This window comes from Leucopleurus acutus (assembly GCF_964270905.1).
Source record: "Leucopleurus acutus genome assembly, chromosome: 21".
Taxonomy (NCBI): Eukaryota; Metazoa; Chordata; class Mammalia; order Artiodactyla; family Delphinidae; genus Leucopleurus; species Leucopleurus acutus.
Window position 1 is genome coordinate 21200595 of NC_139163.1, and position 72089 is coordinate 21272683.

The 72089-nt window shown below is 41.4% G+C and overlaps 1 protein-coding gene across 1 annotated transcript; it reads left to right on the forward strand.

Annotated features, from left to right (window-relative positions):
• The first annotated feature begins 6667 nt into the window (after positions 1–6667).
• On the forward strand, positions 6668–52260 carry LONRF1 (LON peptidase N-terminal domain and ring finger 1). Its single transcript, XM_082863949.1, has 12 exons — positions 6668–7426; positions 21254–21372; positions 22382–22504; positions 25518–25667; positions 26133–26373; positions 26474–26570; positions 27802–27916; positions 30941–31062; positions 33478–33636; positions 33749–33911; positions 39919–40071; positions 50914–52260. The coding sequence occupies exons 1-12, from the start codon at positions 6715–6717 to the stop codon at positions 51070–51072; spliced, it is 2313 nt and encodes a 770-aa protein (XP_082720075.1). The 5' UTR covers positions 6668–6714; the 3' UTR covers positions 51073–52260.
• The last annotated feature ends 19829 nt before the right edge of the window (positions 52261–72089 follow it).

Genomic DNA, 72089 nt, shown 5'->3' on the forward strand with positions numbered 1-72089 from the left:
TCTTAAACTTGTTCAAAACCCTTTAATAATGCATTTTGTTTATTTTTGTGATAACTAGTGTTCCATGCTGGATGAAAGAGTTCTTCATGTTGTCTACTTATTTCACTTGAGTTTGAAAGAATGTCCGTTCTTACTTAAGTTTGAGAGACTGTCCCTTCATCTAGCTATGTCACAGTTGGAAAAGAAATGGAAAAGAGATGCTTCTCTCTGGTGCAAGGCCCTAAACCAGCCTGGCCTACAGCAGGCACTGGACGCTGAATAAAGATGACCTATAACGCGTATCAGTCTGTGTTCCACATCTTCCTCCTCTGCTTTTTTCTCTTAACTTTCTCAACGACTAACCTGGTTGCTTGTTCTACCATTATGTCCTTGTTTTGACTCTCTGATCTGTACGTGTTCACCTCCTGGTTATGAACTCTTCCATCATCTCTCCTTTTTTTGACACTGACCCTGGAGACCGTCTTGGGACACAGATCATCTGACCTAACCTAGTCACTGGTGTTTTTCTACCTAACGTGCATGATTTCCTTCACCAGTTCCAACGCCCTCCCCATACAACCAACATACTTCAGTCTTTCAGATGAAATTCTACAAATATTCACTTTATCCAAGTCACTCATTATTTTATGAATTGCAAACTTGAATTCTTATGATTTATCTAGTAACTCAGATTCAAAAAATGTCACATAGGAGTTGAAAATGAGACAAGCAAAGGTACGCTGCATGCCTTTATCGTCTAAACCAGGTGACAGCCCAGTCAAGCTGTACAATCCTGGGAATGTACAAATGAAACAAAACCACGCGGGTGGGGGATAGGAGCAGGGGCTCCTCTGTATTTGATGGGCGTGGCGAGTTGACTGGGGATTTACCAGTTTACCAGATTCCCAGCACATACATGAACTTTCAAGGAGTCAATTCACTTGTTGTTTTTCCTTTTCAAGTAAGGTGATATTACAACTTCTCTTTCTCACATGTAATTATAATTTTGTCCAGTCCTTTCCTAGGAAATCATGTTATAGGTCCATTCCGCATCATTAAATCCATAGACTTCGCTCTCCCCTGTAGCTGTGGCACAAATGACCAAAGCCATCACAAGCAGAAGCTGAGCATCGAAGCACACATGTGTATATCCTCTGTGTACCGTCCGTTTGGAGCACCAGAGCCCTTTCCTTATTCTTTCATTCAATAGCTTTTTTTATTGAGGACCTATTATGTGTTCTAGACACTGAAAATCCAACAGAGAATAAAGCAGTTTATAAAGTTTTCCCTGTACAATTTATATTCTTGGGGGAGACAATAAATAAGAAAAAGAAACCATGCAGTATATTAGGGATAAATGCTAAAGATAAAAAACAGGAAAAAGAGATAGGGAGACCAGGCAAGACATCACAGGTGCCATTTGCTCAAAAGTCTAAAGGAAGAGAGAAAGGCAGCCTGGAGGATCTCAAGCAGAAGAGCATCCCTGGCCAGGAGAACAGAAAGGACCAAGGTCCTGCGAGGCCGTTGTGTCCGGAGAAGTGTGAGAAAAGAGAGAGCAAAAGAGCTGGAGGGTAGGATAGACCAAGTACTGACTTCTGGGTCATGGTTGGGACTTTGGATTTTCTTCTGAGTTAAAATGAGAAATAGATGCTGTGTTTCGAGGAGCATGCTGTTTATGTTTTGAGAAGATTACGCTGCCTGCTGCGCTGATAACAGAATGCAAGGGTGTCATGACAAAAGCAGAGGCCAGTGGCAGCAACCTAGGTGAGACATGCTGCTAGTGGCTGGGACCAGGGTGGTGGCAGGGGAGGAGTGAGTTGGAGTCAGAGTCTGGATACACTCTGAAGGTAGAACCAAAAGGATTTTCTGGCCCACCATGTGTAAAGTGTGAGAGAAAGAGAGGAGTTGAGGATGACTCCAAGATTTTTTTGACCCATGTAAGCATCCTACCAGGTCTTCTCAAACTTCTCAGACTTTCTGATTTTCCCAGGAGTTTAGTAAGCATTTCTAAATAATAATAGTAATAATAACGTTAGATCTTATCCAAACGAATAGTGCTTTATAATTTTCAAATTATCAAAGCTTTATTTGCTATGTTAGGCTGTTTGTTTCTTTGTTTTCTTGATTTATTTATACATGTGCACATATATATATTTGCTGATTATAATTTTTCTCTATATCTGTTTCCACTTGCAAAATTTTTTCTCTTACCTAAAGAATACCAAGACCCATTGCGTTATTTTAGGAGAGATGCTGATAGCTTGAGCCAGGGTGATGGTGGGGCTGGCAGGGGTTTGGGGAGCAGTGGGAACAGTGAGAAGGGGTCAGAGTCTGTATATATTCTGAAAGCAGAACTAAAAGGATTCTCTGGCAGGCCCGATGGGACATATGAGAGAAAGGAGAAGTGAAGAATATAAATTGTCCTAGTGTGTTAATGGTAAATATCTTTTTATCACTGATGAGAATGAAGAATATTAGGTGATATCATTACTTTGTGTGGGACTCATTCAGCAATGATTATCTAGTGCCCTCAGTGCTAGAGACACCTCAGTGAACAAGATGGGCAGAAATCCCAGTTCTCAAGGAGCTTACATTTTAGAGGACAGAGACACTTTATATATATATATATATATACATATATATATATATATATGTATATATATATGTATATATATATATATGTATATGATGTCAGGTGACAGTAAGTGCTAAGGTGAGGGGTCGGGGGACAAGAAAGGAGGATAGACAATCCAGGAGACTTTATATGTAGTTAATTCTTAGAACTTCTTAACTAATGTATGGGATTTTTTTCCTATGTCTATTTCTAGTTAACAGCTTGATACTGGGAAATGCATTCATTTTATCAATTTGACTACCAATAAAATAGAATATGGGTTACATAGTATTTCTAGGTTCTTCAGAGTATTAGAAAAGAATTAAGAATGGTGCCCTTGAGCACTTCAACAGTGTTCCCCAAGGGGATAACAGAATACTTTAATACTGGGTAGTATACTTGGTCAGACAGTAGTCATTGCAGGCAACTGGGTTTAGACATCTACTTACCGTCACCTCTATTTAACCTACTCAGTTTGTCCTCATTAGGGCTCTTCACTTAGAACACCATTATAGCAATCATATACTGTATTTTTAGCATCTTATATAAATTTCCCCACAAATGCCCGTTATATAACCAGCTCCCCTCCCCCCCAGGCTCTCCTCCAGCCTCTCACAGATTTATATAAGGGGCGAGGAGGGGCGTATGGGGGGGATCCCTATCCAGTGACTGCAAATGTTCGTGTCCCAGAGATGGTTCTCCCTCCTCTGGACAGGGCTGGGCGTGCACCACCCAAGTGTGCTTCTGATCCCTCTTCTCAGCAGCCTTCACCTTCTGCTGTTGTATTTTCATCAGGTGTCACATAGCTGTGTTCCTGTGTCTGGGAGACTCTCTGCCTCCTCTCACTGTGTTCAAACCAACCCCTAGGACTCAGCTCCAGAGGCAGAAGGCACCTGAAAGAGAGTTCCACTTCTAGCATTTTTCAGATGGCAAACGAGGCTCAGCAAGGCCAGGGGATTTCCTCCCGGATATAGAGGCATAGACGCAGTCAAGACCAGGTCTCTGGATTCCCTTTCTAGTATGACTTCTATTAAAGCAGCATCTTCTCAGGTCTAAGAGTCCTCGTGTATGTAAAACGAGGGGTATGCAAGGTGGCTCTAAAGTCCCTTCCATCTGTGCCTTATGTACTGATACGCTATTATTGGGTATGTACTGATTGTTTCATTTTAGAATTCACTGTTCTCAATGCATTGACTAGAATGTTACCAACTGAAATGAATCAGGAAGAGGACATAATTTTGCTTGGCTCTTTTAAGCTTAAATTCAATTTCTGTTTTTTTAATGGTAAGAATGTGAGGAAACAAATGGTAAATTCACCCACAGTAAAAAAAAAAGAAAAAGAAAAAGGGGTTCAAATACACACCTTCAGGTGATTTGTGCACAGGAAAAGCACTATGTTACGTGATTCTTAAATAGTTTTTCTAACTATACCAGGAAAAGTCTCCTTCTGGTGCAGTGGGGCGGGGGAAGGCAGGGATACGCAGGGAATGATGGTGATAAGCATTTTCCAAATTAGGAAATAGATATGCTTTTCTTCTTACTCTCTTACATAACTGATCTATTTTAGAAGACAACACAAAAAAACTGAAATGAAATACAAATCTCATGATTTTACTACTTTGTTAGCAAAGACAGAAGTAACGCTGGAAGGGAAAGAGAGGAGAGTTTCACCCCATCCTATTCCTCTTGGCCCGGAGGATTTTTTTTTTTTTTTTTTCCCCACAGGATTCCCTCTCCTCCATGGCAGCCTGCTGGGTGAGTCAGAGACCAAAGTCCAAATTTTAGAAAATGAATGAAGAAAGATACTAATTTTCTCTGCTCTGAATTTAAAAAGCAGTCGCATCAAAGTACATCTCCTCTTTTGGTGGCATAGCATGACAGACAAGTGACCGGTCTTAGAGTCAGTGATCGTTTTGCCCCAGACTTCCTGATTCAGAGGGAAATTGTGCTGCACACAAAGGCCACAGAGGCAGTACAACCTCTTACATAAATAAGTTACATAAATGAGAACCAGTTACGTAAATGTATAAACGAGCAAACAGGAATTATAACCATTCACAAATGCCAAGGAGAACACGGCAAGATTCCTCCTACAGTCCCATTTTTCCCCCTTCACATTATCATAATTGTACTATTTTATTTCACACCAGAATCAGATATGGCTATTTGTCACATTTATTGGGGAAAGAAATTCCAAAGGATAAATGATGCTTCATATTATTTTCTGAACCATATATTTTACTTTTGGGGGAAATTCCCTAATAAAACCTGATTTGAACTATACTTGATAAGAAACATAAGCATGTTTATCAACTTATACTTTTTTTGTGTAATCATGAACACATGTATTCATTACTATTGTACATTTTGCAAGCGGCTCTTAGGATAGGAATACATCACAAAAGTAAATGTCCATGGGCATATGGATATTTGTTTTACTACTTATGGTTTCAAGTTTCAGATGAGTATGTGGGCATCTGACTAATGTCATTCTTCTGTTTATGGAGGGAAGGCAGTAATTCAGGGGTCTAGAATTAGATTCAAGGTTGTGCTTGTGAATCAATCCCAATACACCACACTTCAGATGATTAGGAGTTGCTCCTTGGGTCTCAGCTGGCAATCTGTTTCAGGTTCAATGTGGATGTTGTCTTGGGGGCAGTGTATCTACGTCTATGAAGTCGTGAGATTTGCTAATTATGTAGTAGAAACACATGTAACTCAAAGCAGTTTTGAGCCTAACTGCCTGTTCTCTGTAAAGAGGGATGTTGATTAAACGTTAGCCAGTTTCAGACATAGTATGCTCAGGTTGAGTCCCTTTAGCTCCGTTTTGAAAATCTCATGTGAAATATTTTTATCTAAGATCTAATAATAGTGGAATGCGAGTAAAGTGATCTTAAAACGTTTGTATATTATTAGCTGTGTGATTTTGGGCAAATAACTTTCCCTCTCTGGGCCATTGTTTCTAACCATTTGAAAAAGGACAGCATTAACAATCTAGTACCTTATAATGAAATCTGTAAATATTTTCAACGGAGAGCTTTAAACCCGCTACCACCAAGTTTAAAGGAAATATAACCCATTATACAAAAACCAGATCATTTTCCTTCTCTTCTGTGGGCAAAACTGCAGACCTTGCTTGGGTTGCAGTGATATGACTTTCCTGTGAAAAAGCATTCACCTGGTGTTTTCTCTTTAAAAATGCCAAATATAGGCCGTAGCCAGCTGTTGGGCAGTAAATGAGATGTGGAGAGGAACCTGTGGGCCTCCTCCCTCGAGATGGTGGGGGGGGGGCGGGGTTAAACCAGAAAAGCAGCAGTAATTTGGCACCAGGGAAAACTGTCTTACACTCTGGAGGGAGTCGCGTCAGGTAGGTGAGTAGGGTTATTTTGTTCCTAAAGTTGACCTACTCTAGTCTTGGGGAGTCACAAAGTCATCAGACTGACTTTGCGCGTTCCTAAGCCCTCTGCCTCTACGTGTCCATCTGTAACTTGGGCATAAACTAGAGAAAACGCAGATGAGCACCTACACTACATCGGGAGGCTCCCAGGGGCCAGGAAGAGGGGGCGAGTCCCCACTCAGGTGGGCGTTTATGTCCGGGAAGGGTGGGCAGTTTGGGCCTCAGTCCCGCGAAGCCTGCTGCCCGGCAGGAGAGCACCCACGAAGCAGGGATTGGGGGAGAGTCCGCGGCAGGTGCGGGGTCGTCCGACGGAGACACCAGTGGGGCGAGGGAGGTCTGGGCTCCTTCGGGCTTTGTTCGGTTACAAGCCAGGCCCTTCTTCCGGAGAAGCCAATTAGATCCCCGCTGGGAGATCATCTGACCTCGCGTCTCCCGCCAGGAGGGGCTTCGGGAGGGGCTGGACAGGCGGTAGGCTCCTCGGGGACCCGGTCGCGGGGCGGGGGTTGGGGGGGGAGAGTGCGGGGGAGTCCCGGGCGCCTCCGCGCAGCCCGGTCCCGCCCCGCCCGCGCCCGCCAGGCCCCGCCCCCGGGGCTTCCCGGGCGCGCGCCGCCCCGCTGTGTCCGCGCGCCACGCCCCCCTGCTCGCGGGCCGCGTGCGGAGCCGCGCGCCCCGGAGGCTCCGGGACCGTGGCGGCGGGCGGCGGCGGCGCAACCCTTTGCGGGCCATGTCTTCTCCGGTCGTAGCGAGGAGCTCCCAGGGAGAGAGCCAGGAGGCGGATCCCCGGCCGCGGAGCCGGGGCCGGTTCTGGGAAGTGGGCGGCGGCGGCGACCGGCTGGAGCGCGCGGCCGCGGAGTCGGAGCGCTGGGAGCTGCTGCTCCGCCGGGGCGAGCTGCTGGCGCTGGGCGGCCACCTGAAGGGAGCGCTGGAGGCGTACGCGGCGGCGCTGCGCCGCGGGGCCCCGGTCAGGCCCGAGTGCCTCGGTACCCTGGTGGACTGCCTGGTGTTCAACTACCGGCTCCGCCACGGGCTGGGCTGGAGCGCGACCCCGGCGGAGGGCGCCCACCCCGGCGCCGGCGGGCTGCTCAGCTGCCTGGGCTGCCGGGGCTTCCTGAGCGAGCCGGTGACCGTGGCCTGTGGCCACAGCTACTGCCGCCGCTGCCTGCGGAGAGAGCTCCGCGCCCGCTGCCGCCTCTGCCGGGACCGGCTGCCGCCCGCCGCGGCCGCTGATGCTGAGGGGACCTCCCCGCGGCCGCCGCCTCTGGCCGCCGCCATCGCTGCCTCGGGCTTCAGGACCAGCGTCGTTCTCAACCACCTGGCCGAAAAGTGGTTCCCGGGCGAGCGGGAGAGAGCCCGGGCGGCCGGGCGTCTCGGGGAGCTGCTGCACCAGGGGCGCTACCGGGAGGCCCTGGCCGCCGCCTGCGAGGAGCTGCGAACAGGTGACCGCGCGGGCCCCGCGACCCCACCCTCCTTTCCCCGACGGGCGGGCGGCCACGAACTCGTCTACGCCCCCGGGAGGCTTCCCGAGGCCGGCTGCCTCTCGCGGGTCGGGTCTCGGGGTCCTGGAGGGTGTGGGAGGGGGCGGCGCCCCAGGGTACTTCGGTCACAGTGGGGATCGCCCTCGAGCCGACTGTGACGCGGCGCGGGGTTCCCTCCGCTGCGGCCTGGCGCTGTGGCGGGCGCGCCCGGAGTGGAGCGGAGCGGCGCGGCGCGGGTGGCCGGGCGAGGCCGCCCGAGCGCGGGATGGGGAGGGAGTTGGGCGAGCCTGAGCGGCTGTTCTCTTCCTGCCGCGCTCTTTCCGGTAATTGGCCGCTTGGGCCGGGCCGGGTCCGCCACGGGGAGACGCCAGCCGGGGCGGGGAGAGGATCCCCAGACGAGGCTGGGTGTGCAACGTATACCTTGGTCTCCCACAAAAGTCACCGGGGCAATTGGAAACCGCTGGAGGCAGAATTGCATAAGCGGGGGGCGGGGGGCGTTGTGTAACGGGTGACGTCCGGTGGGCGTGGCAGGAGCTCGGCGCCCGCACCCCGCACCCGGAGGCCCCGTGGGCCGCCAGGCTGCGGAGGTGCTCCGGGTTGTTCCAGTCTTAGCTGAAAATGCCTGCCGACCTGGTTCCTCTTGATGATTTCCCCCTGTGTGTGTCAGGGCGTGCTTATTTCAGAAGCACACGTGTGCTTACTTTCGAAAACACCTAGTTCACGGTAAAGATAAAGAGTCAGCCTCTGATCGAGTTCGTTGCCACGCTTGTTTCCCTTTCCACTCTTGATCAAGCTGTGGGGAAAAGGCCTTGAAGATCTTTGTCTGTTTCTTCGCCTCCAAGAAGCAGTTTCGGCCTCCTAACTTAGGCTAGCACTTTTCTTTTTGGGCTGTGGAAAGGGACGTTGCCGGAGTTAGTTCGCTGTGTAAAATTAAGAGTTGTTCTTTAATTCGGTGGTTTTCTACCAGGCGGATTTTACTGCCCGCCCCCCAGCCCCAGGGGACATTATCTGGGGCAATATCTAGGGAGACTTTTGGTTGCCACCCCATGTGGGAGTGGTGCTGGTATATCTAGTGGGTAGAGGCCGGGGATGCTGCTCAACATCCGGCGATGCACGGGACAATCTCCCACACAAAGATCAGGCCCCAAATGTCAATTTTGTCCCTGTTAAGCCTTGTGTTAAGTAAGGATGTTTCAAGACTAAGGTCTATACAGGCATGGAATAACACTTGGGGAAATAATCCCCAAGAAAACAGACTTCCAGAATATAAACTGATGCTAAGTATGAGGTGCATTTATAAACTGTAACCGAAAGTATCTTGTTGTAGGTCTTTTACACTAAGTGCCCAGTCACTTTGAGCTAGTTAACTGTGTTGAGCTGTTTAATACCTTTAGAGTTCAAAGCACAAACTTGGCATATTTTCAGTATCTTTATGGGGAGTAGCAGTTATAAAATAGAATGATAGATCCAAAACAAAAGAGAACTATTTGGAATGCAAAATTCCAATACAACTCAGCCTCTCTGGGTGAATAGAGTATGAATGGTGAAGTACAGACCATCTAGGACATGGTCCTCCTTTTTTTTTTTTTCATTTATTTATTTATTTTTGGCTGTACTGGGTCTTTGTTGCTGCGCGCGGGCTTTCTCTAGTTGCGGCGAGCGGGGGCCACTCCTCGCTGCGGTGCGCGGGCTTCTCACTGCGGTGGCTTCTCTTGTTGCGGAGCACCAGCTGTAGGCCCCTGGGCTTCAGTAGTTGTGGCACATGGGCTCAGTAGTTGTGGCTCGCGGGCTCTAGAGCGCAGGCTCAGTAGTTGTGGTACACGGGTTTGGTTGCTCCGCGGCATGTGGGATCTTCCCGGACCAGGGCTCGAACCCGTGTCCCCTGCATTGGCAGGTGGATTCTTAACCACTGCACCACCAAGGAAGCCTGTTCCTCATTTTTTAAATGAAGCAGAAGCTGCAGCAGTGAAATGACTTGTCCACAGTCACACACAGCCAGCTGATTGTGGAGGCAACACCATGTCCTCCATTCCTCCTAAATGTTGGACCAGGGTTCATCCTACCGGTATAACTCATCCAATGAAAATGTTTAACATAAATTTCCAAGGAATTTTTTTGTCACTAGTGTAAAATAAAGGATGAACCTTACTGACAGCCCTGTTCAGTATTAACTCCCACTGATTTAGTGGTTTGACCTCTTAAATTAGGCATTTCGTAAGAATTCAGGTCCTAATCCATGGAAGAACACGGAGTACATTTACTAATTAAGATTTAGCTTAATGTTCTATGACCAATAATCTTTTAATTAAAGAAGATTTGGGGCCTGGAGTTGAGGATATTATTTTTAACAGAAAAAGACTGAAAGATCTATTCTTTCTCCTTTTTTCAGTTTGCATAGCCTGCATGTGGGAATTCTGTCCACTCAGCTGCTTAATTCTACTTTAGCAGGACTAGAACCCAAGTCTCCTGACTTTCACCTCATCAGTCTGTTTTCCCTTCATTTTTAGGTCTTTCAAAAATCATTAATTCCATAATCAAAAATGTGTCTGAATGGTACTAATGAGGATAACTTTTTTCATCCTTTGAATTTTTAGTGCAAAGTAGGAGGGAAAAAATCTTAGAGCTAACAAATTATAGTTGGTAAAGTACAGATATTATGTATTTAACAGTTTATGGGCATAAATAAAAAAGGTTTAGTAGAGTTATAAATGTACTTGTAGAGTTAAGCTTTAAATTTTTGAGAGCCAGGCATTTGAAATGTATTTATATAATTATACAGCTGTAGTTACTTAAGATACTTTCATTATTGTTAACAATGGAAAAAGACCTTCGCTATAATTTCTTCGTATAATTCTTACAATGAAACAAATACTATTAACTAGAAAAAATAATCTAGTCTACAGTTAGCCCACACACATCCAAATTTAATCCCTGTCAACAAGAAAGGAAAGTTAGAAAACCTTTGCCAAAATCAGAACGTTCCCATTGAGATTACATAAGTTTCTGTTGAACTGAAATATATTTAGATAACATTTAATCCATTGATCTTTTGGTATTAACTCTCAGATGTTTCATAACTTTGTCTTTTTAGTATTCAAGGATATTATGTAAGTCTTTTCTGCATTGAACCTTTATACTTAAGAGTCTTTTGAAATAATGCAACTTTGCTGTGCTCTCTTTTATTTTTTTTCAATAAAGATTTTTTCCCTTTTTGTTTTTATTATCTTATTTTTGGCTGTGTTGGGTCTTCGTTGCTGCGCGCAGGCTTTCTCTAGTTGCGGCAAACAGAGGCTAACTCTTCACTGCGGTGCGCCGGCTTCTCATTGCAGTGGCTTCTCTTGCGAAGCATTGGCTCTAGGCGTGCGGGCTTCAGTAGTTGTGGGCTTCAGGTGGTTGTAGCACATGGGCTTAGTTGCTCCACGGCATGTGGGATCTTCCCGGACCAGGGATCAAACCCGTGTCCCCTGCATTGGCAGGTGGATTCTTAACCACTGTGCCACCAGGGAAGTCCCTCTTCCTTTTATTTTTAATGAATTTTTACCCTGACTTGCCATTCTCCCCCCCAAAAGAACACCAACAGAACAGTATAATTTACAGTTTGAACTGGTTAAAAAAAAATAAAAGTCGTAAGGAGGAGAATATTTTATTTGAAATACTTGGAGAAGGAAGGTTTTGTTTTGAATATTAATTATGTAGTCCTTGACTATTACCAAGTATTTTTAAATTCTTTGTCATTTCATTGTCATAAAGAATCCTGTGGAGTACCATTATCCTCAGAGGGAAATTGAGACACATAGGGTTAGAGAATGCAGTACAGCCTAGTAGTTAGAGCTGTGCATGCTGGTGTCTGATGACCTGGGTTTGAATCACAGCACGGCATCCACCTGCTCTCTGGCCTTGGGCCTGTGTTTGACCTCCCTGTTTTGCTTTCCTTATCTGAAAAGTGAAAATAGTGTCTACCTCATAGAAAGATAGCAACCATAACAACAGCCTAGGGCTGTTGTGAGAATTAAGAGTCAAAACAGGTGAAGTGCTTTGAATGGTGCCTGATGGATAAATACTCAGTAAAAATTAAAATATTTTTAAAATGTAAAATTTGTGCTCCAGCAAGAAGGTGATTTAGCTAAAATTGAAATCTAAATCTTATAGTGTCAAGTCCTGCTCTTTTCTCTCTACCACATTAATATTACCAGAGTGAGGGTTAAATCCTGATTCTCGCCTGCATATGTTAATTAGTAGTAACATTTTAGCATACATCAATAAAATATAGACATTGCAAGGCTTTCATTATAAAAAGGTAAGTCAAATTATAGGTAGATACTGAATACATTTAAAGAAAATGTAAAGGGTTTTTAATATCTTAGTCAACTAGGTTAACATGAAGAGATTTGAATTTAATTCATCAGTAAACTTATATATGCCCTAACTTATTCTGCAAAGTACCTGAAACAGTAAACATTGACATTTATATGGTGCTTTATACTTCACTGAGTATTTTCACTTCCATTATCTTAACTGATTCTTACAAAAGATCATGCGAGATAGGAGAGCATGTATTAGTACCCCTAATTCACAGATTAAAGGGCTCCAAGAATTTTAAGTGACTTTTTTTAAGGCAAATAAGTAACCAAATTAGAACTGAAGAAAAGAGCTCCAAGAATTTTAAGAGACTTTTTAAAGGCAAGCAAGCAACTGAGTTGCAACTGAAAGCAGAAATTGGGCATGTGAATATTGCTTCTAAGACTGAAGTTGATTTTAAAAATTAGCATATAAAACATAAATCTTAGGTGTTCTTGCTATTAATTTAACAAGTATTTGTTCAGTGCTTACTGCATACTAGGCATTGTTTTAGATGCTGGAAATACAGAGGTGAGCAAAATCAAGTCCCTGTCCTTATAAAGTTTGTATTTCTTGTTTCTTTTAAAATTGCAGCAAATTGGTATTTACAGTATTGAAAATCACCAGAAAAGGGGCTTATTGCTTAACTGATTTCTAACAAACTGAGCCTATATCCAGTATATCTGTGATTCATCTTTCCTTTAATTCAGAAGTCACTTGAAGGATTTTTGCAGTGCCTCAGGGTTACTATAAAGATCAGTTATAACAGCTTATTCTTATTGTTACAGATGAAAAGGGGGGTATATAAATAACCCTTAAGTGCTGTGTTTTAAATAATTTCCATGTTTTTACTTTTTTTAATTCATCAAATGATGAAAGATTTATCAAAACTCAGTTATCACAGATTTCTCATTATTTTTATATTAACCTTTGGTTTATTCGGAATTGTTTTTCTATTTAGTGGAATATTTCTAAGAGGCTTAGATATATTCAAGTATAATTTTTAACAAATTTGTATAGTATTCTGCCTCTTACATTGTAAAGATACTTTTCAAAATTGTTATGTTTTACTATAGAAGATGAATGACTTAAGAGAACTCTAAAATGCAAGGCAGAAGTTTCTGTTCAGTTTTTTTCTTTGGTAGGATAAGATCGTCATTTTCTTTTTTCTTTTTTGCTTCCCCTCCTTTTGTCCAACCTGCGTTACTGATCCCTAAAGATATTTCTCATCCAGCTAAGGTTTATTTGGGTAAAAGAGGTAGAAAATACTTTTCTAATACCTTGTATCAAGAGCTAATCTCATTTATCAATCAGCTTGTTTTGAAATATTTTGTAATATTAACAGTAACTTATTTATTGAACACTCTTGTGCCAGGCACTAGGTTAACCGTTAACATGCACTATCTTATTTAGTCCACAAAACAGTCTTAAGGTGTAGGTATCGCCAGCATTTTATAGGTGAGGAGACTGAGGTTCAAAGAGTTAGGTAAACTGTCCAAAGTGGATCTGGAGCCAGATCTTCTGAATCCAATGGTTATGATTTTAATTAGTATGCCAGACTACTATTCCTGGACTTTATTAATCAATCACTAACAACTTGTCAATTGGCAGCTCTTAGTTTAACTGTGATAACCAAGTTCTACCGTACTGAACGTGACAAAGAAATAGAAGAAAAGAAATTTGGTATTTCAGTTAGCCATTGGAATTCCTGAAACAGCTCAACATATAAATATCCAAGAAAAAAGACACTCAAGAGGAATACTTACACATGAACAATCCAAATAGCCAATAAGTAGTTTTAAAGGTCAAACTCACTGAAAAAATGCACATTAAAATAATGATGCTGAGTGGCATGGACATATATACACTACCAAACGTAAAATAGACAGCTAGTGGGAAGCAGCCCCATAGCACAGGGAGATCAGCTCGGTGCTTTGTGATCACCTGGAGGGGTGGGATGGGGGGAGGGAGGGAGATGCAAGAGGGAAGAGATATGGAGACATATGTATATGTATAACTGATTCACCTTGTTATAAAGCAGAAACTAACACACCATTGTAAAGCAATTATACTCCAAATAAAGATGCTAAAAAAAAATAATGATGCTATTTTCATTTGTGTTTTCCTAGGAAACAAATACACAGCTTCTGGGTGTGTAAAATAAAGTTTTATAAAAGAAGGGTGAGCAGAATGTATTGAGGACTGTATATCTATATAACTTTCTACACAGTCACTCAACTTTATAGAAAATAAGGAAATAAACTCATATGTAAAAGCTTATAGATATATGTTCATTGCAGTATAGCAAAGAACTATATAGTAATGAATTTTTATATTAGCAAAAATTAGAAGTAATAGGGAATTTTTAAATAGATGGTATACATAGTGGAATAGTTTGCAACCATTCAAAATCTTGTGGATATAATTACATTGACAGAAAAAGCAGATTATATACAGTATATATGGTATATTTTATAAAACTGTACATTAAAAATGTAATCTACACAAACATAAAAAGTACAGGTTATATGCCAATACTGGTTATTTCTCAATTCATAAGAGCATGAATTGAGGAACTTTAGGGGACAGATTTAAATGAATTTCTTTGTGATGGGAAAAGGATTTTTAATTCTTCTGTATTTTTCAAAGTTTAAATATTTTATAACTTCTGTTATTCAAAGCAAGTTTCTTGAAGATGAAATAAATGATGTGTACACTCCTATTACTACCCATCACGTACTGGAAAACAGATGAGGAGTCAGCACTCTGGAGAACTCTCCCTCCACAGCCCATGTGGGGCCTTGGACAACTTAAAACTAGTTTCCTCATTGTAGCAGAATTTTATTTCAGTCTTTTTATTTGCCTAATGACTCACAATATTACTGGGTTGAAGAGAAGAGAAAATGAGGGCATGAATTGAGGAGCTCAAGGGGACAGATTTTAATGAATTTCCCCTGGTTCAGCAAACATTTATCAAAGCCAGGATTTGAGGATACAGAGACAGTAAATAATGGAGGGAGCTCAAAAACAGATTTTTAAAATTTAATAAATGCTGCTCACAAACAGTAAAGGAACACAATCATAATAGCAAACACTTAAAATAGTGCTTAAAATATACCAAGCCGTGTTCTAAGTACTTTGCACACATTAACTCTCTCTCTCTCTCCCCCTCCCCCTCTCCCCCTCTCCCTCCATCCCTCCTTCCCTCTCTCCCTCTCTCTCTCCCTCTCTCTCTGTCTCTCCCCCCTCCCTCCATCCCTCCTTCCCTCTCTCTCCCTCCCTACCTCCCTCCCTCTCCCCCTCTCCCCCTCTCTCCCCCTCTCCCCCTCTCCCTCCCTCCCTCCCTCCCTCTCTCCCTCTCCCTCTCTCCCTCTCCCTCTCTCTCTCTCCCTCTCTCTCTCTCCCTCTCTCTCTCTCCCTCTCTCTCTCTCTCTCTCCCCCTCCCCCCCTCCCCTCTCTCCCTCTCTCCCTCTCTCCCCTGTTATTAGCATAGAGGCGAACAGCAAGAACTCTGGAGCCAGGCAGCTTGGAGGTAGCATCTAGAATCCACCACTTACGGGCTGTTTGATCTTGGGCAAATTACTTAAACTCTCTGTACTCAGTTTCTTTATCTATAAAAATATGGACAATGTTATACCCACATAGGATTGTCCTGAAGGTTGTAAATTATTTAGAACAGTACATAGTTTGTTGTTATCAAATAACTGTATTAGCTGAAAAAAAATCATCTCACATAACTTAAATTCTTGCCCTTTGCTTCTTTGTGTATATTTTTGCATTAAAGAAGTGTGCTTAGTGCATCGCACGGGGAGATCAGCTTGGCGCTTTGTGTCCACCTAGAGGGGTGGGATGCGGAGGGTGGGAGGGAGACGCGAGAGGGAGGGGATACGGGGATATACGTATACGTATAGCTGATTCACTTTGTTATACAGCAGAAACTAATACAACATTGTAAAGCAATCATACTCCAATAAAGATGTTTTTAAAAAAAAAAGTCTGCCTAAAATTAGTTCAGTTCTTCTCTTTGGGGTAGATTATTTTTTTGTGTGTGGTACGCGGGCCTCTCACTGTTGTGGCCTCTCCCATTGCGGAGCACAGGCTCCTGACGCGCAGGCTCAGCGGCCATGGCTCACGGGCCTAGCTCTTCCGCGGCATGTGGGATCTTCCCGGACCGGGGCACGAACCCATGTCCCCTGCATCGGAAGGCGGACTCTCAACCACTGCGCCACCAGGGAAGCCTTAAATTTTTTATTTTATATTGGAGTACAGTTGATTAACAATGTGTTAGTTTCAGGTGTATAGCAAATTGATTCATTTATACATGTATCTATGCTTTTTCAAATTCTTTTCCCATTTAGGGTATTATAGAATATTGAGTAGAGTTCCCTGTGCTATACAGTAGGTCCTTGTTGGTAATCTATTTTAAATATAGTAGTGTGTATATGTCAATCCCAAACTCCCAATTTATCCCTCTCCCGACCTTTCCCCTTTGGTAACCATAAGTTTGCTTTCTAAGTCTGATTTCTAAGTTTCTGTTTTGTAAATTAGTTCATTTGTATCATTTTTTTTAGATTCCACATATAAGTGATATCATATGGTATTTGTCTTTCTCTGACTTCCTTCACTTAGTATGATCATCTCTAGGTCAATCCATGTTGCTGCAAATGGCACTATTTCATTCTTTTTTATAGCTGAGTAGTATTCCATTGTATGTGTGTACCACATCTTCTTTACTCATTCATCTGTCAGTGGACATTTAGGTTGCTTCCCTGTCCCGGCTGTTGTAAATAGTGCTGCAGTGAACATTGGGGTGTATGTATCGTTTTCTCTGAATATATGCCCAGGAGTGGGATTGCTGGATGGTATGGTAATTCTATTTTCAGTTTTCTGAGGAACGTCCATACTGTTCTTCATAATGGTTGTACCAATTTACATTCCCACCAACAGTGTAGGAGGGTTCCCTTTTCTCCACATCGTCTCCATCATTTATTGTCTGTAGACTTTTTGATGATGGCCATTCTGACTGGTGTGAGGTGATATCTCATTGTAGTTTTCATCTGCATTTCTCTAATAATTAGCCTTTTCATGTGCCTCTGGGCACCTGTATGTCTTCTCTGGAGAACCATCTATTGAGATCTTCTGCCCATTTTTTGATAGGGTTGCTTGTTTTTTTGATATTGAGCTGTATGAGCTGTTCCTAGATTTTGGAGATTAATTCCTTGTCAGTTGTTCATTTGCAAATATTTTCTTCCATTCTGTGGGTTGTCTTTTCATTTTGTTTATGGTTTCCTTTGCTGTGCAAAAGTTTATGAGTTTAATTAGGTCCCATTTGCTTATTTTTGTTTTTATTTCCATTACTCTAGGAGGTGGATCTAAAAAGTACTGCTGCAATTTTCTAAGAGTTTTATAGTATCAGGTCTTACATTTAGGTCTTTCATCCATTTTGAGTTCATTTTTGTGTATGGTGTTAGAGAGTGTTCTAATTTCATTCTTCTACATTTAGCTGTCCAGTTTTCCCAGCACCATTTATTGAAGAGACTGTCTTTTCTCCATTGTATAGTCTTGCCTCCTTTTTCATAGATTAATTGACCATAGGTGGACAAAAACTCAAGTTTATAGCTGAGGAAACTGAGGTACAGAGAGGTTTGCCAATTTGCCCCAGTTCACAGCGAGTGAGTGGAGGAGCCAGAAGTTGAACCCAGGCAGTCTGGCTTCCAGGCTCACGCTCTGAATCCTTATGGGATGCTGAGTGGCAGTAGACGCAAAGGAAAGCGTCTTGGAGAAGAGACTGGTGAGCCGAGTCTTACTGGATTAGAAAAAGTTATCCAGACTGAGGGGAGTTGGTTTGAGGTGGTCTCACAAAGAATGATGAGGAAGCTCTGTGAAGAAAGGAGGAGATGTGAGTAGAAAGGCATGCATGGGGCTGAGTGAGCAGCTAGGTCTTGTTGGAGTCAAGTGGGAGGCTCATAATGATGGGAAATAAGGCTGGAGAGGTGGGCAGGACCCAAGCAGGGAGAAACTGGGATGTTGTGCTAAATGCCTATTCATCTGTGGATGGTGGGGATATAGGTAAAACTGGAGGCAGGGGGTGCAGTGAGCAAGCTGCTACAGTAGTCTTAACGATATTCTGGAAGCCAAAACTAAGGCAATTAGCAGTAGGATCGGAAGAGACCAGGGATGGATTTGGGGAATATTAGAGGAGATAAAATTGACCACGGTTAGGAGTTTGATTTGGGATGTCAGTGTTACAGAATATAGTGACCAGACGCCTTGTTTGGGGGGTGGGGTGTGAGAAGTGTACTGAACTTGAGGAAAAACACAGCAGGCTGTTGGAAATTTGATGCACCTGGAGGTGGAATGAGAAAATGAGATGTGGGATTTAAATCATGCTCAGTACACTTAGCCCAAACCCCATCTTTATACTTCTTCATTTTTCCAACAAATTGAGTCTGTAATGTGCCAGGCACTGCATACCTGCAGCTGTGGACTGAGAGGCAGGCCTGCCTGGTGGCCTGTGCAGTGAGGTGACTAGTTCATTCCAGCATCTGCAGGGCCAGGTAGGAAGCAGACAGTAAATGTTTGTCGCCTGTTTCACACCTGAGTTAATCACACACACGCCAGGCTGATGGCGTTCTTTTTCAGTTGACTTTTTCGTACGGAGGGCAGACATTCTGTATCCTTAGGATATTCGAAGGGCCCCAATTAGTGCATTTGGCTCTTTTTTTGAATTAAGAAGGATCTGCAGGAAATAAGTGGGGTAGGCCTAATCTCTTTTAAAACATATTGGAGAGTGTGAACTCAATTGATGAGGTGGGGTTTTTCCCACCCAAACAGAGTCATTCAAATGTAGTCCTTTGGGCTTCCCTGGTGGCGCAGTGGTTGAGTCCACCTGCCGATGCAGGGGACACGGCTTCGTGCCCCGGTCCGGGAAGATCCCACATGCCGCGGAGCGGCTGGGCCCGTGAGCCATGGCCGCTGAGCCTATGCGTCCGGAGCCTGTGCTCCGCAACGGGAGAGGCCACAGCAGTGAGAGGCCCGCGTACCGGAAAAAAAAAAAAAAATGTAGTCCATTGACATTTGAAGTTCTCAACAAAAACATGACCTATGAGGATTTGGGGGGCAAGAGTTTTAAAATAGGAGCCTCTTCTCGTCTCTTCATGGGGTCCACCTCTCTTCTAATCCCAGTAGACACTAGCTTTCCAGGGAGTCTGGACAGCCTGAGTGCTTCTGTGTTGAGATGAGAGGGGCACAGTCCTTTCTTGCTTCCCTCAGAGGGGAGAAGCGTTGTAGATTGACTGGGTGCTTTAAAGGCGGAGATCTCCTCCTCCCCTTCCCTCAGTGCTGCCCTAGAGAAGCTGCGTAAAGGGCACCACTGAGCAGCGAGGCCTTGATCAGAGGGTGCGTTACTCACAAGGTCCAAATGTGTACTGCGTCAAGTGTCATGCCATGGGGACTTGCTGTAAAAAACAACATGTGAGAAGATAAAAAGCCCAGTGAGGGATCCGTGTGTGGAGTGGGCTGCTTGTTGTGACCGTGAACCCCCTGTCTCTGGAGGTGCTGGAGCACAGGCGGGGTCCCAAGAATGCGGTTGGAAGCACCCAGCTGTGCACGTCCTGGTCGCCGTCCTCTCCAGCTCAAGGGTTTGGATGCTGCTGTAGTGACTGCTTACTCCTTGGACGGGTCTGGCACACATTGCTCTGTTTCCCGAACTCCAGTTGTGCTTGTGAAATCAGGATCACATGGTGCCATTTCACAAGAAAATAGAATTTTCTAATGAGACTGTAAGCTCCTCGAAGACATGGATAAAGTAAAATCTTTTAAACCCCCTCAGGATCTAGCTTGGACTCTTCATTCTTGATTGAGTAATCACATGGAGCTTTCAGTTTCTATGCATTTTTGTTCAAAGATAATGATTTACAATTATATTGCTTTAAGACACAAAAGATGTAATATGCCACATGTGTCTTTTTCTACTGAGGAAGTAAGAAATATTTTCATGAAATATTAATTTTATTCTTGAAAAATTTTCATTGGTATAAATCTGAGGGAACAATAAAATTCGGGTTCTCAAGTACCAGCAACTGAAAAAGGCCTAATTTAATTGTTTAATCTAGATTTATCTGTAGAAAAGCAATGATTTAAAAACTAGAGTAGGGACTTCCCTAGTGGTGCAGTGGTTAAGAATCTGCCTGCCAATGCAGGGGACACAGGTTCGAGCCCTGGTCTGGGAAGATCCCACATGCTGCAGAGCAACTAAGCCTGTGCGCCACAACTACTGAGCCTGCACTCTAGAGCCCACAATCCACAGCTTCTGAAGCCCGTGTGCCTAGAGCCCGTGTTCTGCAACAAGAGAAGCCACCACAATGAGACGCCCGCACATCGCAAGGAAGAGTAGCCCCCGCTCGCTGCAACTAGAGAAAGCCTGCGTGCAGCAACAAAGACCCAGTGCAGCCAAAAATAAATAATTAAAAAAAAAAATCTAGACTAAATCAGGGAGCTATTAACGAGTTTTCTTTTATTATAGTTTTTGTTTTTCAAATGAGGCATTATGGGTCTTTACACCCTTCCCACAATGAATGCTTTGTTTTATAAGCATACATTTTGGAAGCCTCCAAAGATGAATAGCTTTCAAAGAAGACTCAAGTTATGTCATCTGTAGATGTACTGAAAATTAGTTTCTGGCCTAGACTTCAGTTTTACAATCTATGTACCTGTAGTAATTGATTGTAGTATCATAAATGAACCAACTGTCTGAAATTTTGAGTGCAGTTGGATACTAGTTTAGTTTCTCAAGTAGTGATGGAGAACATAGTGAAATTATCAACAAAGCTCTTTTCCCTCAAATATTTGAAATTAAATCTGTCTGGGGACTGTCCAATACTATTTTTGCTAATGGCAGGAATTAAAAATGTTTTTCCTCTTAAAAAAACTGAGTCTTATCAACCCATTTCCTCCAGAAGCAGGATCACTGTGTACTTTCCTAAGACTGTGCCTTGGTCAGTCTTTGTAACTATGGGATCCCATGTGCATTGGTTACACATATGGTCATTTATAAATAGAATTTCAAAATTGGTATAAAAAAGTAAGATTTACCACAAAAAGGCAAATCTTCTAAACATCTAAGACATGAGTCTTTTAAATTTTAACAGAATGACCTATTTTAAGCAAACATTTTCTTAGGGATGATTATTCATATTATAAAAATATTTTCAGTTTTTTTAAAAAGCATAATTTCCTCCACTAAAATAATCTACTCGTAAGGATTTGATATAAATTATAAATCGTAACATACTATTGGGTTGCACCTGTAGAGTGCTCGGTTCACTGCCTTTGCTTTGGTGGTTACTGACTAGAATCACTGAGTCAGTTCGTAATCTAGTATGATGTATTTTGTGGGTCATACAATAATCTTTTAAAAATAATCAAACCTTCATAGTATATTTATTTCAGAGCCCAGCGACTTGACTCTGAAAATTTACAGAGCTGAATCATATGCTGGTCTGCGAGAGTTTAAAGCAGCCATAGAAGATTTAAATGCAGTTCTCTTTCAACTGCCAAATTGGCCTGAGGTAAAATTACTGTCTTACATTTGCATACATTTACAAATTTCAACTGCAGGGAATATGCATTCAGTTATGGTTATAAGTTATAATGGAATGGATTGGGTGATTCTTTAAATAAAATATAGAGTTCTAGAAATCTAAGGTCAGTATTTTGAGTGGATGAATATCATGACAGTTTTTTAAACTGTAAGAAACCTTTGTCTCCTAACCAAAGAACCACCTGAATTCAAGGCACAGAAAAAAACAGACTTTAATATACAGCATTTCCTCAAAGAGACACAACTGGCCCTATTGCAGAACTGGATCCAAACTGGTTATCAGTGGAGGAGGTTTTATCAACGGAAAGAGAAGAGGTCCTTGTGGCTGAACAGTTGACTGAGGCATTGTGATGGGAACTGGATGATTAGGCTGTGGTTAACTGTGGTAGATGGGGTCAAAGGAGGTTGCCTTGCCCATGCTGTTTTAAAAAAGGACTTGTGGCATGTATATAATATATAATCAGTTTACTAATTCTCCTTTTTATCAAACTGCCAAGGCAGATTAGTCCATCTCCCATATATATTCTTTAAACTAGAAGTCATTTTTTTATGTGACTTTTTCCTCCATTCAAAGCTGTGCCTTTGAGGACAGTATAGTAAGGATGCTCTAAAAGTTATAAATTAATAAGGAAAATGATTCAAAATTCCATGATGGCATGACTGGTTAGTACAGGTCCAATGAATGTTAAGAGGGACAGCTTTACAACTATTAAAAAGAAAGAACCCTCTGGACTTATCACTGAAGAGATATAATGAGAAATGTGGTTTTGAAGTCACTTTCTGGGCCTCAGCTCCCCTGCAGGTGCCCCTCCAGGGCAGGGTGTAAATATGCCTTTAGAATGCCTGGGCCTCCTCAGTCAGTCAGAGTTTGAAAATGAGTATTTCCAAGCAGACTTTCTTTTGTTTTCCCCTTGATACTGATTTTTTAAAAAAACAATTCCATCCATAAAAGTCATGTATATGTGCTTTTATTGAAGGTCTACTTCAGGAAAGGAAAAGTCCTCCATGATGCTGGTTTTTTAGGTGATGCCTTACAACTGTTTCTTCAGTGCTTAGCGCTTGATGAAGATTTCGCACCTGCAAAGCTAGAAGTAGAAAAGGTAATCAGTTTACCAACTATAATACTTCAAGGTAGGGCTACGACACAGGTCTTTTTACAAATGCCAGTTAGAATCTTGGGTAAGAACATAAGGAGTGTCCATAAGTCAAATTCAGTAGCAATTTGACAAGTAGTTTTCAGGCTTATATACTTATTAGCATACTGAATTCTTACCGAAATCAAAACATTTCATTCAGAGATAGTTAAATGCATTATTTTTGCCTAGTTAAATTTAGATGTTCTCTAATAGTTTGTTCCATGGGAGCCAGACTAATCATCCTTAATTAAACATTGTTGTCGTGATGTTCCTGCTCAGGAATTTTTATTGGCTTCCTTTGCCTTTCATTTCAGGTCTCAACTTTGCTTGCTTTCCATGGTTGCCAGTGGTATTGCCCCACTCAATTTGTTTTGCCTTAATATTCTCAGTACTGCATACATCCCTTTCCAAAGTTTGTTCAGCGATGTGTCAGTAGGTGTTAATTAAAAGGAAAAAGGGAAGGGGGTTCTCCGATCAAATAAATGACTTTGGAAAACATTGGGTCGAACCAAACAGATTTCTTCGGATTTTGTCAAGAGTTTTTGCTTTGCTAGCATGACAACAGCATTCAGCTTTTGCCAGATTTACCCACAGAGCATCTGGGATGACTAGAGTCTTTGAAAAATGTTTTGGGAAAATCTACCCTAATATAATTTCAGTGCCCTGTCATGAGATGCTCCCCTCGATGTCCCCCCAAAGATGCCACGTTATTTATTACCTTCATAGTGTTTCTCAGAGTGTGGCTTTTTTTCAGAATCATCTCGGGTGCCTGGTAAACACAGAGATTCCTGGGCCCTACCACAGACCTTTGGAATTAGAATCTCCGGAATTGGGGCATAGTTTAACAAGCACCTTGGGAGATTCTTATGTACCTTGAAGTATGAGAATTTTGAAATTTTTCTCAGATTCCAAATGCCTTATGAATACAGCTAACATTGCTATATCCTCTATAAGGTTTGTTTGCACTCATGTTCTAGCCCACTGATTTAACAAAAAATGGTTTACTGTTGTGTGTTGTGTGTTTTCTGACTGTTCTCTTTGCTAGAGTGATTGCCCTGGTGAGATTGCAGACTTTTTAAGGGTTTATGATTTTGCATTTTCCATGCTGCTGGATATCCTTATACTTCTGTAAATATTTGTTTGTTCGTTAATAAGGTCAGGTGAATGCAAAATACCTACTGCCTTGAAATATTTATTTTTCCTCAGTATTTTTTTTGGTAAATTGTGGTACAATTTACATACAATAAAATGCATGGATTTTACAGTTCAGTGAGTTTTGAGAAATTATACAGTCACGTAACAGCACCCCAATCAAGATATAGAATATTTCCATCATCCTAGAAAGTTCCATCATCTCCTTTCCAGCAAATCCCCGATCTCCCTGCTTGCAGAGGCAACTACCGTTCAGATTTCTATCACCATAGAATAGTTTTGCTATTCTAGAACTTCGTATACATGGAATCATACAGCATATACTCTTTTGTGTCTGGCTTTTTTTGCTCAACATAATGTTTTTGAGATACATCCAGTAATTTTTTTCTTTTTGATTGTTTACCAAGTATCCCATTGTATGAACACACCACAGTTTGTGATATTCACAGTTAGTGGCAATTTTCATTTGGATTGTTTCCAGTTGATGCTATGGACATTCTTATACAAGTCATTTTGTGGACATATGTTTTTGTATCTCTTCAGTAAATACCTAGGAGTGGAGTTGCTGCGTTCTAGGGCGGGTATGTGTTTAACACCTTTTTTTAAAATCAGGAAATGTAAAACCATACCCAAATTTTAAAATGTTTGTTCATTAGATGGGGTATTGCTTGAGCACATACAGATACACACACTTTTGTTTACATTATATATATTTCCTTTTTAATTACATTGTAAAGACTCATGAAAAATTCTGATTTTTGTGTACTGAGAGACAGTACAGCTGAAAAGCCAAACCTCCAAACTGAGGCTTTAAGAAATCGTCTGCTGTACATATACACACAGCTTATTTGACAAGCAAACAAATTTGAATCCCTCTCATTTCCTTGTAGCCAGGTTCTTCCTCCGTCTTAACCACCCCCGTTTCTTTGAGAGTTGTAGACATATTCCTGAGAGAAGCACCCAAGATTTTGATACTGCAGCTGCCTCACATATCAGACAGCTGCCATTTGGTGCCACAAATAATGCTGGGCAGTGGTGACTGTGCAGGTCACTTGTTCAGGGAGAAACTAAATTCAGTGTAAACACATGAAATTTTAGAGTTTAGTAGTTAAAGGTCCAAGTTCACATAAACACTCTTAAGTCCACCTTAAAATATACATTGGGATGAACCATGAACTATTTTGACAGGATAGGACTCACTGATGTTCAAAGGTAATATTTTCCACTTCTCTTAAGATCTCTTCTTTCTACAAACCTCATATTAAAACGTCAACCTTGGACTTCCCTGCCGGTCCAGTGGTTAAGACTCCGTGCTTCCAATGCAGGGGGCACAGGTTTGATCCCTGGTCGGGGAACTAATAAAATCCCACATGCCTCGGGGTGCGGCTAAAGTAAATAAATAAATAAAACATCAACCTTTACCTTGGGTACCTTCTCAGGCTACCAAACTCACCACCCCGTGCCTTCCTTTTGAATCATTTATTTGAGGTGATTTGACCCCACTGAGGCACACCTTGGTTTTGCAAGACTTTTTAATCAATATGGAAGTTCTCCTTTTTACTTAACCTGTTCCTTCCCTGCTCATTAAAAATAAAGTTGGCTACAACTTTTCTTTATTTTAAACTGATGAATAGCTGACTCAGAATATTATATTAGTTCTAGGTGTATGATATAGTAATTTGATATTTTTGTAGATTATACTCCATATGAAGTTATTTGCTACAAATTTCCCCCAAATTCTTAAATATTAGGTAACTTTATATTAAATTATCCTCAACCAAATATTTTATAGTTTTCATTACTTTTTATAATATTTCTCTTACAGATCTTATGTGATTTATTGTCACCTGAAAACTTAAAAGAAGGCCTGAAGGACTCTTCCTGGAGTTCATTACCGTGTATTAAAAACAAACCTTTTGGTTTTCCTTCAGTAATAGAAGAGTCTCATTGTGCCAGTGAACTTAGCCCAGAGCAGGTAAGGGGGTGAGTAAAGATAATCATGGGCAATCCGTTTAGGTACTTTAAACCTAGTAGGCATTGTCTTAATAGAATTTCATCTATGGCCTTTTATTTTATACTGAAAACTTTTATGTAAAGTATATGCTCATTAATCACAAATTTAGGTCATTCAATGTCAGAAAACTTTCAGTCTCTTGGAAAATATAGAACATTGTATTTATTTCAGTTTCCTTGGAGTAGGAACTATATTAGCATAACTGCTTTAACCTTATTATGATGTAAGCCAGCTTGATGTCCAGGGCTATCTAAGTACTGGCAAAAATCACTTACTTGCCAGGGTTTTAGAATTTAAAGTTGGTGCTGTTTAAATGAACAATAAAATGAACATTTTAAGACATCAAAATTTCAGTTTGGTTCTGGCGAGAATAAGGATAGTAAAGAAATACAGTTAGTTACCCTTATTTGTTGTATTTTTTTGTAGAATGAAGAAATAGCAGAGGTCACTTCAGAGCCTGTCAAAGGAAGCCTAAACCATGCTCGGTCAGCACAGGCTATAAATTCGACAGACATGCCTGCCAGAGAGGATTGTTTAAAAAGAGTGTCCTCAGAATTTTCACTCTCTGTTCAAGAGCAAGGTGTTCTGCTGAAAAGAAAGCTGTCTCTCTTAGACCAGGATGTGATTGTAAATGAAGATGGAAGAAATAAGCTGAAAAGACAGGGAGGTAAAAATTTCACTACACTCCTATAAAACACATTGATTTATTTAGAATGGCCTTCAGACTTCTTCCTAAAGAAGATAACCCCATCTCTTTGTTTTAATAGAAACTCCCAATGAAGTCTGTACATTTTCATTAACTTACGGTGACATCCCAGAAGAATTAATAGATGTCTCAGATTTTGAGTGTTCTCTCTGCATGAGGTAAGTATGTACAATTTTATAAAAGATGAATATTTTATATTAATGTAAATAAAGTACAGAGTAGATAAAGGTAATCTACTCTGTAATAATAGGCAATGTGAAGTAACAGAACAGTGGATTAAAAATCAAAAGATATGAATTTTAGTCCCAGGTTTCCCTTTCACATCTTAGGCAAATAATGTAATCTCTGAACCTTATTTAGCTTTTCCTTACTTAGAAAGTGGGGTCAGGGTTTGCATAGCCTATACTGAAGTCTTGTAAGAATCAGATGACTAAAATATAAAAAGTATCTGGGGAATTGTAAAGTACTATAAAAGCTCTACATCTTATTATTGAGACTCCATGGTTTTAGGTTTGGGTAAGAATACAATGATGTATTGTGTGTATAACATTGGATAAGGATTTCCATTATGCAGAATGCTTGTAATTGCAAGACTGATAGTTTAAAAAGAACATTTTCCAGGTACAGAAACTGTGCTGGAGGCAAGGGAACGGTGTAAAGCACCCGGCACTGTCCACACCAGGCCAGGGGTGATGAGAGGTATTTCTGAGCAAGTCCCTTAATTCTGAGTCTTGGCTTCTTCATCTGTGAGGTGAGGGGATTAGACCCAGATGATTTCTGAAGTACCTATACACCTAACAGTACTTCTAGGAACTTCCAAAGTATCATGTTTCAGGAAATAATTATAATGTAAGAAAAATTAGTTTTTCCATATTGTTTGAATATTAAGCCTCCTATTTCTTTAGGATTCAGTGGTGGTAATTTAGTGGAGTATTTTTGTAAGGCTTTTATAAGCTTGTTAAGAAAACCAATTTTAAAGTGATGATAAAATAAGAATCTGTACAAAAACGAATGAGTAATTATTAATGATATAGTTTACATCATTAATTTTGCACTAAGTCTTTGAAATCTGGTGTGTATTTTAGATGCACTGCACATCTCAGTTTGGACCAGCCCCATTTCAAGGGCGCCAAAGCCACATGTGAGTGGCGGTTATGTTAGTACAGCTCCAGGCCCCCAGCGCAGGGTACCTCTGGATGGTGAACTTTTAAACGCTTCAGGAGGATATACTCGTATTTACCACTGCCCCTTCTCTCCCCTCCTGCCCACCAGACCCTCCTTCCTCCTCTACTCTAAAGAGAGATTAGTGTTATGGTTCCATTATTAGTTTGTTCACTTTTTCCAATGGAGTTTATTGTGAAAACTAACATGTATTTTGGTTGATTTCAGGTTGTTTTTTGAGCCAGTAACAACCCCTTGTGGACATTCATTCTGTAAGAATTGTCTTGAGCGTTGTTTAGATCACACACCATACTGTCCCCTTTGTAAGGAAAGCTTAAAAGAGGTAAACATTTTTATGCTTATCTGTTTATTGGTCTTAAGTGTAGCAACATGGTTTGATTTTATTCAGTCATAGCAATGATTAATAGGTTCAGAATAAATTACATTGTATATGCTGAGTGACCAAAGGGGATTCTGTTTTGTTACCCATATGCTAGTGTTAGAGAAAAGTGAGTTTGGAGAGGGGAGGAGAAAGCAGAGAGGGTCTGAAGGCCAAGACCTCTTACTTAATTTTTTAAACAAAGGAGGTGTGGTCAAGTACCTGGTCAGGAATCTGCTGAATTTTAATGATGACAGTATTGGGGAAGGCCAACTGCCCTGCCTCCCACCACCATTTTTAGGCTAGATTTCAGGTCTAATCCAATCCCCTTAACATCTGGAGCAACTGTGTCCAGTAGAACTTTCTGCATTGATGGAAATGCTCTGTATCTGTGCTGTCCAACATGGTAGCTACCAGCCACATGTGTAGAAGGAATTGTATTTAAAATTTTGTTTAATCTTACAATTAATTTACATTTTAGTAGGCACATGTGAGTAGTGGCTACCACATTGGACAGCACAGCCCTAGAAAGAGGTGGCCTGGCAAGAAGAGAGGGAGGCACAGCTTCCCACGTCCCTCCTTGTCTAGGAAGTGAAAAGCACTATTCACCTGCATTAGGAAAATAGCTGCATCTCAGGTGGGTATCTTCCGTAACCAGTGGGAGAGCAACACCCTCTCAGTCGTGCTTGAGTGACTTGAAGTCCCCAAAGGTGAGGCCAAAGCCTTCGAATTCTGAGTTCCAGTTGCAGTGGTAGCATTGATCAGGGAGAGTGATTCTGTCCCTGGATTGTTTGAAGAAAAGAAGTGTCTTCCAAATATGAATTAAAAAATTGATAAAACCATTTTGCTATTGAAAATAGTTATTTCCTATACAGAAAACATAGCTCTGTACAGATATCATATGGCATGTATGTACTGTTATAGCACAGCAAGCCTATATGTAGTAAAACAGAAAACCACATAAACATTGTTCAAGTCAGGAAACGTAAGATAAAAAAACTTCCTTCTTAAAGAGTCTGTTAGCTATTTCAACTAGTATACTCAATGTTTTCAGCTGAAGTACTCTAAACATGCTGTCTGTCTTTTAGATACACTCATATATTTATTATGCTTTTTTTCAGATTAACATTTAGATACATTGCTTTAAATTTAGAGTTCTCTCCGTTTTAAGGAAAATAAAATAAGGATATTATTTAAAAATATAACATACTGTTTAAAAATAACTTTATCCTTTGTCCTGACCTGAAGACACCCTGTATAATATAATTGGTAAAGTCTAAATATATATATTTACAAGGATAAAATTGACATGCTCTCCAGTTTTCTACTTCTCCTACTTGTCATTTCATTTTGCTCATTTTTTCATGTGAATACATTTTAAAGACATGGTTTTTGTAGCAGTATACTAGTCCGGTGTGTAACATTTTCCTGTTGTTGGTGTAAGTTGTTTGGTTTTGTTGTAGCATACTGTGGTTTGTGTCTTTTGACACTGTGGTTTGTGTCTTTGACTTTTTCCTTAGGGTAAATTCTTGGGAGGAAAATTACTGGATCAAAGGCCGTATATTTATAAGACTCTTATTAAAACCAATTGCCAAATTGCCTAGGTCCCGAGTAATGTACAAAAATAGATTCTTACCAGTACTGTAAGAGAGGCTGTATTTCCCAAATTTAATACATGAGTCTTAAATTTTGAAACATCTTAATTTAATAGAAAACAGTAATGAAACTGCTTTTATAGTATCTGTCATTTGATTAATTTTATAATAAACTATCCCCTGGGAACTTGTTAGAAATACAGATTCTCAGACCCTACCCCAGAGCCACTAAATCAGAAACCCTGGGGTGGGGCTCAGCAGTCTGCATTTTAACAAGCCCTGGTTCATGCTAAACCGTAAAAACCACTACTATAACCCATTTCCCCACCATTCATATCTCCTACTCTGTACTTCATCGGAGAATGACAAAACTTTTGCTGGATCTACAGAGAAAAAGGTGCTGGCTTCTCTTTATCTTGTGATTGTCTCCCAGGAGTTTTTCCTCATTACTTTTATTATAAATTGGTATTGGGCTTTTCTTGTTTTTTTTTTTTTTTTTGGTCCAAAATCCTGCACACACACTGACCTGGTCCCTGGCCCTATGCAGTTCTTAGTTTAGTTACAGAGATATAATGTATCCCTGTCCGTGTAATATAGCGCAGGGTATGGTAACTGCCTTTTATATGGTAAAGGGTTAAGTAAGGGACTCTTGGGAGACAAAAAAATAACTAAGGAACACTTTATGCAAAAGGTAGAATTGGAGCCAGACCCTGAAGGATAGTCAGATGGCTTTTGGCAGTTGGAAGAGAGAATAAAACAAAAATGCATGAGGGTGGCAGTGTTCAGAGTATTAAGGGAGTGGCACAAATGGACCATTTTATACAGAGGGTGGCTCACATAGGAAAAGCAGCCTCTTGATAAGGGGATCATTAGTCATAGTGGGATGACAGTGGAAGGAAAATCTGAAAGAAAAATTACCTGGAAGCTCTGCCACTGAAATGGGGGACAAAAAAGGAGTAGTTTTGCTTTTCTTAAATAAGGCAAATAAATGCATCATTTTCTTCATTCCTTATCTTATTTTTGTTTCTCAATTCAAATGGTAGTTTCAGATACTCATGCACTGTGAGATGGAACTTGGCCTTTGGTGTGGGAGATGGCAGGGCAGCGCTGACTGCTGCTAATAAAGATGTATGATCATAGCAAGACAAGGGTCTTATATACAGAACTTGGTTCACGTTGCAAGTATGTGTCTTCAATGCTCTTGAGTTAAGCCTCAGGCAGGTTTACCTGTTTAGCACCATCCATTGTAATGGTCCCCCTCACTAATTAAATCAATTCAGAACTGACTGTATAAATATGTAATAAAGGCTTTACTATATCAAGTTAAACTGTTTTGCCTGTTTTATACTGTAGGAAGAAAAGCACTGGAATGTAAAATAATATTGTTTTTCAGTATCTAGCAGATAGGAGGTACTGTGTCACACAGCTGTTGGAAGATTTAATAGTGAAGTATCTGCCTGATGAACTGTCTGAGAGAAAAAAAATATATGATGAAGAAACTGCTGAACTCTCACAGTAAGTTTCTTCTCAGAAAAATTAACAATCAAATTACGAACTACTACCCTTTGAAATAGTAAGGAGAAGCCTCACAGCAAGCTGGGTTCTGTCTTTAGTTCAACCCAGTGTAGTCAAAGGCATATTTTAAACAAATAGTGGCCAGCTTCCCCTGTCCTCGACAAAAGTTTTTAAAAGTTCATTTGGTAACTTCTAGATGTTCTGTTGGGAGTGACTGACTCAGCTCTCTGCACTGAAGCAGTGTTTTAGGTGGAGGAGGGGTTTCCTCCAGTGACATCAGGCCCTGGAATCAATCAGGAATGGAGAGGGGTGAGGTGGTTGCTGGGAACTGCATCCCTCAGGCATCAATCATGGTGGTGCAGGGGGAAGGTGGAGGATAGATGGCCTGGATTGGCAGGAGGGTTAGCCAATCAGAGGTTTGAAGGGGGTGGGACCTTGAGGCCTGAGACTGAAATTGGAAGGGGTGACTTAGGGGCTAAATTCTCAGTTAAGGAAGCTATTGACTGTTAGCAGAAATGACTTAGTATCAGCAAGGTGAAAAACCTGGTGGTAACTTTGGGATTCAGTGGTACCACTAGTAAGAGCACATAAAAGCCAGTTGGGGCTGGGTAGGTTGGACATGGTTTTGTTGCTCTGTATAGCTTGCTTTCTTCTACATTTCTTTTTCCTTTCTCTTCCCCTCATGTCTTTTCACCAGTCTCTTCTTGAGTGTCCAAGTTTCTTTCATGGGTTTCTAATTTCTTAACTCTCTTTTTTTTCCCACTTACTTTTAACTGGACACTAAAGAGCAAAATTGTAATTTTTATATGCTGTTTCTATTTTTAAAAAATACAGATTAAACATTTTATATTTCTAACTTTCTAAGAAAAAAATAATTGTGCTTGCAGATTTTCTTTTTCAATATCTGTCTACCAGATGTCTTCATTGGGCTAGTGGCCTTCAACAGAAGAAAGGTTTCTAATCTTTTGTTTGTAGAAGTTGATATTGATTTGTCTTCTCATGGAACTGATATTTTATTGTGTGATTTTATGATAGAAAATATTCTGATGTGAGGATTATAAGCCTTTTTGACCAACACTGCAGAAAGCTGGGATATAAGAATGCTTCAGATGTATTTTTGAAATACTAAAACATGGTGAGAGGACCAGACCCCTCACAGAAGAGTGAAATCCATGGATGACAGAAAGAGTAGTGATGTGAGCGAAGCTGAGTGTGATGGAGAAGCCTCAGGGAATCTTGCTGTGTACTAACAGGGCTATTCTTTTAAGGGGTAGCTCATCCCCTGGTACTTACAAGTTTTGCTAATTAAGAGGTATACTGCCCCCCCCCCCCGTTTTTATGTTCATAAGAGTGCTCAATGGTGGTAGAATATACAGTTTTAAAAGTAGAGGAACTAGGACTGGTATGTTAAACGTGTGTATTAAATATTGCCTTTACTTAAGTAATTTGTGGTCTTTTTGAAGAAAGACTAGAAAATATTAGTGGGGGGGGGAGCCATAATCTGTAACCCGAACGTAATCATCATTGGCATTTCGGCATATATCCTTCCCGATCTTAATGTATATGAATACATTTTAAACAAAGATGGGATCATTTTAATCCTATCATTTCTGTAACTTCCTTTTCTTGTTAATCTGAACATTTAAACATAGTATCATTTTATGGTTACGTCATAATTTATTTTACTGGCCTTCTCTTTTTGCTTCTAGGTTTTGGCTACTATACACAGTGCTATGTTGAACATTCTTATAGTACTTGCAGGAAAAAAGCGAGCCTTTTGGTTCAAAGGATACGAATCTTTCTGAAAGCATTTGATGCATATGGCCAGATTCTTCTTCAGCATGGCTGTGCTATTCACGCTGCCAGTTTTCCCACACCCTTGCCAAAGCTGTGCACTGCCATTATCCTTCACATTTCTTGCCAATCTGGCAATAACAGTGTTGTCATTTTAATTATCTGGAAGAAATGTTATCTCATTGAATTACCTGGTTTTGTTAGTATGAAAATATTTTAATGCCTAAAAATTTTGAACGATTTGTTTTTGTGGGACCTCATGTTTTCTTATTATCTAAGAGTGAGAGTATACTCTGTCATGTTAGAAATATTTTAAACAGATTTTAATATAAAATAGTAATTATAATCAATTGCTTTGTGATTCATAAAGATACTTAGCTCTGTATGATAACTTCGTATATCAAATTCAAATTTACTTGTAAGAGGATCACCAACATATTTTTAGGATTAATATTGTATCAATATGAGCTTAAATGAAAAGGATGCTGATTCCTTTTCTTACCAAGAATAAAAATCACCTGATTTTAGAGTGAATTTGCCTATTATTTATTACTGTTGCAGGCTTCACTCATTTTTGTTGTATGTCCTGATATATAATAATGAAACTTTTTTCTCCTTCAGCTTGACCAAGAATGTTCCGATATTTGTTTGCACTATGGCCTACCCCACTGTGCCTTGCCCTCTTCATGTATTTGAACCAAGATACAGATTGATGATTCGAAGAAGTATACAGACTGGAACTAAACAGTTTGGGATGTGTGTCAGCGATACACAAAATGGGTATGCTTTTTATGTAAATATTTTTATTGAGTCTGGAATTTTCTTTGAATATTGCTGAGAACTTGCATGTTTGTTGCTTGACCTTTGATACTAATTGGAGTTTTCCCTTTAGTTTTGCAGATTATGGTTGTATGTTACAAATCAGAAATGTCCATTTCTTGCCTGATGGGAGGTCTGTGGTTGACACAGTTGGAGGAAAGCGGTTTAGGGTTTTAAGAAGAGGGATGAAAGATGGATACTGCACTGCAGACATTGAATATCTGGAAGATGTGAAGGTATGAAAAACTATTCTTTTTCAGCATGCTCTGGTATACTGTGTCCTAGGCATTGTACACGCGTAAAGGCTGATAGGAACATTAACCAGTTCTTCCTGTCAGAGACCCTCAACAATACTTATACAGATTAGCTCCAAGTTACCTTTTCATCTTGCTCTTAACCATCCTGAGTTCCAAGAGAACTTGGGAGACCAGCACCTAGATACACTGTTCATTTCTACTGGCTTGACAGCCAGCACAGTGCCTAGAATGTATGTATTTGCATGGTAATTGCTTAACAATAGCAGTGGATTCAACTGAACTTCCAATCCATGTAAGTTATGAAACCTGCTAATTCCTACCCTTTTAAACTGAATTTATTAGTAGTCAAAGCTGATGTAATCATCAGTAGATTGAACTTTGACGTAAAGGTAAACACATAAAATCCCTGAAGAATTGTTCTATATTAAGATATGCCTAAGATACCCTAAAACTGAACACAGCACCCAACTGTGTCTAACTTTAGGGCAACACAGATAAAGCACTGTCCGTATAATTGGTGGTGGTATCTTACCTGTGGAGGGTTACTGTGAAAATTTTCTTGGATAGGGTTAATGCTGCCCTTTTGGTATTTCCAGTACCTACTCTACCATCTGCAGTTCGTTTAGGTACCAGAAAAATGATTTGTGGTACTGTAAATATCAAATGAAAGGCAACTTCCTTTGGAAGGGCATTAGAAAAACATAGATCTTACACTCTCACTTGTTCATTGATCTGTTTGAGCCCTTCATCTCAGTCAGCACTTATTCAGTGTTGGCATTAGGCATTTCTACAAACAGTGGCTCATTAAATTTTCAAAAAGCTATGAGATAGCTAGCAGATGAAAGAATTCAGGAGTATGAATTTGCCAAAGATCCTGTAGGTAGTGTAAAAAAATAATTTAACACCAGCTCTCTGGCTCCAAGTGCTGTTTTATCATTATATCATATTGCTTCTCTGCTGATAAACTTGATTAATCTGATATTACCTGTCCTATCTTATTATAAAGATGTTATGGGGAAACTCTGCTTTGTGCAGTGAGCCAAGAGTATGAGTTGGAATTTTGAGTTGACTGATAGTCTGTGCCTTAGGAATATTTGGCTAATGGAATCATTTGCTAAAAGGTGATGTTCTTTGTAAAACTAATAACCTTATTTTAGTTTTATGTAAATATACATCTTCATATATTGGATTTGCTGATAAAATTCCTTGAGTATGTGGCTAAACTTATGACTATATATAAATATATGATAGTAAATTAGCATATCAAATATGGATTTGATGTTTAGAAAATTGAATTCTCTATGTCATTGTGGTCTTGTCTAATAATTTTTCTTCATCTATATAATGATTTCTTGTTCATTCTGGAAAAGCTTCTCAAATTTTGTTTTTTATATCAAAGTTGTTTTTTCCCTTGGTGTAGTAATTCTAATTTCTGTGACCTCTGATGACATTTTAAATTCTGTTATTGCAATGAAATTCCTTAACTTTAAAAGCTTGCCTTTAAAACTTCTGCCTACTTCTTAGCTCCTTTTTCTAACTCAGACTTTTATTTTTATCATTCCCTGTTTACTAGAGTTCACGGTTTGGTCCCTTGAATTTTGTAAAGGTAGAAAGCAGATACTTTTTTTGGTAATAGTTCTTTTCTTAACAAGTCACAAGTTTACTTTCTGGGGGTTTTTGTTTTGGGATCAAATTTTTTTTATTGACGTATAGTTGATTTACAGTGTTGTTAATTTCTGTTGTACAGCAAAGTGATTCAGTTATACATATGTAGACATTTTTTTTTAATATTCTTTTCCATTATGGTTTATCATAGGATATTGAGTACAGTTCTCTGTGCTATACAGTAGGGCCTTGTTGTTTATCCATGCTATATATAAAAGCTTACATCTGCTAACCCCAACTTCCCACTCCATCCCTCTCCCAGCCCCTTCCCCCTTGGCAACCCAACCACCAGTCTGTTATGTCTGTGATTGTGTTTCTGTTTTGTAGATAGGTTCATTTGTGTCATGTTTTAGATTCCACGTTAGTATGATAATCTCTAGTTGCATCTAAGTTGCGGTTATTTCATTCTTTTTTATGGCAGAGTATTATTCCATTGTGTATATGTACCACATCTTCTTTATCCATATTCCTCTGTCCACGGACATTTGTTTCCATGTCTTGGCTACTGTGAATAGTGTTGCTAAGAACACAGGGGTTGCATGTATCTTTTCAAATTATGGTGTTCTCTGGATATATACCCAGGAGTGGGATTGCTGGATCATATGGTAATTCTATTTTTAGTTTTCTGAGGAACCTCCATACTGTTTTCCATATGGCTGCACCAACTTACACTCCCTCCAGCAGTACTGGAGGGTTCCCTTTCTCCACATCCTGCCCAGCATTTGTTAGTTGTAGACTTTTTAATGGTCTACACGGGCCATTCTGACCTGTGTGAGGTGGTACCTCATTGTAGTTTTGATTTGCATTTCTCTGATAGGTAGTGATGCTGAGCAACTTTTCACGTGTCTCTTGGCTACCTGTATTTCTTCTTTGGAGAAATGTCTAATTAGGTCTTCTCCCATTTTTCAGTGGGGTTACTTGTTTTCTTGTTGTTGAGTTGTATGAGCTGCTTATATATTTTGGAAATTAAGCCTGTGTTGGTCACATTGTTTGCAAATATTTTCTCCCATTCTGTAGGTTGTCTTTTCGTTTTGTTTATGGTTTCCTTTGCTGTGCAAAACCTTACAAGTTTAATTAGGTCCCATCTGTTTATTTTTGCTTTTATTTCTATTGCCTTGGTAAGAAAACATTGGTACAACTTGTGTCAGAGAATGTTTTGCCTATGTTCTCTTCTAGGAGTTTTACGGTGTCATGTCTTATGTTTAAGTCTTTAAGCCATTTTGAGTTTATTTTTGTGCATGGTGTGAGGGTGTGTTCTAACTTCACTGATTTACATGCAGCTGTCCAACTTTCCCAACACCCCTTGCTGAAGAGACTGTTTTTTCCCATTGTATGTTCTTGCTTCCTTTATTGAAGATTAATTGACTGTAGGTGTGTGGGTTTATTTCTGGGCTCTACTCTGTTCCAGTGCCAGTACCACACTGTCTTTATATTATCCCACAGCTCTCTTATATTGCTTTCTTTTTTTTTCATTTGGCTTCCTGTCTGCTTTTCTGATTGGATAATTTCCATTATTCTATCTTGCAAAACTCTTTCTTCATTATTCATTCTGCTATTCATTGCCTTTTAGCTCAGCTTTTGTCTCTGCAAATGAGTTTTCTAATTTTTCTGTTTCTCTCTTACAGTTTCTAGCTCCTTTTTACAGTAATCTGCATTTCTGTCAATAGCCTTTCTTAATTCCTTCCATATTTTCATTACCTCCTTTCTGAACTCGGTGTCTGTTAGAATGAAGAGGTCAACTTCATTGTACTTTCAGGGGAACTGTCTTGGTCTTTTAACTGGGAGTGTGGTTCCTCTGCTTCTTAATTTACTTATATTTCTCTTACTTGGTGAGTTTAGGAGAAACAATTATCTACTGTGGTCTGGGAGGGCTATTTATATGTGGGGTGTCCCTGTGTAGCGTGTGTGGGTTTAATATATTTGGTGCGCGGGTTGTCATCTGCCTGTCACCTCCTTCCTCAGTGTGTGCCAGCTGTTATCCCCTTGATGGGGGTTGTGCGGGTGCAGTCGCTGCTGCCTGGCCCTGGGAGGGGAGGCGGGACGTGGCTGGCACCCACTCCTGGCGTCTGGGAGGGAGGCAGTGGCAACTTGTGACAGAGTCTCAAGCACATGCAGGCAGTATCCTGCCCTCTGCGAGCACACACAGAAAAAAGGCTACAATGGCAGGTCCCACCCCTCCCCTTGAGCACCCCCCAAAGCACCCCCTCTAAGGCGGCCCAGGTTTCCTCCTCATACACGCTCAGTTGCGGTTGCACCAGATTCTAGCTACCACCCCCAGGTTGTTTCCACTCAGCCAACCCCAGTCCTCTTGCTGGGTCTGATCTCTGAAGCCCGAGTACCAGCACCCAGCCCCGGCTGACACACATCTCAGGCTGGGGAGCCCACAGGGGCAGCACTGACCATCTGTCCTCTCTCCACTCTGGCTGCCACAAACCAGCTGCTGTGTTCTCCAAGGTTCTGAAGCTCCCTACTGTCCTGGTCAGTCTCCCTGCCGGTGAAGGGGCTTCCCAGGGTCTAGGAACCTTTCTTCTTTCCCAGCTCCCTCCCAGGGACACGGGTCCTGTCCTGATTCCTTTCTCATTTTCTTTTTTTCCTGTCTTCTTTTTTTCCTACCTGGTTACATGGTGATTTTCTTGCCCTTTCAGCAGTCTGAGGTCTTCTGCCAGTGTTCAGTAGATATTCTGGGAGAATCATTCCACGTGTACTCATTCCATATGTAGATTTTTGATGTATTTGAGGGAGAAGGTGAGCTTCACATCCTACTACTTCACCATCTTGATCCCAGTCCCACAAGTTTATTTATTGCTCATATCAAGACCAATGTGTGTTAGCAGAGGACTGAACCTTGTACAGCCAATTCCAAGACCAGAATGCTTGAATCACATGGCTCTTCTACCTTTCTTTTAAAATTTTTCGTGTGGTAAAATATACATGACATAAAATTTACCATTTTAACCATTTTTACATGTGCAGTTCAGTGGCATTAAGCACGTTCACATTGTTGTGAACAACTTTGGTTTTCTTTTTCATTTCAGATCCTTCAAAAATAAGAAGTATGTTCTTTTGTCTCTTGTGTGCTAGTCTTTTTATTTATTTTATTTTTGGCTGCGTTAGGTCTTTGTTGCTGCGCACGGGCTTTGTCTAGTTGCGGCGGGCAGGGGCGTGGTGCACAGGCTTCTCATTGCGGTGGCTCCTCTTGCTGCAGAGCACAGGCACACAGGCTTCATTAGTTGCAGCACGCGGACTCAGTAGTTGTGGTGCACGGGCCTAGTTGCTCTGCAGCATGTGGGATCCTCCCGGAGCAGGGCTCAAACCCATGTCCCCCACACTGGCAGGCAGACTCTCAACCACTGCACCACCGGGGAAGCCTCTGTGCTATATATAAGTCTTACCTTTTATACATCAGGATATTTTCAGAGTCCCATTGTTGTTTTTTATTGAGTCACTCGAAGTAGGAAAGGCTGACTCAGGCCTGGTATTTGTTCAGTGCGTTAGTGTATGTGAAATATAGTGCTCTCTGGCAGGGAGTGAGTGGGATATGAGTGTTAATCAATATGAGATGGACGAGTTAATGTTCCATCTTCCCACCTGTGTTTTATGAGACTACTCTTCTAGATCTTAGGCTGGAAGGCTGATGCATTTAATTTTACATTTGCAGTTTGATGAGGCAGTAGTCCAAAGGGCATACACAGGGGATGGAGGTAGCCACAGCCTTGGGCCTTTACAGCAGCAGCAGTTCATCATTGTATAATGAGTGTATAATGTATTGTCTCTCTTTTGAAATTCTGGCTTTATATGCTAAGTTATTTGTTGCAGGTTTTGTTTTGACCCAGTTCCCTGGTTAAAGGTGTAATTATGCTTTCCCTCTGTCCTATTACTGCTTTTGCTGTGGCACCTTAAATCTCCCCCAATCTTCCCTTTCATTGTAGCAACTGTATTCCTGGTTTTTTTGTTCTACTGCTTTCAAAGGCTGTTGATCCATAAAGATGAATTCCCAGTCCCTGTAGACCTTTATCTGAGAACTAACTCTCCATCTTACCCCTCCCAGTTAGGGGCTGTTAGTTGGGTTCTGCAGTGTCGCACTGCTAACTCAGCAAGGCTAGGTCAGCTACGCTGGGAGGTCAAGGCTTGCTGTCTTTCTTAGTCTGGCCCATTGGCACTCTGTGAGGCAGAAAGGTACGGTGTTTACTGCATAAGAATAATACTCTGATCCAGCACTGAAATAGGTATTCCCTATTTTTTATGGGGTTTTTTTTTCCATTTCTATAGGGATGGATGGGAAGATTAGACACAGACACCTTACTGACTGTTGTATTTCTAGGTTGAGAATGAAGAGGAGATAGAGAACCTCCGACAGCTTCACGATTTGGTCTACTCCCAAGCCTGCAGCTGGTTTCAGAATTTAAGAGACAGATTTCGAAGCCAAATTCTTCAGCACTTTGGATCAATGCCCGGGAGGGAGGAAAACCTCCAGGTATGATGGCTTTGATATTGTTTCCAAAAGTCTCACTTTTTGTGTAAACCCAAGTTGGTAGGTTTTTTTTGTTATAAATTTATTTATTTATTTTTGGCTGAGTAGGGTCTCTGTTGCTGCAGGCGAGCTTTCTCTAGTTGCCGGGAGCAGGGGCTACTCTTGGTTGCGGCGCACGGGCTCTAAGCGTGCAGGCTCAGTAGTTGTGGTGCACGGGCTTAGTTGCTCTGCAGCCTGTGGGATCTTCCTGGACCAGGGCTTGAACCTGTGTCCCCTGCATTGGCAGGCAGATTCTTAACCACTGCACCACCAGGGAAGTCCCGAAATTGGTAGATTTTTTAAGTTTCTTCATCTTTAGTTTTGCACATCTCCTTTGTCCTGTCTTTAGATTCGTGACCATATTCTCTAGCACAGGGGTATCCACTGCATCTTATATAGGAAGAGGATGGAAACAGTGTCAGCTGAGATGCATATAGGAGCAAGTGCAGGAGGAGAAAGCCCCCAGCTGAGGATTTTCCAGAAGGAGGGATAAGGAATTAAAAATGGGACATGGGAGATAGGATCAAGACGGCAGAGGAGTAGGACGTGGAGCTCACCTTCTCCCACAAATACATCACAGTTACATCTACATGTGGAACGATTATCACAGAACATCTACTGGATGCTGGCAGAAGACCTCAGACTTCCAAAAGGGCAAGAAAATCTACACATAACTGGGTAGGACAAAAGAAAAAAAGAGAAAGGAATTGGGATGGGACCTGCGCCCCTGGGAGGGAACTTTGAAAGAGGAAAGGTTTCCGGACACTGGGAAGTCCCCTCACTGGTGGGGAGATCAGCTGGGACAGAGGGAGAGCTTCAGAGACACGGAGAAGAGCACAACAACCAGTTTGCAGAGGGCAAAGCAGAGAGAGACCTGCACAGATGGTCGGTGCCACGAAGCACTCAACCAACCTGAGACACTTGTCCGCTGGGGCAGGAGGGGGCAAGGCTCAGGCTTCAGAGGTCAGACGCTGGGGAGAGGGCTGTGGTTGGCTGTGTGGAGACAGCCTGAGGGGGCTAGGGTGTAGGGCCCCACGACCGAGGGAATACGGGAAGAAACCTGGGACTGCCAGAGAGGCAAGGTGCTATTGTTTGGGGTGTGCAAGGGGAGGGGTCAGGACTGCCGTAGGAGCTTCTGTCTCTGAGCACGCACTCTCAGGCAACGGGGCACTGCCTGCCTGAGCTCCAGGGGCGGGTCCAAGCTGCAGCTGCCATCTCGGACTCCAGAGGCAGGTGCAGACCACTGCTGCTGCTGAGGGTCCCACAGCCACGTGCCAACTGCTGCCCCCTCCTCCCTGGCAGCGTACATAAGCCACACACCTGCACACCCCGATCCAGGGGACAACGGCCAGCACACGCCAAGGAAAGGGGCAACAGGCATCCAAACCAAGAACAGCCCTCACGCCAAAAAACTGTTAAACCCACGCAAGCTACGTAGGGACACTCCCGCGTGTAACAGCCCGCCAAGACCACAGTACGTAATTGCTTCTCCTAAACTGACGCAAGCTACGTAGGGATGCTCCCACATATAACAGCCCGCCAAGACCACAGTACATAATTGCTTCTCCTAAACTGACAGAGTAAGAGATACAAGTAAAGTGAAGACACAGAGACCACTCCCAGTTAAAAGACCAAGAGAATTCCCCTGAAGGAACAATGAAACAGACCTCTTCAGTCTAATAATAGATACCGAGTTCAAAAAGGGAGGTAATGAAAATACTGAAGGAATTAAGAAAGGCTATCAACAGAAATGCAGATTACTGTTCGAAGAAACTAGAAGGAAGAGCCAAGAAAAATTAGAAAATTCATTTGCAGAGATGAAAGCTGAGCTAAAGGCAATGATAGCAGAATGAATAATGAGGAAAGAATAAGTGATCTGCAATACAGAATAATGGAAATTACCCAATCAAAACAGCAGACAGGAAGCCAAATGAAAAAAACAAAAAAGAAAGCAATGTAAGAGACCTGTGGGATAATATAAAGCTGGCCAATCTATGCATAGTAGGGATTCCAGAGGGGGAAGAAAGAGAAAAAGGGATGGAAAATGTATTTGAAGAAATTATGTCTGAAAACTTCCCAAAGAAGGAAACATATCTAGCTACAGGAAGCACAGAGGGGGTCCCAAACAAGAGGAACCCAAACAGACCCACACCAAGACATATTATAATTAAAATGGCGTAAGTTAGAGGCTTCTAAAGGCAGCAAGAGAAAAACAGCGTTAATTACAAGGCAACTCCCATACTGCCATCAGCTGATTGCTCTACAGAAACACTGCAGGCCAGAAGCCAGCGGCAGGATATATTCAGAGTCCTGAAAGGGGAAAACCTGCAACCTAGGGTACTCTACCCAGCAAGGTTATCAGTTAGGATAGAAGGAGAGAGAAAGAATTTCCCAGACAAGCAAAAACTAAAAGAATAGAGCAATACTAAATTTATCTTAAAAAAATATTGAAAGGTCTTCTCTAAATAAAAAAGCAGCAAGAAGATATAGGAAGGAGGAGATCACAATTGGAAAGTAAATAAACTAGCCAGTATACACATCAAAAAGAAAAAGAAAATAAAAAAACCCTATTAGTGAAAGCAACAATAGACACAAGGAATAGCAAAAGGATAAACATTAAGATGTAAAAAAGGACATCAAAACCATAAAATGGGGCTTCCCTGGTGGCGCAGTGGTTGAGAGTCCGCCTGCCGATGCAGGGGACACGGGTTCGTGCCCCGGTCCGAGAAGATCCCACATGCCGCGGAGCAGCTGGGCCCATGAGCCATGGCTGCTGAGCCTGCGCGTCCAGAGCCTGTGCTCCACAACGGGAGAGGCCACAACAGTGAGAGGCCCACGTACTGCGGAAAAAAAAAAAAAACATAAAATGTAGAGAAGGAAAGTAAGAAAATGTAGATTCTTTAAGAATGTGTTTGAGCCTACATGACTATCAGTCTAAAGCAAGCACATATAGGAAGGGGTTAACATACTTGAAAAACAGGGCAACCACAAATCAAAAGCATACAATAGATTCACAAAACCCAAAAAGAGAACACAAGCATAAAATGAAATCATCAAACCACAAAAAGAAAAAAAAAGGATCAAAGAATCAACTGGAAAGCAAGGTTTAAAATGGCAATAAATACACATGTATCAATAGTTACCTTAAATGTCAATAGACTGAATGTTCCGATCAAAAGACAGAGTTTCAGATTAGATTAAAAAACAAGAGTCTATAATATGCTGCCTGCAAGAGAGCCACCTTAGGGCAAAGGACACACATAGACTGAAAGTGAGGGGATGGAAAAAAAGGTATTTCATACAAATGGAAATGACAAGAAAGCAGCAGTTGCAATACTCATATCAGACAAAATAGACTTTGAAACGAAGGCCATAAAAAAAGGCAAAGAAGGACACTATATAATGATAAAAGGATCAATATAAGAAAAGGATTATGCACTCGTCAGCATATGTGCACCTAAATACATAAAGCAAATACTAACAGATAAAGGGAGAAATTGATAGGAATACAATAATAGTAGGAGACTTTTAACACCCCACTCACAATAAATGGACACATCTTCTAGACAGAAAATCAATAAGGCACAGAGATCCTAAATGATACAACAGTGAGACTTAATTGATATTTTCAGGACGTTATATCCAAAAAAACCCAGAATACACATTCTTTTCAAGTGCACATACTAGAGCACAAAACTAACCTCAAAAAATTTAAGAGTATAGAAATTATTTCAAGCATTTTCTCTGACCACAACAGCATGAAACTAGAAATCAACCACAGGAGAAGAAATGAGAAACAATTACATGGAGACTACTAAACAACATGCTACTAAAAAAACCAATGGGTCAACAAGGAAATCAAAAATTAAATTAAAAACTACCTTGAGACAATGAAAACACAGCCATACAAAATCTGTGGGATGCAGCAAAAGCAGTTCTTAGAACAAAGGTCACAGCAATACAGGCCTTCCTCAAAAAACAAGAAAAATCTCAAATAAACAACCTATCACCTAAAAGAATTAGAAGAACAAAACCTAAAGCCAGCGGAAGGAAGGAAATAATAAAGATCAGGGAGGAAATAAAATAGAGGTTAAAAAATATAGAAAAAAAAATAAAACCAATAGCTGGTTCTTTGAAAGGATAAACAAGATTTTCAAACCTCTGGCCAGGCTCACCAAGAAAAGAGAACCCAAATAAGATAAGAAATGAAAAAGAAATCTCAACCAATATGCCAACAACTTTGACAAATTTGACAACCTACATGAAATGGACAAGTTTCTACATACAACCCACCAAAACTGAATCAAGAAGAAATAGATAATTTGAACAGACTGATCACCAGAAGTGAAATAGAATCTGTAATTTAAAAAAACCAAACAAACAAAAAAAGAAACTCCCTACAAAGAAAAGTCCAGGGCCAGATGGCTTCACAGGTGAATTCTACCAAACATCCAAAGAAGAACTTACACCAATTCTCAAACTCTTCCAAAGACTGAGGAGGGGGGAATACTCTCAAGGACATTCTGTGAAGCCACTGTCACCCTGATACCAAACCAGATAAAGACACCACCAAAAAAAAAAAAAAAAAAAAATTACAGGCCTATATCTTTGATGAATATAGATGCAAAAATTCTCAACAAAATATTATCAAACTGGGCTTCCCTGGTGGCACAGTGGTTGAGAGTCTGCCTGCCAATGCAGGCGACACGGGTTCGTTCCCCGGTCTGGGAAGATCCCACATGCCGCGGAGCAGCTGGGCCCGTGAGCCACGGCCGCTGAGCCTGCGTGTCCGGAGCCTGTGCTCCGCAACGGGAGAGGCCGCAGCAGTGAGAGGCCCGCATACCACAAAAAAAAAAAAAAAAAAAAAAAATTAGCAAACTGAATCCAGCAACACATAAAAAAGATCATACACCACAACCAAGGAGGAGTCATCCCAAGTTCACAAGGATGGTTCAACATATGCAAATCAATGTGATACACCACATCAAGAAAAGACAAAAACCACATGATCATCTCAATAGATGCAGAAAAGCATTTGACAATATTCACCATCCATTCATGATAAAAACTCTTACCAAAGTGGGTATAGAGGGAACATACCTCCATATAATAAAAGCTATTTATGACAAACCCACAGCCAGTATAATACTAAATGGTGAAAAGCTGAAAGCCTTCCTGCTAAAATCTGGAACAAGACAAGGATGCCTGCTCTCACCTCTTCTATTCAACATAGTATTGGAAGTCCTAGCCACAGCAATCAGACAAGAAATAAAAGGTATCCAAATTGGAAAGGAAGAGGTAAAATAGTCACTCTATGCAGATGACACGATACTATATATAAAAAACCCTAAAGACTCCACACAAAAGTTACTAGATCAAATAAATGAATTCAGCAAAGTAGCAGGATACAAGATTAACATGCAGAACTCGGTTACATTTCTTTACACTAACAATGAAATATCAGAAAGGGAATATAAAAATCAATACCTTTTAAAATTGCACCAAAAAAATAAAGGACTAAAGAGAATTCAAAGAAATGGAAAGATATCCCATACTCTTGGATTGGAAGGATTAATATTGTTAAAATGGCAGTATTACCTAAAGCAATCTACAGATTTAACGTGATCCCTATCAAATCACCCATGAAATTTTTCACAGAACTAGAACAAATAATCCAAAAATTTATATAGAACCATAAAAGACTCAGAATTGCCAGAGCAATCCTGAGGGAAAAAAACAAAGCAGGAGGCATAACTCTCCCAGACTTTAGACAATACTACAAAGCTACAGTCATCAAAACAGTGTGGTATTGGTACAGAAACAGACATACAGATCAATGGAACAGAATAAAGAAATAAACCCGTACACCTACAGTCAATTCATCTTCAATAAAGGAGGCAAGAATATAAAATGGGAAAAAGATAGTCTCTTCAGCAAGGGGTGCTGGGAAAGTTGTACAGCTGTGTGTAAATCAGTGAAGTTAGAACACACCCTCACAGTGTGCACAAAAATAAACTGAAAATGGCTTAAAGACTTAAGACAACACCATAAAACTCCTAAAAGAGCCTAGGCAAAACATTCCCTAACACAATTTGTACCAGTGTTTTCTTAGGTCAGCCTCCCAAGGCAATAGAAACAAAAGCAAAAATAAACAGGACCTAATCAAACTTACAAGCTTTTGCACATAAACAAAACAAAAAGACAAACTACAGAATTAGAGAAAATATTTGCAAATGATGTGACTGACACAGGCTAACTTCCAAAATATGTAAGCAGCTCATACAACTCAACAACAACAAAAAAAAACAACCCAATCAAAAAATGGGCAGAAGACCTAAATAAACATTTCTCCAAAGAAGAAATACAGATGACCAATAGGCACATGAAAAGATGTTCAACATAGCTAACAGAAAAATGCAAATCAAAACTACAGTGAGGTACTACCTCACACAGGTCAGAATGGCCACTATTATAAAGGCCACAGGGCTCTGCTCTGCCAGTGGTTAAGAATCTGCTTTCCAATGCAGGGGACACACAGATTCGATCCCTTGTAGGGGAACTAAAATCCCACATGCCACGGGGCAACTAAGCCCATGTACTCTAGAGCCCGCGCCCCACAACTAGAGAGCCTGTGTGCTGCAAGTGCTGAGCCCGTGCACCACAAGTCCTGAACCCGCACACCATAACTAGAGAGAAGCCCACGCACCACAATGAAAGATCCCACATGCCACGGTGAAGGTCCCACATGCCGCAACTAAGACCCCATGCAGCCAAATAAATAATGTTTTGTTTTTTTTTTAAAAAAAAAAAAGGCCCCAAATAACAAATGCTAGAGAGGGTGTGGAGAAAAGGGAACTCTCCTACACTGAAGGTGGGAATGTAAGTTGGTGCAGCCACTATGGAAAACAGTATGGAGGTTCCTCAAAAAGCTAAAAGTAGAGTTGCCATATGATCCAGCAATCCCACTCCTGGGCACATATCCAGACAAAACTATAATTCAAAAGATACATGCACCCCTGTGTTCATAGCAGCACTATTCACAATAGCACGTGTCACAAGACATGGAAACAACCTAAATGTCCATTGATAGAAGAATGGATAAAAAAGGTGTGGTACATATATATATACAATGAAATACTACTCAGCCAGGACAAAATAATGCTATTTGCAGCAACATGAATGCAACTAGAGATTATCATACTAAATGAAGTAAATCAGAAAGAGAAAGATTACTGTATGATATCACTTATATGTGGAATCTAAAATATGGCACAAATGAACCTATCATGAACCTGAACCTATCTACAAAACAGAAATGGACTAGCAGAGAACAGACTCATTGTTGCCAAGGGGGAGGTGGGGAGGGAGAGGGATGGACTGGGAGTTTGGGGTTGGTAGATGCAAACTATTACATTTAGAATTGATAAACAACAAGGTCCTACTGTATAGCACAGGGAACTATATCCAATCTCTTGGGATAAACCATAATGGAAAAGAATATAAAAAAAGAATGTATATATGTGTATAATTGAGTCACTTTGCTTTACAGCAGAAATTAACACAACACAACATTGTAAATCAACTATACTTCAATTAAAAAAAGGGGACATGGTACCATCTAGTAAATTGTGCCTATAAGACAGCTACGTCTTCAAGCCTCTTCAGCTTTGCTGTTATTCTTTAAGAGTTGAGAGATGTATCATTTTCTATACTTTTAAAAAATCTTGTCACCTTTTCTGTTATCCCCAGCTTTTTACCCTGCCACTTTAAATCATTTTTATCTCTTCATGTTTTATATTTCACTCCTCCTGAAACTATCGTTCTTATGGTCTTGATCTGGAATTTAGGGTTTGCATTTAAGTTTAATCTAATTAGCATACAGCAGGTGCTTTCTGGTCAAGCAGAGCACTGCAAGAGGCAAAAAGAAGAGTTCCTATCCTGGAAAATCTGGAAGAAGACCCACCAAAGCATTAGGCATAAGCATTGTTGAATTGAGTTGGATACAATGTTTGTGGTTAGATGGGAATAGATTACATAAAGGAATGGCTGTAAATGAATATCAGATGGACAGAGGGCCCCTGTGATGGACACTGTCTCCCATTCCAGTTTTCAAAGGTCGGCCTACATCTGTCTGAATCTCAATTGAATCCTTCACCTGAACTTGAAATTTCAACATCACATCATCTCCAAATTGAGTTCTCATTCTGTGTCCAGCATAGTATCAGTTGCCACGTGTTTGTTTTATCCTGGCTACCTGAATCTGATTGAACTTGATAGAAACAGCTTTTGATGAGCACAGAATTGAATAAGTACATTTTAAATGTTAACAAACCAACTTGTAGAAAATTTCAACATTACTTTCCAATCACCTCCACCACCCTCACTTTTATTATGCAGTCCTCTTCCACTGCTTTCAGTTAGTCATACTGTATGAGTCAGGATTCAGTCAGGAAAACAAAAGCAGCCACTCTATATATCCCAGGAGTGAAGGGTTTATTGTCGGAATTAAAGTTGACACCCCCATTGGGAGAGCTGGAGGAGGGAGGATCAGATCAGGCCATCGTCAGTGGAGCTCAGGGACTCTCTTCCTGACACAGTGGAGCACAGGCTCAGGACTTGAGGGGAAGCTGCTGTCATCCTTAGGAATCCCAGGACAGTCCCCACCAGTATCTCAGTTTGCAGTAGTGGAGCAGGTGATTTTCACGAATGCTCTGGAAAGCTTCTGCAAATCTCACATCTGCCCACACTTGGCAACAGCCTCCAGAGAACAATGGCTTCCTCTCCCAACTTCCAAATCTTGAAAGAGTGCCTCTCATTGGTCATGTTTAACCTGGAACCACCCCCTCACATGGGGGGAGGGGATCCTGGGAAATGTAGTTTCTGATGTCTCTACAGAAGGTGGCAGTGACGCTGAGTTGACAACAGACAGGACACAGATAAGTCCAGTTTGATTCTAGGAGAAGCTTATTGATATCAACTCATGTCACAGCTCCTTTTGTCATTCTGAAACTTCATGTTTTAGGTTCAGTAAAAAGCAATTCAGTGTGTAGTAAAGGTGGCTTAAACATTCTTGTATATAAATTCCTAATTCGTTCCATAGCCGGTAGTCAGCCCTTGCAACATCAGATGAAGTTCTTTGCTGGAGCTATGTTTATTTCTCAAATGAAACTGGAAGCTGAGACTTTTCTTATATCCTTCCTAGGATTCCACAATTCTTTGAAGACATTTAAAAATACCACTTAACTTGTCTTAATATTTTATTTATTTTTTTTGGCCATGCCGTGTGGCATGCGGGATCTTAGTTACCCGACCAGGGATCGAACCCATGCCCCCTGTATTGGAAGCGCAGAGCCTTAACCACTGGACCACCAGGGAGGTCCCTTAGTGTTTTAAATATATATTTTAAGAAAGCAGTTCTCAACTGGGGACAGTTTTGCCCCTGTGGGACATTTGGCAATATCTGGAGGCGATTTTGACCATCAGAACTGGGGGAGGTGCTACTGGCAGCTAGTAGACAGAGGTCAGAGATGTGCTAAACATGCTACAATGCACAGGACAGTCCCCGTAACACAGAACTGTCCAGCCCCAGAAGCCAGTAGCCTGAGACTGAGATACCCTGTTTAGGTCAGTGAAGAGGAAAGAGTGCTGGCTATGAGGCAGGTCTGGATTATTTGAATCTTGGCTCTGCCACATAGGAGCTGAGATATCTTGGACAATTTGCATTATATTTAATTAAGCTTCCGTTTCCCCATTTTATATGGGCATAATAGTGCCCTCCTTACATGATTGATAAAGGATTTGAGATAGCCATTCTGACAGGTGTGAGATGATAGCTCACTGTGGTTTTGATCTGCTTTCCCTGATGATTAGTGATGTTGTGATATCACCTCATACCTGTCAGAATGGATACTGTCAGGAAGACAAGTATTAGTGAGGATGTGGAGAGAAAAGGAAACACTCATGCACTGTTGGTGGGAATGTAAATTGGTGCAGCCACTGTGGAAAACAGTATGGAGGTTCCTCAAAAAAATTAAAAATTGTACTACCATGAGATCCAGCAATGCTACTCCTGAGTATACATCCAAGGAAAATGAAAACACTAATTTGAAAAGATACATGCACCCAGTGTTCACAGCAGCATTATTTGCAATTGCCAAGATATGGAAACAACCTAAGCCCATCAACAGAAGAATGAATAAAGATGTGGGGGGTGTGTGTGTGTGTGTGTGTGTGTGTGTGTATATCTACAATGGAATGTTACTCAGCCGTAAAAAAGAATGAAATTTTGCCATTTTTGACAACATGGATGGACCTGGAGATTATCATACTAAGTGAAATAAGTCAGAAAGACAAATACTGTATGTTTTCACTTCTATGTGGAGTATAAAAAAATAAAACAAATGAACAAACATAACAAAACCGAAACAGACTCACAGATACAGAAAACAAATGGTAGTTACCAGAGGGAAGTGAAGGAGGAGGAGGGGTAAAGGGGATTAAGAGGTACAAACTACTAGGTATAAAATAGGTAAGTTACAAGGATGTAAAGTGCAGCACAGGGAATATAGTCAACATTTTATAATAACTTTATATGGAGGATAATCTATAAAAATACTAAATCATGTTGCACGCCTGAAACCAACAGTACTGTAAGTCAACTATACTTCAATTAAAATTTTTTTAAGTTAGAAAAAGAATTTGACACCATAAAGTGCTCAATACAGATTAGCTTGGTGGTGGTTTTTTACTGCTGTAATTACATAAATATTTGTTTTATTAACACTATACAATGTGGATTCTTTTTAGGCAATCCCTAATGGACCCGCCTGGTGTTGGTGGCTTCTTGCCGTCCTTCCCGTCGACCCCCGCTATCAGCTGTCGGTTTTGTCAATGAAGTCTTTGAAAGAACGGTTGACAAAGATACAGCATATACTGACTTATTTTTCTAGAGACCAATCTAAGTAACCAACTGCTTGGATCTTCCTCTAAAATTACCCTAATCTGGCTGTGGTGATGGCCAGATTGTCCGCTGCCTTTGCACATCCAGTGCTGGTTTGAGAAATGTAATGAAACTGTTCTTTTTTTTTTTTCTTTTTCCTTCAACCTCCTGAATCATGTGGTTCTGCAAACAGATACCTTCAACTAGGATTTAGACCACTAAGAACTTGCACAGAAAAACACACACTAAATGTGTGTTAAACCTCTACATTGTGATGAAGTTGCACTATGTACCATACTCTAAATGAAATGAGAACTCTGTGTGTGGGTGCGTGCGTGTGTGTGTGTGTGTGTGTGTGTGTGTGTGTGCGCGCGCGCGCATGCGCGCCCGTGTGGGTAGTATGGGTGCATTTTCTCTGGCTTTAAAATTTTAAAAGAAAAAAAAAAGCCATAGAGAGCAGAACTTGCCGAGGGTCATTTATTGCCCAGTTTACAACAGTAGCGATACAAGGTTTTGCAAATTGAATTTGCCTCAGATTTCTCTGTCCTGATGCTTAATTTGCACAAGTACGTAAGCTATGGTATTGAGTATCACTTTTTGTTGGAAATACCGCTCTTGCTGAACTGTCTTGACCATTGACTAGGACACAGTTTCTTATTTATGTAAATACTTGCATCCCAATAGCCAACAGGCATCGGATGCAGAACCTAGAGCCAGTTTTCAGGAACAATTGCAAACCTGACTTGGTACTGTGCATCTATTCATAAAACACTTAAAACTGTGAAAATATGGTTTACACTTAACTGTACATAAAGGTAAATGGAGAACTCAGTTCAGTACCAGTTAGTTTGTACATTTTAGGGGGGCTTTTCACATTAACTGCCCATCTATGTAATTTATAGTTTGACATATGTTTGTTTAAAAAAATTACATAGTATAAACCCATTAAGGATCTAAGGGAAGAGAAGAAGCTTAATGTAGAACTAAGCTTTTAAAGTATGTTGGTTTTTTTTTTTTAATTCTCGTCTTGGTGCAAATGTTAGTTATGCCTTATTCATATCACAGTTAGATCACCATGCTGTGACATGGTCTGTATTCATGCTGCCCTAGATACTTTTGTAATTATTTGTTGCAGACTTGTGACTGTCCCTCTTAACTTTCTTTTATGTAATTTGTAAAAGTTTCTTAAAAATTTTGCTTTTGCTTATTTAATTTTGAATAAAAGCTAAATTCATAATACTTTTTTTTCTTAATGATTAGGTTAATGTCAAAAAAAAGATGAGCAGAGGAATCAAGCTACACAGAGTAGAGAACAGATGAGTTTTGCCTACTGTTTTGTGCTGTGAGATTTAAGCTATAGCTTTCAAAATACTTTTTTTTTTTTTTTGGGTCATCTTTTGACCAAACAATGAAGTGTCTTAAGGAAAGTTTACGCCTAGAACCATCCTCTAAAGCAGGGGTTCCCCCAACCCCCGGACTGGTACCAGTCCGTGGCCTGTTAGGGACCGGGCCGCACAGCAGGAGGTGAGCTGCAGGCGAGCGAAGCTGCATCTGCCGCTTCCCATCACTCGCGTTACCGCCTGAACTACCCCCCACCCCACCCCGGTCCGTGGAAAAAGTGTCATCCAGGAAACTGGTCCCTGGGGCCCAAAAGTTTGGGACCCCTGCTCTAAGGCACATTTTTCAACCTCTGAAAAATCCATGTCCCTTTTAGGATAAAGATAAGGCTCTTAGTTACCCCCACTGGGGACACCTCTTGGCTAAACAGCCTCGATTCTTTCAGTCCCTGATTTCCCAGCTAGGATTTAATATTGAATGTTTTAATTAAAAAGGCAGAAATCACTGCCTAGATAGAGAGCCACCATTTGCCCTCACAATTACGCTAGTCACGAATCGTGAATAGTTATACAAAGAATGGGCCATTCCCCAAAAGTACCTTATCAATAGTTTCTGCAGTGTTAGATTGAACTTTCTTGTAATAAAAAACTATCAAGTGCCTGTTAAATAGCTTAAATAGTGTCTGGGTGGTAAAATGAAGAGTTTACCTGTGCAGTTCTGTATAGTTCTCAAAATATGTATCAGACGGCAGCAGGAGTTACCTGGCGCTGAATCGACATCCGTGGTATGTACTTGCGTGTGTCCACACATACACATGCACAAAGCAGCATTAAATGGTCTCTCTATATATACACACACATACTAATGGAAATTCATGGGTTTTATCATTTGACCCTAGTTTTGTGGTAAATGATCTCTGATAGTTATTCTGTCTATAGATTTTTTTTTTAATCTCTGGAAACCTTTTTCCTACTGCACTTTCCATCCAGATTATCAGAAAAAGAAGGTGTGGGGGGGGGAGAATCTGACTTTTTTTTTCCCTTAACACTTTAAGTGACTAAGTTCTGTCATGAATTCCATATTTCAAGCCAAGGTAGCTGGCTGTTGATCTTCTTTTCTTATACACCTGTCTCTACATGTCCAGTTCTTCCTGTTCCTCGAGGTCAACTTGAATGCCTTCACTCAGCTAAAACCCTGAATCCGTAGCACTTTCCTTGTGCTTTGCTTATAGCATGTATGGGGGATATTTGAATTAAATACAAAAACCCTCTCCTGAGTATCAAGATCAGTGTCCAGCAGTTTAGACAGATTCAATCTCCAAGACACAGGGTGACCACTGAACAGGGTTGAAATAAATGCCAGTTAAGAAGGGAAGTTGAATAAAGATGGTTAGACTGAGCAAATACCTCGTCTTACCTTCCTCCCCAAGTTCAAAACAATGACAGTAAAGAAAATGAAATCTAATGGCGTTGCAAAACTAAAGTCAATGCTTTTTGAGGAATTTTTGAGATATGGAAACGGGATCTAATATAGAAGACCAGAGGAGAGCATAGCTTTACAGAAATGGAGGACTGCAGGGGAGCCCCAGACTGGTAGAGGGTCTTGCAAAACTTGGGCAGGTTCCCTGGGGAGGCTGTATTTGACACGGCTGGATCATTTGGCCTTTCCCCACTTGGCCAGGGCAGCAGGCAGCAACAGCAGCTGTTCTCAGGCCAAAGCACCAAATGAGGGCGTTGGGCCAGAGGAGACCATGAAACCTTCATTAGCCACATGGGATGGAGGGCCCTCACGCACAGACAGTAGGCTGCTGACTTCGCTCACATGGCAGGCGTTCCAGCGTTCACCAGTCAGCAGAGGCAGGCCACCCAGAACCACACCAGCACCCACAGGAAGGAACAGAGCTCCCACATGACAAAGATGAGGAGATAGCCAACTCCTACAAGTTTGAGGAAAAACATTCTAAACAATACAACAAATCCAGTGCCCTTCGATTTGAGGACGTGCAATTCCAAAAAGTATCTGGAGATCTAAAATATGTTCCTCAGACAGTCCCTGGCACCACAGAAGCATTCAATAAAAGTCTTTGGAGTCAATGAATAAATCATAAAAATAAACTAAGCAAAAATAAATACATAAAATAAACTAAGCAGACGAGTTAAACAGAAGAATGAATTCAGACAAAGGATGAAGGAATGAGGCAGAGCGTTGAGTTGGGGTCCTCTCCAGAACACAACGCAGAAATCAGTAGAGGCAGAGTAGGAGGGAAATATCGAGACGTGGAGGAGAGATTCAAAGTTTTAACGTTCATCTGAGAGAAGATTCTTAAGAGTAGGGAAAAAACAAATAATGCACGTAATTAGCTCAAGAGTAATAAAATAATTTAGGTGCTTTCTTAGGTACCAAGTTGATCCATTTAAATAGGACAATAAGGCAAACTTAGATGACCAAGGACAGACAAAACAGCAATATCTCAACTGTCTGGCTCATCGATCCACAGGGAAATGACTGGCTCAATGAGATGAATTTTCTTCCTAAGCCAACACTTAAATGCCAACATTTTTTATAGATAGGACATGATGACGTGGCTTAATAAATGAGCTCTCTTACAGACCTGCCTCCAAATAGCCTTTGGCTGTTCACCAAAATTTAGAAGTATCCTTAAGGACTTTTTTTTGGGGGGGGGGGGCAGGTCACAGTAGGATATTAAAAAGCATATAGACTTCGTTTCAAAATGTGGTAAACACGCACATTTAATCCTCAGAAAAGTCCTGTGAAGTAGGTAGTGTCCTTGTAAGGATGAGGAAATGGGAACACTAAGTAGTTAAGTAATTTGTCAAAGGATTACACAGCTAATGTGTGGTGGAACTGACCGAAGCCAGGCAGTCTGGCTCAACCTTACCACCACCCAAGTTCTAAGGCATCTAAGAAGGTCGATATGTGAAGGGTCTGGAAGTGACTGACGTGACTCCCTGACTTAATAGGCTTTACACTTGGGGGAGGGATGCATTTTACAGCGATAACATTAGGACTTATTTTTAAGCACCTCACCAAGATGGTGAGATGGCCAAACTGGGCTCAGCCCTATATTTTTGGGAGCAGTGTAAATTGCTAACAACCTTTTTAGAAAGTAATATTGCAGTTATGTATCAAGGATCATTAAAATGTTCATAATCTTCAACCCAAGCTCATACTGTGGCGTCTTCTTATCCCCCACGTTTCAAGTCACAGAGACCCAAATTAAAACAAAAACCCACAACAGAACAATGGTATATAACATTGAAACTGGGAAAATCTCATATGCTTATATACCCCATGCTTATAATACCTTCTGTATTCTTTGAAATGCCTTTGTTGCTGTGTACTCAATGACTTTCAAATCTTAATCCACTTGATTTAATTGTAAACCAGTATTACTGGAATTAGTCAAGAGAGTCAACAAACTCTTCCAAAAAAGGAAAGGAGGGAAGGAGGAGTGTATATGAGATTCCTGAAAAGAATTTTCTTACATCAACAAATTGAATATGAAGCTAGAGAAATGACGACGTAGCAACATACAGAACAAATCACTGAACAGCCTAACATGCTAGAACACATTTAAGCAAGGACAGCAAAGAAAACAAAATGGCAAGGTGAAAGGCTGTAAGAACTCCTTGTGCAAGCCAGGGAGTGAAAGAAAACATACCTTTAGTTCCAAGAACATTTCCACATCGGTGGAGTTAGAACAGACTTAGGAATTACCAGACTTAGGAATTACCTCTCATACTCAAATGTCCAAGCCCAAGACAGGATGTTAAGTGGCAAGTAAAAACAGATGTGCAATAACCAGGTCTCTTGGTGTGGAGCAGTGGCCTTCGACTGAGCTCCTCTTAAGTACCAGACCCCATACTAGGCACGTACATACATGTATGTTGCTGCTGAAAGTCTAATGCAAACGTGACTTTTGTTCCTTTGGTAAGTGATCTAGGTTCTTCCCTGGCACCCCAATTTTTAAATAACTTCCCTGTTCTCTCTCAGCATGAAATAACAGTTGAATTTATTCAGTGTTTTGGACTTGGTATTTCACTGTGAATTTATTAAACTATGCCATAGATGCACATACACATATACACACAGACGCATCTCCAAATACACATTTTTCTTTTTCTCTTCTTCTTTACCATTATATGTATGTTAGCCCATCTGATATTCTTTCATAGCTCCCTGATGCTCTATTTTCCCTTTCTTTGCTCTTCGTGTTTCAGTTTAGATAATTTTTCTTTGATCTATCTTGGAGGGTGGGCATTGGTTTGTGTTGAGGGGTTCACTAAATTACTCCATAATACTGCTGCCTGGGCATCAATTTGTGCGGCCAAGTGCCCAGTGGGGGCCTTGAACTGACACTAGCCCTCCCACGGGTGCGTGCCCTCCATGGCAGCCTCAGAGTCAAGTTCCTGATGTGACTTCTCCAACACCCCGCTGATAAACAGTCTCTCCTGCCTCCTAGCTTTCTCCACTTGTGCACAAGGGCCCCCGGAGCTTACTTAAACCCTGCTCTTTATGGTTTGAATTAACTGATCCAGCCTTAACCCGGGACCCGCAAAGCACTGCTCCTGTGGACCCTAATGAAGCCAGGCGCCCCAGGTCCTGCTGCTCCCACCCTGCCTGCATCCTGCCTTTACCTCTCCATGTGGCCGCTTGAGGCTGCCACGGGCCTCCACCAGGACCTCTGAGGAATAATCATCTTCTCTATTTCCCTTTGCCTCTCAGTCTTCGTTAAACTGTGGCTCGTCATTTGACTCAGTACCAAGGTTCTACTTAACAAATGTTAATTTAACAAAATCACAGCAGTTTGCCTGAGGTTTTTCCTTTATGTTGGTGTTTTATACTCAGTTTCATGCTTTTCCTGCTGCCTCTGCCTCACGGCAGTTTATAATTTTTCAGTGCTTACTTGCCCGGTAAATAAGGGGGTTTCTCTCTTTTCATGGGCCCCCCTCAGTTGGAGACACTCCACTCCAGCATGAACTTTGAAGATGGCTCTGCTGGTTTTGTATGTAAAGAATAGGTTCCTACTGTTTAAAGCCACTCGGTGTGTGGTACACCGCAAGCTCAGGACCTCATACAGCCTTCAATTCAGGCTGACAACAAGGACTATGATGCAAAGGCCACGTGGAAGTGGGTCTGAGACTGGTTGAAAATTTCCTTTTTCAGATATAATTGATTCTAGTAACTGGAGTTGGGAAATTTGTACGTAGAGTTGACAATAATGAAGAAAGGTAGGGAATGAAAGACAAATCAACAGATGAGACTCAAAATAATTACGCCTTGACTCCAGAAACATCTATTCACAAACCCATTCAGACTGTCAAATATGAGACACAGTAGACAAGAAAATCCTCCTCCCGATGTGGAGAAAAGGGCACACGACACTGTTGGTGGGGATGTAAGCTGGTGCAGCCACTATGGAGAACACTATGGAGGTTCCTTAAAAAACCAAAAATAGAACTACCATATGACCCAGCAATCCCACTCCTGGGCATATATCCAGACAAAACTCTAATTCCAAAAGATACACGCACCCCTATGTTCTTAGCAGCACTATTCACAATAGCCAAGACATGGAAACAACCTAAATGTCCATTGACAGATGAATGGATAAAGAAGATGTGGTACATATATACAATGGAATACTACTCAGCCACAAAAAAGAATGAAATAATGCCATTTGCAGCAACATGAATGAAACTAGAAATTATCATACTAAGTGAAGTCAGTCAGAAAGAAAAAGACCATATGATATCACTTATGTGGAATCTAAAATATGACACAAACGAACCTATCTACAAAACAGAATCATGGACACAGAGAACAGACGGGTGGTTGGGTTGCGAAAGGGGAGGGGGTTGGGTGAGGGATGGAGTGGGAAGTTGGGGTTAGCAGATGTAAGGTTTTATATATAGCATGGATAAACAACAAGGTCCTACAGTGTAGCACAGAGAACTATACTCAATATCCTATGATAAACCATAATAGAAAAGAATATAAAAAAACAATGTCTATATATGTATAACTGAATCACTTTGCTGTACAGCAGAAATTAACACAACACTGTAAATCAACTATACTTCAATAAAAAAATTTTTTAAATCCTCCTCCCATCCCAAGCCAACACATCTGAATGATTCTAGCACGTCATATGTGTACTAGTTACTCAATAAATACCTCTAGAATGACTGCCTATCTGGATATAAATATGAACAAGTGATTTCATGTTACTATTAAGTTGGTTTGATTTTTAAAACTGAGAGATCAATGGGGTCTCTGGGGAAACAGAAATTTCATGAAGTCAAGTTACTTTCATTCTTAATTTTACAGAGTCTTATGCTACTTCTGTACCATATTGTTGACAATATATGAAGGTTAAGAATGTCAGATGGTTAGAAAATCTAGATCTAAGTGAGACAGCACTTTTTACTGTTGTTGGGCAAGGAATACCAACTTTATCTGGAAAGTCCGAAGGCTGAGAAGACAGCAGACTAGCATCCCAAAGAACCATCTTCCCGGAGGTAGAACTCAGGCTTCTTTTATACTAAAAGAGGGGAGGGGGGCTTCCCTGGTGGCGCAGTGGTTGAGAGTCCGCCTGCCGATGCAGGGGACACGGGTTCGTGCCCCGGTCCGGGAAGATCCCACATGCCACGGAGCGGCTGGGTCCGTGAGCCATGGCCGCCGAGCCTGCGCGTCCGGAGCCTGTGCTCCGCAACGGGAGAGGCCACAACAGTGAGAGGCCCGCGTACCGCAAAAAAAAAAAAAAAAAAAAGAGGAGGGGGTGAAGTCCTGGGTCCCGTCACACTTCAAAGGACATGTGTCAATTCCTTCCTTCCTGCACCCGTTCACAGCATGTGTCGGGATGTTTCCTGTGAGCAACAGCCTGCCTTGTGCCAGGTGCTCTCACAGCGACAAGGGACTTTGTGGGATAATACAAGTAAGGTCTGTGCCCTCAATAAGCTTCAAACACTACACTGGGGGGAGAGACTAGATTAAATAGTCCAGAGTGGCCACAGGGCAGGTCAAAGGGCACTGATCCGGCACACAGTCCATCACAACCAGCTCTCAGGCAAGGCTCACATCCCAGGGTCTGAGGATACTGAACGGTCTTCGCTGAAGACCTGGGCTTCCTTTGAGGGAAGGAGGGCGATCTGCAGGCTTCCTGGATCCTACTCTAGTCCTTGAAGCCTCTGGCCTGGACAGACACGCCCATGGCTCCCTGAAGGTGGCGCACACGCGGCCCCATGGGACCGCGGCAGAGGGCGTGCCGCCCCGGGTCCAGGTCCGTGCGGCTCTTGGGTGCCCAGCAGAGACCAACGGGGTTAGGGGACAGCCGCCTCCACCTGCTGGCCCAGTACAGAACTACTGGGGCCGTCGCACCTTCCACCAAGGCCACGGGGAAGCTGGATGGGGCTAGGACAAGGAGGCTCACCAGCCCTCCCCACGCCAGGCGTGGTCCCGGTGGGGTCTGCGGCTGAACTCCACTCGTGGCAGTGGTCCAGCGTCCACTGCTAGACGCGCCGGAAGTCCTCCCAGATGGGGAAGAGGCCGGTTCTCCGCACCACCGGCCGGCTGAAGCTGGGGGGGCCTCTGAAGCCAGCAGTCCTTAGCTTCTGTTTCTGAAAGCTGCCTTTGGGTCCATAGTCCTGCCTGCTCCGTCCAGGCTGCGAGAGCTACCGGGGCTCGTGGTCCAGCAGCTGCGCCATCTTGACCTCCTTCCCCCTGGTCACGAGGTCGTCTAGCAACGTTGCACTGGGAAGCGGCTGGCTCAGTCTTAAGAGTCAGACTCCTTGGCCCCCACGGCCCAGCCAGCGTCTGAGCAGTAGATGAGAGGTCGTGCCTCGTGTGGGTAGCGGTGCCAGGGCGGGGCCGCCTCCCTGCTGCTGCTGGACCAGACAGGTCCGGATGCCCTTGCACAGCATTCCTGAAGGCCCTTCAGGGCCGCCACCGCAGCAGCCAGGATGACACTGTGAGGGCGCCACTGCAGACAGAGGAAGGAGGAAGTACAAAACCCTAAGGAGAGATGAGATTGGTGTGTGCAGGTATGAAAAAGGAGGCCAATGAGGCCAGAGTTTAGGGATTAAAGAGAATAGCAGAAGCAAAGGACAGAGTATTAGGCAGGGACCAGATTACATAATATTTTATAGACCACAGTAAGGACCCTGGATTTTCTGTGAGTTGGTTTGGGAAGCTGTTGGAGAGTTTAAAGCAAGGGAGGCATATGCTCCCAGTGGCTTCCTGCTGTGTGGAGAATAAGAGTACTATTTTCACAGTTAGATCTTTGGTTCCAACAATACTTATTAGCATCTACCATGTGCCCAGAACCGTTACAGGTATTTGGAATACTTGTATCGACTCCTTTTAAACTTACAGTTTGGTAGGAAAGACAGATACGTCTGCAAATGTGTTATGGGCATGATCAGTGTTCCAGGGTAGGCTGTGCTGACTGGGGAGTACGTGGCCACTGTGAAGTAAACGAAGAATGAAAACTAAATGGAGAATTGATATAGACTAGGACTGGACCGGCGAAAAAAATGGGTGTGGGCAGTGGTCCAGGTAGACTGATCAACGTGGGATCAGAGAACCACAGGGAATTCTGTATTGCTTATGGTGTGGCCAGAAGGAAGTGGGTAAGGGGAGAAGTAGGTCTAGATGAGGCTGAGGTGGTAGGTGGGTGTCAAATCACAAAGGCACGAGAAAGAGCTAGGACTTTATCCAATGGAAAGTATCCCTTATCAAACACTCATTTCAACCAGATTTTTTCATACATGACAGATCACAAAAGGCTGCCTCACTTTAGACCTAACCAATGTTATTCCTGCACTCAAAAGTTTATAACAAAATATCCATGGCCAGAAAAAAAAAATTCAGTCTGATATCAAAATAGCTTTAATTAGATGAAATCAATCAATATGCTATTTGTTGAACTTTTACTATGTATACAACATATAAATACTAAAATCTTATGCCTGTTGATTTTAAATCTCTGGGTGGTTCATAGGTATTAGGAAAAAATTCTTTATGTATTTTAGACTTTTAAATTCAAAGTATAACGCACATATAGGAAAGTGTACAGGATTCTGGACAAGACGGTGGAGCAGAAGGACTTGAGCTCACCTCCTCTCACGAAAACACCAAAATCACAACTAACTGCTGAAGAAACATCGATAAAAAAGACTGGAACCTACCAAAAAAGATATTCACATCCAAAGACAAAGAAGAAGCCAAAACAAAATGGTAGGAGCAGCACTTTCACAATATAAACAAATCCCATACCCACCAGGTGGGCGACCCACAGACTGGAAAATAATTATATGGCAGAAGTTCTCCCACAGGAGTGAGAGTTCTGAGCCGAACATCAGGCTCCCCAGACTGAGGGTCTGGCATTGGGAGAAGGAGCCCCCAGAGCACTTGACTTTGAAGGCCGGTGAGGCTTGAATGCAGGGGCGCCACGGGACTGGGGAACAGATTCCACCCTTGGAGAGCACACACAGGGTTTCACATGCACTGGGACCCAGCACAAAACAGTGACTCCACAGAAGCCTGGGCTAGATCTACATGTGGGTCTTGGAGACTCTCCTGGGGAGGTGAGGGTTCGCTATGACTCACTGTGGAGGCAAGGACACTGGTGGTACAGGCCCTAGGGAACACTGATCAGTGTGAGGTCTCCCAGAGGTCACCATTTTGGCACCGAGACCTGGCCTCACCCAACAGCCTGCAGACTCCAGTGCTGGGACACCTCAGGCCAAACCACCGGCAGGGGTAGGGAGAGAAAACAGCCCCACCCATCAGCAGACAGGCTGCCTAAAGTCTTCTTGAGCTCACAGCCACCTCTAAACACACGCCTTGACATGGTCCTGCCCACCAGAGGGACAGGCCCAGCTCCACCCACCAGTGGGCAGGCACCAGTCCCTTTCACTAGGAAGCCTGCACAAGGCCCTGGACCAACCTCACCCACAAGGGGGCAGACACCAGAAGCAAGAGGAAGTATGATCCTGCACCCTGTGAAAAGGAGACCACAAACACGGAAAGTCAGACAAAATGAGACAGCAGAAAAGTATCTGCTGTCTTGTTCCAGGTGAAGGAACAAGATAAAAGCCCAGAAGAACAACTAAATGAAGTGGAGATAGGCAATCTACCTGAAAAAGAATTCAGAGTAAGGCAATCTACCTGAAAAAGAATTCAGAGTAATGACAGTAAAGAGAATCCAAGATCTCAGAAAAAGAATGGAGGCACAGACAGAGAAGATACAAGAAATGTTTAACAGGGGGAAGAGTCAAGATGGTGGAAAAGGAGGACATGGAGTTCACCTCTCCCCACAAGTACATCAAGAATACATCCACAGGGCTTCCCTGGTGGCGCAGTGGTTGAGGGTCTGCCTGCCGATGCAGGAGACGTGGGTTCGTGCCCCGGTCTGGGAGGATCCCACATGCTGCAGAGCGGCTGGGCCCGTAAGCCATGGCCGCTGAGCCTGCGCATCCAGAGCCTGTGCTCCGCAACGGGAGAGGCCACAACAGTGAGAGCCCCGCGTACCGCAAAAAAAAAAAAAAAAAAAAAAGACTACATCTACAAATGGAACAATTCTCACAGACCACCTGCTGAACACTAGCAAAAGACCTTGGAAACCTAAAAGGGCAAGAAAAATCCCCACACAGCCGGGCAGCATGGGACAGGACCTGCACCCCTGGTGGGGAGCTGAAGAACAGATGAGACTCCCATACCCGGGGAAAGCCTCCCTCACCAGCAGAGAGATCAGCTGGGACAGACACCTGGGACACAATACAAGCAAACCAAATCCAACAATACATTAAAAGGATCATACACCATGATCAAGTGGGATTTGTCCCAGGGATGCAAGGATTCTTCAATATCCACAAATCAATCAGTGTGATATATCACATCAACAAAAGACAAAAACCACATGATCATCTCGAAAGATGCAGAAAAAGCTTCTGACAAAATTCAACAACCACTTACGATAAAAACTCTCCAGAAAGTGGGCACAGAGGGAACCTACCTCAACATAATAAGGGCCACATACGACAAACCCACAGCAAACATCATTCTCAATTGTGAAAAACTGAAAGCATTTCCTCTAAGATCAGGAATGAGACAAGGATGTCCACTCTCACCACTTTATTCAACATAGTTTTGGAAGTCCTAGCCATGGCAATCAGAGAAGAAAAAGAAAAAAAAGGAATCCAAATTGGAAAAGAAGAAGTAAAACTGTCACTGTTTGCAGGTCACATGATACTATACATAGAAAATCCTGAAGATGCTACCAGAAAACTACCAAATTCATTGATGAGCTATAGTAAAGCTGGAGGATACAAAATTAATACACAGAAATCTCTTGCATTCCTATACACTAACAACAAAAGATCAGAAAGAGAAATTAAGGAAACAATCCCATTTATCATCCCATCAAAAAGAATAAAATACCTGGAAATAAACGTACCTAAGGAGGCAAAATACGTATACTCAGAAGACTATAAGACACTGATGAAAGAAATAAACGATGACAAACAGATGGAGAGATATACCGTGTTACTGGACTGGAAGAATCAATATTATCAAAATGACTATACTACCCAAAGCTATCTACAGAGTCAATGCAATTCCTATCAAATTGCCAATGGCATTTTTCACCGAATTAAAACAAAAGATTTTTAAAATCTGTATGGAAACACAAAAGGCCCCGAATAGCCAAAGCAATCCTGAGAAAGAAAAACAGAGCTGGAGGAATCAATTCCCTGGCTTCAGATTATACTACAAAGCTACAGGAATCAAAACAGTACAGTACTGGAGCTAAAACAGAAATATAGATCAATGGAACAGGATAGAAAGCCCAGAAATAAAACCACACACCTATGGTCAATTAATCTACGACAAAGGAGACAAGACTACACAATGGAGAAAAGTCTCTTCAATAAGTGGTGCTGGGAAAACTGGACAGCTACATGTAAAAGAATGAAATTAGAACATTCTCTAATACCATACACAAAAATAAACTCAAAATGGATTAAAGACATAAATGTAAGTCCAGATACTATAAAACTCTTGGAAGAAAACACAGGAAGAACAATCTTTGACATAAATCTCAGCAGTATCTTTTTGGATCCACCTCCTCAAGTAATGAAGATAAAAACAAAAATAAACAAATGGGACCTAATTAAACTTAAAAGCTTTTACTCAGCAAAGAAAACCATAAACAAAACGAAAAGGCAACCCTTAGAGTGGGAGAAAATATTTGCAAATGAAGTAACTGACAAGGGATTAATCTCCAAAATATACAAACAGCTCATGCAGCTCAATATCAAAAAAACAAACGACCCAATCAAAAACTGGGCAGATCTCAATAGACGTTTCTCCAAAGAAGACATGCAAATGACCAAAAAGCACATGAAAAGATGCTCAACATCATTAATTATTAGAGAAATGCAAATCAAAACTACAATGAGGTATCCCCTCACACCAGTCAGAATGGCCATCATCAAAAAAAATCTACAAACAATCAATGCTGGAGAGGGTGTGGAGAAAAGGGCACCCTCCTACACTGTTGGTGGGAATGTAAATTGATACAGCCACTACGGAGAACAGTATGCAGATTCCTAAAAAAACTAAAAATAGAGCTACCATATGATCCAGCAATCCCACTCCTGGGCATACATTCGGAGAAAACCAGAATTCAAAAAGATACATGCATCCCAATGTTCATTGCAGCACTATTTACAATAGCCAGGACATGGAAGCAACGTAAATGTCCATCAACAGAGGAATGGATAAAGAAAATGTGGTACATATATACAATGGAATATTACTCAGCCATAAAAAAGAACAAAATAATGCCATTTGCAGCAACATGGATGGACCTAGGGATCGTTATACTGAGTGAAGTCAGAGAAAGACAAATATCACGATATCACTTATACATGGAATCTAAAAAAAAAAGGGGGTACAAATGAACGTATCTACAAAACAGAAATAAAGTTACAGATGTAGAAAATAAACTTATTGTTACCGGGGGAAAAGGGGAGAAGGATAAATTGGGAGACTAAGACTGACATATAAACACTACTATATATAAAATAGGTAAATAATAAGGACATACTGTATAGCACAGGGAACTCTACTCAATACTCTGTAATAGCCTATATGGGAAAAGAATCTAAAAAATAGTGGATATACGTATATGTGTAACTGATTCACTTTGCTGTACACCTGAAACTAACACAACAGTGTAAATCAACTATACTCCAATAAAAATTTTTTAAAAAAGATACAGGCACCCAAGTGTCCACTGCAGCACTATTTACAACAGCCAAGACATGGAAGCAACCTAAATTTCCATCAACAGAGAAATGGATAAAGAAGATGTGGTACATATATACAATGGGATATTTCTCAGCCATAAAGAAGAATGAAATAATGCCATTTGTAGCAACATGGATGGAGAAAGACAAATATCATATGACATCACTTATAGATGGAATCTTAAAAAAAAAAGATACAAATGAACTTACAAAACAGAAACAGACTCATAGACTTCAAAAACAAATTTATGGTTACCAAAGGGGAAAGGTTGGAGGTGGGTCGGAATAAATAAGGAATTTGCGATTAACATATATACACACTACTATGTATAAAATAAGACAATCAACAAGGACCTACTATACAGCAGAGGGAACTCTACTCTGCAATAACCTATATGGAGAAAAATCTGAAAAAGAATGGATATATGTATATGTATAAATGAATCACTTAGCTGTATGCCTGAAACTAATACAACATTGTAAATCAACTATACTCCAATATAAAATAAAAACAGAAAGAGAAGTGTACAAAGCATAAATGTACAGCTTTAATGAACTATCACAAAATGAAGATATCTGGGTAAAGCAGTAGAACACAACTAGTACCCAGAAATCCCTTCATTCTCCTTCCAAATTACTACCCTCACCTCCTCCCCAAATGTAACTACTACCTTGACTTCTAAAACCAGATTAATTCTGCCTGTTTTTTAATTTATATAAATGGAATCACATGATATATATTTTGTGCTTGTCTTATTTCAACCAATATTATTATATCTTATTCATTTTCCTTGTTGTATAGTATTCCATTTTATGAGCTTACCACAATTTTTAAATTTTTTCTACTGTTGATAGACGTGAATTATTTCCAGGTTTTTTGCTATTATGATTCATACATTTGTGTATGTGTCTTAAGACACAGACACACATTAGGGAGGTTAAAAAAGGGTGTGAGGCTAAGTGTGCTGGAATCACTCTCAAGTGCTGTGAAAAGCCAAGAATTGGTTGGCCCTGAATTTTGTGTCATTATGATGTATTAAATTGATAGAATATTGTTTTGCAATGTCACCCAGAGTTAGGAAGGAATCAAATGTTTTTCAGTTATCCTGCAGGGGAGGTAAAGTCTGAGATATGTCTGACTTTTTACCTGCATGGGGTCAACCTACAATTTGGAGTGAGGTGAATATGCATACACTATGCACATTTTTTATTTATTTTTGGCTGCATTGGGTCTTCATTGCTGTGCACGGGCTTTCTCTAGTTGTGGTGAGCAGGGGCTACTCTTCATTGCAGTGTGCGGGCTTCTCATTGCGGTGGCTTCTTTTGTTATGGAGCATGGGATCTAGGCATGCAGGCTTCAGTAGTTGTGGCCAACGGGCTCTAGAGCACAGGCTCAGTAGCTGTGGTGCATGGGCTTAGTTGCTCCGCGGCATGTGGGATCTTCCCGGACCAGGGCTCGAACCCATGTCCCTTGCATTGGCAGGTGGATTCTTAACCACTGCACTACCAGGGAAGTCCCACTATGCACTTTTTGATTGTTAACCTAATGCCTACAATCTTAACTATAACTTTAGAATTTAGATATGGGGATCTTCAGAATGAAATCAGAATGTCATCTTAATTGAGGAGAAAACAGAATTTCTTACCAAGGTAAAATTTTCTGATCTGTTTATAAAAACGTGTCAAGAAACACCTATACTCCATTTCTGCATGAGATAATCTGGTGATTTGTTAAATATCCTGAATTTCTAAAAATTACTGTCTAGATTGTTACTCAAATCTCTTTCCCAGCAGAGACACACAAGCGTCACCTGGTGGCCAGGAAGATCAACTCCAGTCTGAGATGTCATGCTTTTAGAAGTCTCATTCTAGCCTATTTTCCTGCACAGTCCCGTCGGGGGATGGAGGAAACAGGGGCACTTGCTAGTAAATATCAAGGCTCACACCTTTCCTGCCTCACACTGGTTACCAGAAAGACTTGCAAATGTAGTAAAGAGTATTGCCCACACCTAGAAAACGAGGGTTAGACTGACTGCTCACCACCTGGTGATTTAGATAATTGTTTTGACGGCTTGTTTTAATGTAATTACACATATATAACACATTTCTATAAGAAAATTAAGTAATACAGACATATAATAAGCAACAAGTAAAATTTCCTCACCGTTCCTTCCTAGCATTCCCGTTTTCCAACCCCATATGGGCTCTGGTCACTGTCTGGACATGTTTTTAGATAGAAAAGGCTTGCTGAAGGTCTCTTCATACTAAATTAGTAGAAAGTTGGGGGAAGAAAACCAATGTAGCAGGAAGCTCCATCTGCCACATTTCCTCAGTTGTAGAAATAAGTCTCAGTTAAGAGATCTAGGGGGAGGAGTCAAGATGGCGGTGTGGGAAGATGCGGGTCTTCCCACAACTAGGGCACCTGCTGGCTGCTGGTGGGGGACCCTGATACCCAAGGAGACAGGAGGGAACCCCCAAGTGAACCAGTAGGACGTGCGGGGAAGAGGAGGGAGAAGTGGAGGCCGGACAGGATTGGCACCCCTGAGGCCAAGGAGATCAGGAGAAGTAGGCAGGAGGAGCAGAGGGTGATCGCCCGGCCCACTCGGGTACAGGGAGCCTGCTGAGCTCCCAGGCCGGTCCCCTGCTCTCCAAAGCCCCCTCCAGGCCATGTGGGTCCTTGGGGACATAGGAGGGAGGCTGAGGGGAGAACAGGAGAGGCAGGTGGGAGGGGCCCTCCAGGACCGGAGGAGCAGCAGAGGAGCGGAGAGCATTTGCTCTGCCCACTCGAGCCCAGGAAGCCTTTAGGGCTCCCAGGTGAGGTCCGCCGCCCTCTGAGACCAGGGGTGGGGCCACGCCTGGGCCCCTTCTGTTCCTTGAGCCTAAGCCCCACCCCCCACAGCCCCCAGGGCCTTTTCCAGCCCTGTGGGTCCTGAGCATAGGCCCTGCCCACTGCCCAAACCACACCCTTGCTTAGGCCCTGCCCTCCACAGCCAAGGCCCTTCCCCCCCGCCCCCACCCGGCTTTTCTTTTCTCTTTTCCCTCCTCTTCTTTTTTTTTTTTTTTTACTATTGTGGTACTGCTGTACCTTCCAGTTGTTGATTCATCTATATTTTTATTTTTATATTCTTTCTAACGTATCTGTTATTTTCCTAGTCTAACTTTATTTTTTACTTTGTTATTGTTCTGTTTTTGTTTTTGTTTTTGTTTTGCCACCCCATGCAGCCTGTGGGATCTTGGTTCATGAGCCAGGGGTTGGGCTGAAGCTCCTGTGGTAGGAGCTCTGTGCCGTGACCACTGGACTAACAGAGGACCTCTGACCCCAGATAATATTCATCAGAGTGAGATCTCACAGAGGTCCTCATCTCAGCATGAAGACCCAGCTCTACCCAACAGCCAACATGCTCCAGTGTTGGAAGCCTCAGGCCAAACAACCAGTAAGACAGGGACACAATTAGATAAATAAATAAATAAGACAGCAAATATGTCACAGATGAAGGAGCAAGGTAAAAACTTACAAGACCAAATAAATGAAGAGGAAATAGGCAGTCTACCTGAAAAAGAATTCAGAGTAATGATAGTAAAGATGATCCAGAATCTTGGAAATAGAATGGAGGCACGGATTGACAAAATACAAGAAATGTTTAACAAAGATCTAGAAGAACTAAAGAACAAACAAACAGAGATGAACAACACAATAGCTGCAATGAAAAATACACGAGAAGAAATCAATAACAGAATAACTGAAGCAGAAGACTGAATAAGTGAGCTGGAAGATGAAATGGTGGAAATAACTGCCAAGGAGCAGAGTAAAGAAAAAAGAATGAAAAGAATTGAAGACAATCTCAGAGAGCTCGGGGACAACACTAAATGCACCAACATTCGAATTACAGGGGTCCCAGAAGAAGAACAGAAAAAGAAAGGGTCTGAGAAAATATTTGAAGAGATTAGAGTCGAAAACTTCCCTAACATGGGAAAGGAAATAGTCACCCAAGTCCAGGGAGCATAGAGAGTCCCATACAGGATAAACCCTAGGAGAAACACACCAAGACACATTTTAATCAAACTAACAAAATTTAAGTTTAAAGAAAAAATATTAAAAGCAACAAGGGAAAAACAAAAAATAACATACAAAGGAGTCCCCATAAGGTTATCAGCTGATTTTTCGGAGAAAACTCTGCGAGCCAGAAAGGAGTGGCAGGATATACTTAAAGTGATGAAGGAGAAAAACCTACAACCAAGATAACTCTACCCAGCAAGGATCTCATTCAGATTCGACAGAGAAATTAAAACCTTTACAGACAAGCAAAAGCTAAGAGAATTCAGCACCACCAAACCAGCTTTACAACAAATGCTAAAGAAACTTCTCTAGGTGGGAAACACAAGAGAAGAAAAAGACCCACAAAAACAAACCCAAAACAATTTAAAAAATGGTAACAGGAACATACATATCGATAATAACCTTGAATGTAAATGGATTAAATGCCTCAACCAAAAGACACAGACTGGCTGAATGGATATAAAAACAAGACCCATGTATATGCTGTCTACAAGAGACGCACTTCAGACCTAGGGACACATACAGAATGAAGGTGAAGGGATGGAAAAAGTTATTCCATGAAAATGGACAGCAAAAGAAAGTTGGAGTAGCAATACTCATATCCGATCAAATAGACTTTAAAATAAAGACTGTTACAGGAGATAAGGAGGGACACCACATAAAGATCACAGGATCAATCCGAGAAGAAGATATAACAATTATAAATGTTTACGCACCCAACACAGGAGCACCTCAACACGTAAGGCAAATGCTAACGACCATGAAAGGAGAAATCGACAGTAACACAACAGTAGGGGACTTTAACATGCCACTTACACCAATGGACAGATCATCCAAACAGAAAATAAATAAGGAAACATAAGCTTTAAATGACACAACAGAACAGATAGATTTAATTGATATTTATAGAACATTCCACTCAAAAGTGGCAGAATACACTTTCAAGTGCACACAGAACATTCTCCAGGATAGATCACATCTTGGGTCACAAATCAAGCCTCAGAAAATTTAAGAAAATTGAAATCATACCAAGCATCTTTTCTGACCACAACGCTATGAGACTGGATATCAACTACAGGAAAAAAAACTGTAAAAAACACAAAAACATGGAGGCTAAACAGTGTGCTACTAAATAACCGAGAGATCAATGAAGAAATCAAAGAGGATATTAAAAAATACACAGAAACAAATGACAATGAAAACACGACGACCCAAAACCTATGGGATGCAGCAAAAGCAGTTCTAAGAGGGAAGTTGAGAGCAATCCAATCTCACCTCAAGAAACAAGAAAAATCTCAAACAATCTAACCTTACACTTAAAACAGCTAGAGAAAAAAGAACAAAGAAAACCCAAAGTCAGTAGAAGGAAAGAAATCATAAAGATCAGAGCAGAAATAAATGAAATAGAAACAAAGAAAACAGAGAAATAGCAAAACAAAGAAAATAGCAAAGATCAATAAAACTAAAAGCTGGTTCTTTGAGAAGATAAACAAAACTGATAAACCCTTAGCCAGACTCATCAAGAAAAAAGGGAGAGGATGCAAATCAATAAAGTTAGAAATGAAAAAGGAGAAATCAGAACCAACATGGTAGAAATACAAAGGGTTATAAGAGACTACTACAAACAACTATATGCCAATAAAATGGACAACCACGAAGAAATGGACAAATTCTTGGAAAGGTGCAATTTTACAAGACTGAACCAGGAAGAATTAGAAAATATAAACAGACCTATCACAAGTAATGAAATTGAAACCGTAATTAAAAATCTTCCAACAGGGGCTTCCCTGGTGGCGCAGTGGTTGAGAGTCCACCTGCCGATACAGGGGACACGGGTTCGTGTCCGGGAAGATCCCACATGCTGCGGAGCGGCTGGGACCGTGAGCCTGTGCTCCACAACAGGAGAGGCCACAACAGTGAGAGGCCCGTGTACCACCAAAAAAAAAAAAATCTTCCAACAAACAAAAGTCCAGGACCAGATGGCTTCACAGGTGAATTCTATCAAACATTTAGAGAAGAGCTAACACCGATTCTTCTCAAACTCTTCCAAAAAACTGCAGAGGGTGAAACACTCCCAAATTCATTCTACAAAGCCACCATCACCCTGATACCAAAACCAGAAAAAGGTATCACAATAAAAGAAAATTATGGACCAATATCACTGATGAACATAGATGCAAAACTCCTCAACAAAGTACTAGCAAACAGAATCCAACAACCCATTAAAGGGATCATACACCATGGTCAAGTGTGATTTATCCCAGGGATGCAAGGATTCTTGAATATATGCAAATCAATCAATGTGATACACCAC

What these genes read in the sequence shown, in the direction of transcription:
- LONRF1 (XM_082863949.1), top strand. Translation starts at nt 6,715, where the DNA reads ATGTCTTCTCCGGTCGTAGCGAGGAGCTCCCAGGGAGAGAGCCAGGAG. An exon ending in GTAAGGAAAGCTTAAAAGAG is followed by an intron (nt 27,917 to 30,940) that starts GTAAACATTTTT and finishes ATTGTTTTTCAG; the next exon opens with TATCTAGCAGATAGGAGGTA. An exon ending in GTCAGCGATACACAAAATGG is followed by an intron (nt 33,637 to 33,748) that starts GTATGCTTTTTA and finishes TTTTCCCTTTAG; the next exon opens with TTTTGCAGATTATGGTTGTA.